This window comes from Felis catus, chromosome D2, assembly GCF_018350175.1.
Source record: "Felis catus isolate Fca126 chromosome D2, F.catus_Fca126_mat1.0, whole genome shotgun sequence".
In the NCBI taxonomy this organism is placed as follows: Eukaryota; Metazoa; Chordata; class Mammalia; order Carnivora; family Felidae; genus Felis; species Felis catus.
In genome coordinates, this window is record NC_058378.1 from 17,507,578 (window position 1) to 17,572,956 (window position 65,379).

General features: G+C 43.3%; 6 pseudogenes; all 6 read right to left on the reverse strand.

Moving 5' to 3' along the window:
- Positions 1 to 1,841: 1,841 nt before the first annotated feature.
- LOC123380993 lies at positions 1,842 to 3,716 on the reverse strand (annotated as a pseudogene).
- A 6,070-nt stretch (positions 3,717 to 9,786) lies between these two features.
- Positions 9,787 to 11,661, reverse strand: LOC123380995 (annotated as a pseudogene).
- Positions 11,662 to 17,730: 6,069 nt separating this feature from the next.
- LOC123380998 lies at positions 17,731 to 19,605 on the reverse strand (annotated as a pseudogene).
- A 6,070-nt stretch (positions 19,606 to 25,675) lies between these two features.
- On the reverse strand, positions 25,676 to 27,550 carry LOC123380996 (annotated as a pseudogene).
- A 6,070-nt stretch (positions 27,551 to 33,620) lies between these two features.
- LOC123380997 lies at positions 33,621 to 35,495 on the reverse strand (annotated as a pseudogene).
- A 6,070-nt stretch (positions 35,496 to 41,565) lies between these two features.
- Positions 41,566 to 43,439, reverse strand: LOC123380999 (annotated as a pseudogene).
- Positions 43,440 to 65,379: the final 21,940 nt, after the last annotated feature.

Below are 65,379 nucleotides of genomic sequence, written 5' to 3' on the forward strand. Positions count from 1 at the left end.
GTTGAACTAAGATTCTGTTCTGGGCAACCAGCTATCACCAGGCTCGTTAGGCTTTTCACCTCTACCCACAAATCTTCTCACTATTGTGCAACATAGACGAGTTCATCCTGTAATAGATTGTTCATGGGTAGCTCGTCTGGTTTCGGGGGACCTAGCTGAAGTTCTCTTTGTTAGGTTGTTCTAGCTAACTCATTATGCAAAAGGTACAAGGGGTAATCTTTGCTGTGCGGTGCTTATTTTAATTTTATCTTTCATCTTTCCCTTGCGGTGCTTTCTCTATAGCGCCAAGTTAAATTTCTATCTCCTATACTTTTTAAGGTAACTGAATGTTTTGTTTTATTTTCTAGTGTTAGTTGTGTTTATAGGTGTTTGGGCTAGCTTTAGCTCCAGACGGTCAGTTTAATATGAAATCTTCTGGGTGTAAGCCCGATGCTTTGTCTAAGCTACATCTTGTTATCCAAGCACACTTTCCAGTACGCTTACCTTGTTACGACTTATCTATCTCCTCTTGTGGGTGTGGTGATTTAAATAGGTTTTTTGGGGAACTACCACTTGAGGAGGGTGACGGGCGGTGTGTGCGTGCTTCATGGCCCGATTCAATTGAGCTCTCTATTCGCAAATTTACCACTAAATCCTCCTTTAATACTTAATTTCATAAGGATCTTCGTGGGTATTCTAATTTTAGAAAGTGTAGCCCATTGCTTCCCATCTCATGAGCTACACCTTGACCTAACTTTTTTTGGGTTAAGATACTTGTGCTTACTTTTCTTCCTCTTTAGGGTTTGCTGAAGACGGCGGTATATAGGCTGAATTAGCAAGAGATGGTGAGGTATATCGGGGTTTATCGATTATAGAACAGGCTCCTCTAGAGGGATGTAAAGCACCGCCAAGTCCTTTGAGTTCTAAGCTGTTGCTGGTAGTTCTCTGGCGGATAGTTTTGTTTAGGATAACTATCTAAGTTTAGGGCTAAGCATAGTGGGGTATCTAATCCCAGTTTGGGTCTTAGCTGTCGTGTAGTCGGAGGTGTTAAAGTTACTTTCGTGCTGTATTTTTATGTTAACTCTAGCTTTCTACGGCCTAGTTAAAATTTAACTTTAGTATATTTTTTTCTCTGTAACACGCTTTACGCCGTGGGTCTATTAGTTTGGGCTAATCGTATGACCGCGGTGGCTGGCACGAAATTTACCAACCCTTGTTTAATACAGCTTAGTCGAACTTTCATTCATGGCTTAATTTTTATCACTGCTGTATCCCGTGGGGGTGTGGCTGAGCAAGGTGTTATGAGCTACTGTGGTTGTGTGCTTGATACCAGCTCCTTTAGGTCACTGGGTGACTTAGAGGGCATTTTCACCGGGATGCGGAGGCTTGCATGTGTAATCTTATTAATAACTAATGGAAAGGCCAGGACCAAACCTTTGTGTTTATGGAGTCTGGCGACTCATCTAGGCATTTTCAGTGCCTTGCTTTATATGTTTAAGCTACGTTAACTGGGACGTGGGGTTAATTTGGACATGTAAAATGTTGTTCGATAGGGACGAATTAGAGATCAGGTCGGTGTGTCTATAGATAACTGCGAACGGAGTTATGATTTAGTATTAATAGCTAGTAATGATAGGGGATTGCTAAGCTTATAAGCGTTTTCTTAGGCCTTATGTTTAGGTACGGTCTAGTCTTGTTTTTGGGGTTTGGCAAGACATAAATAGGCACGTATTATTATAAATCAGGTTAACGGGGGGTAAGGGGGGGGTTGGATTAAGCTAGTTATCTACTAAATCAAAGTGTTTGCGTGTGTACGTGTGTACGTGTGTACGTGTGTACGTGTGTACGTCAGAGTTGTTTGGTTTAGTCGGCCTGGAATAGCATCAGGTTTTAGGCCTAGGGATGGGACGGCTCATGAGTGTAACACATCTTCTGATGAAATTAATATGCGAATGGTCATTTCTATTGGTAAAACTACTCGGTTGTCAACTTCTAATAGCCGGAGTTCTCCGGGTTTTAATTCTTGGGTAGGAATCATAGAAGAGTCAAAATTCAAGTCTTCGTAGTCAGTGTACTCATAACTTCAATATCTTTGATGCCCCCATGGTTTTTACTGTGAGGGAGGGGTTGTTGATTTCATCCATTATATAGAGAATTCGTGAAGAGGGCAGGGCGATAAGAGTCAGGATAATAGCAGGTAAAATAGTTCAGATGGTTTCTACTTCTTGAGCATCCATTGTACTTGTGTGCGTGAGCTTGGTTGTTAGTATCAACGAGATAATATAAAGAACTAAGGAGCTGATTAGAAATACAATTATTAACGTATGGTCGTGGAAATGTAGGAGTTCCTCTATAATGGGAGATGTAGCATCTTGAAAACCTAGTTGGAAGGGGTACGCCATGGAAGCATATAGGATTCAAGCCTATAATTTAACTTCGACAAAGTTATGTAATTGTTTTACTAATGCTTCGTAATTGCGAAAGACATAATGGTTATGGCATTGGCTTGACACCAGTTAAGGAGGGTTCGATTCCTTCCTTTCTTATTTTAATAACACATAAGTTGGCTCTTCAAATGTGTGGTACGGAGGGGGACATCCATATAATCATTCAAGATTAGTTGTGGTTAATTCTACTATGGCCACTTCTCGCTTGGATGCGAAAGCTTCTCACACTATGAAAACTATTAACATAACTGCCGTTAATGAGATGAAAGGGCCCATTGAGGAAATTGTGTTTCAAAGTTGTGTATGCATCTGGGTAGTCAGAATAACGTCGCGGCATTCCAGACAGGCCTAGGAAGTGCTGAGGGAAGAACGTTATATTGACTCCTACAAACATAATGGTAAAGTGAATTTTTGCTCAAGTGTTGTCAAGGGTGTACCCTGAGAATAGGGGGAATCGATGGACGAAGCCTCCTATAATAGCGAATACTGCTCCTATTGACAAGACATAGTGAAAGTGGGCCGCTACGTAATATGTGTCGTGAAGAACAATGTCTAATGAAGAGTTTGCTAGTACAATTCCCGTTAGGCCTCCTACGGTAAATAGGAAAATAAAGCCTAAGGCTCATAGTATAGCGGGGGACCATTTACTATTACCTCCGTGAAGAGTAGCCAGTCAACTAAATACTCTTACCCCAGTAGGAATGGCGATAATTATAGTGGCTGATGTAAAGTATGCTCGTGTGTCTACATCCATTCCTACAGTAAACATGTGATGGGCTCATACGATAAAGCCCAGAAAGCCGATTGATATCATGGCTCAAACTATTCCCATGTAGCCAAAGGGTCCTTTTTTACCTGAATAATAGGTAACAATATGTGAGATTATCCCCAAACCGGGTAGAATTAAAAGGTAAACTTCTGGGTGGCCAAAGAATCAGAATAAGTGTTGGTGTCAGATAGGATCTCCTCCCCCAGCGGGGTCAAAGAATGTAGTGTTTAGGTTTCGATCTGTTAGTAGCCTAGTGATTCCCGCTGCTAAAACTGGGAGTGATAGAAGTAACAGGACAGCAGTGATTAAGACTGATCAAACAAATAGGGGTGTTTGATATTGAGACATGGCAGGAGGTTTTATATTAATCATAGTAGTAATAAAATTAATAGCACCCAAGATTGAGGAGACACCTGCCAGGTGTAGTGAGAAAATAGTTAGGTCTACGGATGCTCCCGCATGAGCCAGGTTCCCGGCTAGGGGCGGGTATACTGTCCATCCGGTTCCTGCTCCGGCTGCTACCATAGATGAGGCGAGTAAGAGTAGAAAGGATGGGGGAAGGAGCCAGAAGCTCATGTTGTTTATTCGGGGAAACGCTATGTCAGGGGCACCAATTAGTAATGGGACCAATCAGTTTCCGAACCCTCCGATCATAATAGGCATCACCATAAAGAAGATCATTACAAAAGCATGAGCGGTGACGATCACATTATAAATCTGATCGTCTCCTAGCAGTGTGCCAGGGTGACCCAGTTCGGCCCGGATTAGGAGACTAAGAGCAGTCCCCACCATGCCAGCTCAGGCACCAAATAGAAGGTAAAGAGTACCAATATCTTTGTGATTAGTTGAAAATAGTCAACGGTTTATGAACATAGGTAAGATGGCTGAGTAAGCATCGGACTGTAAATCTAAAGACAGAGGTTCGAGCCCTCTTTTTACCAAGTCCTGCGGTGAATGTCATGTTGAATTGCAAATTCAAAGCAGCAGCTTGGCGCTGCCGGGGCTTCTCCCGCCTTGTTTTTCTAGGCGGCGGGAGAAGTGGATTGAAGCCAGTTGATGAGGGTATTTAGCTGTTAACTAAAATTTCGTGGGGTTGGGGCCCACCAATCTAGTGAGGACTTAGCTTAATTAAAGTGTTTGATTTGCAATCACTTGATGTAAGATAGATTCTTGCAGTCCTTAGAATGGTTTGATGTGCAGAAGTGAAGTCTGTGGGACTTGCTTAGAGCTTTGAAGGCTCTTGGTCTAGTTTAACCTAAACTTCTAATCCAGGATGGATAGTATTGGTGTAAGTGGAAGTAGTATGGTTGGTATTGCGACTAGAGGGGGCAGGAAGGTTATTTTTCCTGTGCATTCAAATCGTCATTTTATTTTTATGCTGTTGTTTGAGGGGAACATGGTTAGTGCGGTAGTGTATGTTAGTCGTATGTAGAAGGATGGGTTAAGTAGTGCTGTTGTGGCTAGTAGTGTTGGTATTATGATTATTTCATTTTTAGTTAGTTCCTGGATGATTATTCATTTTGGAATAAACCCAGAGAGTGGGGGAAGGCCCTCTAGGGATACCATTAATACTAGGATGAGTGAGGTGATTAGAGGGGTTTTATTTCATGTTTGTGACAGGGATGATGTTGTGGTGGTGGAGCTATGTATGAATAGTATAAAGGTGGTTAGTGTTATAATGATATAGATAGTTAGGTTTAAGATTATTATCGTGGGGCTGTACATTAGGATAGCTGTTATTCAGCCTATATGGGCGATTGAGGAGTACGCTATGATTTTTCGTAGTTGTGTTTGGTTGAGGCCTCCTCAGCCTCCGACTATGACTGATAAAATGGATATTGTTAGGATTAGGTTAGGATTGATAGTGGATGAGATTTGGTAGAGGATTGATAGTGGTGCGATTTTTTTGTCCTGTTAGTAGAATTAAGCCTGATGATATAGAAATTCCTTGTGTAACTTCGGGCACTCCGAAGCGGAATGGGGCTAGTCCTAGTTTTATTGCTAGAGCGGTTGTTATTATGATCGATGCTATGGGGTTAAGGTCTTTTAATATGGTTCATTGTCCTGAGTGCAGTAGATTGATGATGATTCCTATTATTAGGATTATGGAGGCGGTCGCTTGTGTTAAGAAATATTTTGTGGCGGCTTCTATGGCTCGTGGGTTGTATTTTTTTTTTATGAGGATAGGGATGATGGCTAATAGGTTTATTTCCAAGCCAATTCAGACTATGAGTCAGTGGGAGGTTGTTACTACAATTATAGTTCCTGAGATAACGGTTAATATAACGATAATAAAAATAGGGGGTTTGATTAGTCTGGGAAGGGTATAAGCCAACATTTTCGGGCTAGGGGCCCGATAGCTTATTTAGCTGACCTTACTTTAGAATATGGTGTAATAATGGTAGCACGAAGACTTTTGGATTCTTAGGATTAGGTTCGATTCCTATTGTTCTAGAAATAAGAGGGTTTAAACCTCTATGTTTTGCTCTATCAAAGTAACTCTTTTGTCAGACATATTTCTTACGTTTGAGGTGGGATGCTTGCTGTGATGATAGGTAGTGATACGTGCCATAGGCATAAGGCTAGGGTGAGAGGTAGGAAGTTTTTTTCACAAGAGGTGTATTAGTTGGTCATATCGGAATCGTGGGTAGGATGCTCGGATCCACAAGAAAGTAATTGTTAGGAGCAGAGTCTTTACTGTAAAGTTGATGGTATATAGTTCTGGTATAGAAGGGCTATGGACTGCTCCGAAGAGTAGGAGTGTTGTGAGGATATTCATTATGATGATGTTAGCATATTCTGCTAGGAAGGATAGGGCGAAGGGGCCTGCTGCATAGTCTACATTGAATCCGGAGACTAGTTCTGACTCTCCTTCTGTCAGGTCGAATGGGGCTCGATTGGTCTCTGCTAGGGTTGAGATAAATCATATCACAGCTAGAGGTCATGCAGGGATGATTATTCTTGAGTGGCGATTAGTATGGCTAGTGTGAAGGATCCATTTATTAGTAGTACTGATAGGAGGATGATGGCTAGTGTGACTTCGTATGAGATTGCTTGGGCGACGGCTCGTAGGGCTCCGATTAGGGCGTATTTTGAATTTGAGGCTCACCCTGATCATAGGATGGAATAGACGGCCAGGCTTGATATAGCCAGTATAAATAATACTCCTAGGTTTATGTTAATGAGTGGGTATGGTATGGGTAGTGGGATTCATATGGTTAGGGCTAGTGTGAGGGCTAGGATTGGTGCTATAATGAATATTAATATGGAGGATGTGAGGGGTCGGAGAGGTTCTTTGGTGAAGAGTTTTACAGCGTCTGCGATAGGTTGGAGTAAGCCGTATGGTCCTACGACATTTGGTCCTTTACGGAGTTGCATATAGCCTAGCACTTTTCGTTCAACTAAGGTTAGGAAGGCTACAGCGAGGAGCATAGGAATAATTAGTGAGAGTACATTAACTATGAACATGTTGTTAAGGAGAGGAATCGAACCTCTGATAATAAAAGCTTAAGTTCTGTGCAGTTACCGGGCTCTGCCACCCTAACAAACCCGAGCTCTCGGGCAGTGTGATTAGATAAACTGTCTAGATTAAGATTATATCATCTATTTGGTTAAAGGCGCTTCGGTGAAGTGGGCCTCACTTCTCTTGTCCTTTCGTACTGGGAGAAGTTATTAAATAGATAGAAACCCACCTGGATGACTCCGGTCTGAACTCAGATCACGCAGGACTTTAATCGTCGAACAAACGAACCTTCGCTAGCTGCTGCACCATCGGGATGTCCTGATCCAACATCGAGGTCGTCAACCCTATTGTCGATATGGACTCTGAAATAGGATGGCGCTGTTATCCCTAGGGTAACTTGTTCCGTTGATCAAGGTTTTTGGATCAACAAGTGATGTAATACTTTCGACTGGGTAGTCTAGATTTAAATCACTCGGAGGTTGTTTTGTTCTCCGAGGTCACCCCAACCTAAATTGCCGGCCCACATAGAGGTTTGTTGTTCCTGTCGGTTAATTGATATAGGGTCTCTTTGGGTCGGTTAATTAAAGCTCCATAGGGTCTTCTCGTCTTATTATTATATTCCCGCCTCTTCACGGGAAGGTCAATTTCACGGCTTGGAAGTAAGAGACAGACAGTAAAGCCCTCGTGTGGCCGTTCATACAAGTCCCTATTTAGGGAACAAATGATTATGCTACCTTTGCACGGTCAGGATACCGCGGCCGTTTAACTAGCGTCACCGGGCAGGCAGTGCCTCTCATACTGGAAATGCTAGAGGTGATGTTTTTGGTAAACAGGCGGGGCTTGTGTTTGCCGAGTTCCTTTTACTTCTTTTAATCTTTCCCTAATTTGCATCCCTGGGTTGGGTTAACAATTAGTTTGATATTTTGTTTATGGTTAGGTTGTATATATCTTGTTGTTAACTATCAGTGGTTATCCGTTCTGATATAAGCTTATGCAGGGAGAAATATTTCTTGTTACTCATATTGGCATTATTGCTTCTATTATTAAATAGATTAGCCCAGTTTTAGATTAGGAGTTGGTTGCATTTTTTTTTTTTTTTGACATTAAGATGTTTTGATTGTTGAGCTTGAACGCTTTCTTAATTGATGGCTGCTTTTAGGCCAACTATGATTTATATTTATGCTTACTCTCTAATGAAGGCTGTATCCTAATTCTAAAAAGCTGTACCTTTTTAGATTATATTTTAAACTTACATTAGAATTTTAGGGTTTTTGAGGTAAGGTTAAAGTTGAACTAAGATTCTGTTCTGGGCAACCAGCTATCACCAGGCTCGTTAGGCTTTTCACCTCTACCCACAAATCTTCTCACTATTGTGCAACATAGACGAGTTCATCCTGTAATAGATTGTTCATGGGTAGCTCGTCTGGTTTCGGGGGACCTAGCTGAAGTTCTCTTTGTTAGGTTGTTCTAGCTAACTCATTATGCAAAAGGTACAAGGGGTAATCTTTGCTGTGCGGTGCTTATTTTAATTTTATCTTTCATCTTTCCCTTGCGGTGCTTTCTCTATAGCGCCAAGTTAAATTTCTATCTCCTATACTTTTTAAGGTAACTGAATGTTTTGTTTTATTTTCTAGTGTTAGTTGTGTTTATAGGTGTTTGGGCTAGCTTTAGCTCCAGACGGTCAGTTTAATATGAAATCTTCTGGGTGTAAGCCCGATGCTTTGTCTAAGCTACATCTTGTTATCCAAGCACACTTTCCAGTACGCTTACCTTGTTACGACTTATCTATCTCCTCTTGTGGGTGTGGTGATTTAAATAGGTTTTTTGGGGAACTACCACTTGAGGAGGGTGACGGGCGGTGTGTGCGTGCTTCATGGCCCGATTCAATTGAGCTCTCTATTCGCAAATTTACCACTAAATCCTCCTTTAATACTTAATTTCATAAGGATCTTCGTGGGTATTCTAATTTTAGAAAGTGTAGCCCATTGCTTCCCATCTCATGAGCTACACCTTGACCTAACTTTTTTTGGGTTAAGATACTTGTGCTTACTTTTCTTCCTCTTTAGGGTTTGCTGAAGACGGCGGTATATAGGCTGAATTAGCAAGAGATGGTGAGGTATATCGGGGTTTATCGATTATAGAACAGGCTCCTCTAGAGGGATGTAAAGCACCGCCAAGTCCTTTGAGTTCTAAGCTGTTGCTGGTAGTTCTCTGGCGGATAGTTTTGTTTAGGATAACTATCTAAGTTTAGGGCTAAGCATAGTGGGGTATCTAATCCCAGTTTGGGTCTTAGCTGTCGTGTAGTCGGAGGTGTTAAAGTTACTTTCGTGCTGTATTTTTATGTTAACTCTAGCTTTCTACGGCCTAGTTAAAATTTAACTTTAGTATATTTTTTTCTCTGTAACACGCTTTACGCCGTGGGTCTATTAGTTTGGGCTAATCGTATGACCGCGGTGGCTGGCACGAAATTTACCAACCCTTGTTTAATACAGCTTAGTCGAACTTTCATTCATGGCTTAATTTTTATCACTGCTGTATCCCGTGGGGGTGTGGCTGAGCAAGGTGTTATGAGCTACTGTGGTTGTGTGCTTGATACCAGCTCCTTTAGGTCACTGGGTGACTTAGAGGGCATTTTCACCGGGATGCGGAGGCTTGCATGTGTAATCTTATTAATAACTAATGGAAAGGCCAGGACCAAACCTTTGTGTTTATGGAGTCTGGCGACTCATCTAGGCATTTTCAGTGCCTTGCTTTATATGTTTAAGCTACGTTAACTGGGACGTGGGGTTAATTTGGACATGTAAAATGTTGTTCGATAGGGACGAATTAGAGATCAGGTCGGTGTGTCTATAGATAACTGCGAACGGAGTTATGATTTAGTATTAATAGCTAGTAATGATAGGGGATTGCTAAGCTTATAAGCGTTTTCTTAGGCCTTATGTTTAGGTACGGTCTAGTCTTGTTTTTGGGGTTTGGCAAGACATAAATAGGCACGTATTATTATAAATCAGGTTAACGGGGGGTAAGGGGGGGGTTGGATTAAGCTAGTTATCTACTAAATCAAAGTGTTTGCGTGTGTACGTGTGTACGTGTGTACGTGTGTACGTGTGTACGTCAGAGTTGTTTGGTTTAGTCGGCCTGGAATAGCATCAGGTTTTAGGCCTAGGGATGGGACGGCTCATGAGTGTAACACATCTTCTGATGAAATTAATATGCGAATGGTCATTTCTATTGGTAAAACTACTCGGTTGTCAACTTCTAATAGCCGGAGTTCTCCGGGTTTTAATTCTTGGGTAGGAATCATAGAAGAGTCAAAATTCAAGTCTTCGTAGTCAGTGTACTCATAACTTCAATATCTTTGATGCCCCCATGGTTTTTACTGTGAGGGAGGGGTTGTTGATTTCATCCATTATATAGAGAATTCGTGAAGAGGGCAGGGCGATAAGAGTCAGGATAATAGCAGGTAAAATAGTTCAGATGGTTTCTACTTCTTGAGCATCCATTGTACTTGTGTGCGTGAGCTTGGTTGTTAGTATCAACGAGATAATATAAAGAACTAAGGAGCTGATTAGAAATACAATTATTAACGTATGGTCGTGGAAATGTAGGAGTTCCTCTATAATGGGAGATGTAGCATCTTGAAAACCTAGTTGGAAGGGGTACGCCATGGAAGCATATAGGATTCAAGCCTATAATTTAACTTCGACAAAGTTATGTAATTGTTTTACTAATGCTTCGTAATTGCGAAAGACATAATGGTTATGGCATTGGCTTGACACCAGTTAAGGAGGGTTCGATTCCTTCCTTTCTTATTTTAATAACACATAAGTTGGCTCTTCAAATGTGTGGTACGGAGGGGGACATCCATATAATCATTCAAGATTAGTTGTGGTTAATTCTACTATGGCCACTTCTCGCTTGGATGCGAAAGCTTCTCACACTATGAAAACTATTAACATAACTGCCGTTAATGAGATGAAAGGGCCCATTGAGGAAATTGTGTTTCAAAGTTGTGTATGCATCTGGGTAGTCAGAATAACGTCGCGGCATTCCAGACAGGCCTAGGAAGTGCTGAGGGAAGAACGTTATATTGACTCCTACAAACATAATGGTAAAGTGAATTTTTGCTCAAGTGTTGTCAAGGGTGTACCCTGAGAATAGGGGGAATCGATGGACGAAGCCTCCTATAATAGCGAATACTGCTCCTATTGACAAGACATAGTGAAAGTGGGCCGCTACGTAATATGTGTCGTGAAGAACAATGTCTAATGAAGAGTTTGCTAGTACAATTCCCGTTAGGCCTCCTACGGTAAATAGGAAAATAAAGCCTAAGGCTCATAGTATAGCGGGGGACCATTTACTATTACCTCCGTGAAGAGTAGCCAGTCAACTAAATACTCTTACCCCAGTAGGAATGGCGATAATTATAGTGGCTGATGTAAAGTATGCTCGTGTGTCTACATCCATTCCTACAGTAAACATGTGATGGGCTCATACGATAAAGCCCAGAAAGCCGATTGATATCATGGCTCAAACTATTCCCATGTAGCCAAAGGGTCCTTTTTTACCTGAATAATAGGTAACAATATGTGAGATTATCCCCAAACCGGGTAGAATTAAAAGGTAAACTTCTGGGTGGCCAAAGAATCAGAATAAGTGTTGGTGTCAGATAGGATCTCCTCCCCCAGCGGGGTCAAAGAATGTAGTGTTTAGGTTTCGATCTGTTAGTAGCCTAGTGATTCCCGCTGCTAAAACTGGGAGTGATAGAAGTAACAGGACAGCAGTGATTAAGACTGATCAAACAAATAGGGGTGTTTGATATTGAGACATGGCAGGAGGTTTTATATTAATCATAGTAGTAATAAAATTAATAGCACCCAAGATTGAGGAGACACCTGCCAGGTGTAGTGAGAAAATAGTTAGGTCTACGGATGCTCCCGCATGAGCCAGGTTCCCGGCTAGGGGCGGGTATACTGTCCATCCGGTTCCTGCTCCGGCTGCTACCATAGATGAGGCGAGTAAGAGTAGAAAGGATGGGGGAAGGAGCCAGAAGCTCATGTTGTTTATTCGGGGAAACGCTATGTCAGGGGCACCAATTAGTAATGGGACCAATCAGTTTCCGAACCCTCCGATCATAATAGGCATCACCATAAAGAAGATCATTACAAAAGCATGAGCGGTGACGATCACATTATAAATCTGATCGTCTCCTAGCAGTGTGCCAGGGTGACCCAGTTCGGCCCGGATTAGGAGACTAAGAGCAGTCCCCACCATGCCAGCTCAGGCACCAAATAGAAGGTAAAGAGTACCAATATCTTTGTGATTAGTTGAAAATAGTCAACGGTTTATGAACATAGGTAAGATGGCTGAGTAAGCATCGGACTGTAAATCTAAAGACAGAGGTTCGAGCCCTCTTTTTACCAAGTCCTGCGGTGAATGTCATGTTGAATTGCAAATTCAAAGCAGCAGCTTGGCGCTGCCGGGGCTTCTCCCGCCTTGTTTTTCTAGGCGGCGGGAGAAGTGGATTGAAGCCAGTTGATGAGGGTATTTAGCTGTTAACTAAAATTTCGTGGGGTTGGGGCCCACCAATCTAGTGAGGACTTAGCTTAATTAAAGTGTTTGATTTGCAATCACTTGATGTAAGATAGATTCTTGCAGTCCTTAGAATGGTTTGATGTGCAGAAGTGAAGTCTGTGGGACTTGCTTAGAGCTTTGAAGGCTCTTGGTCTAGTTTAACCTAAACTTCTAATCCAGGATGGATAGTATTGGTGTAAGTGGAAGTAGTATGGTTGGTATTGCGACTAGAGGGGGCAGGAAGGTTATTTTTCCTGTGCATTCAAATCGTCATTTTATTTTTATGCTGTTGTTTGAGGGGAACATGGTTAGTGCGGTAGTGTATGTTAGTCGTATGTAGAAGGATGGGTTAAGTAGTGCTGTTGTGGCTAGTAGTGTTGGTATTATGATTATTTCATTTTTAGTTAGTTCCTGGATGATTATTCATTTTGGAATAAACCCAGAGAGTGGGGGAAGGCCCTCTAGGGATACCATTAATACTAGGATGAGTGAGGTGATTAGAGGGGTTTTATTTCATGTTTGTGACAGGGATGATGTTGTGGTGGTGGAGCTATGTATGAATAGTATAAAGGTGGTTAGTGTTATAATGATATAGATAGTTAGGTTTAAGATTATTATCGTGGGGCTGTACATTAGGATAGCTGTTATTCAGCCTATATGGGCGATTGAGGAGTACGCTATGATTTTTCGTAGTTGTGTTTGGTTGAGGCCTCCTCAGCCTCCGACTATGACTGATAAAATGGATATTGTTAGGATTAGGTTAGGATTGATAGTGGATGAGATTTGGTAGAGGATTGATAGTGGTGCGATTTTTTTGTCCTGTTAGTAGAATTAAGCCTGATGATATAGAAATTCCTTGTGTAACTTCGGGCACTCCGAAGCGGAATGGGGCTAGTCCTAGTTTTATTGCTAGAGCGGTTGTTATTATGATCGATGCTATGGGGTTAAGGTCTTTTAATATGGTTCATTGTCCTGAGTGCAGTAGATTGATGATGATTCCTATTATTAGGATTATGGAGGCGGTCGCTTGTGTTAAGAAATATTTTGTGGCGGCTTCTATGGCTCGTGGGTTGTATTTTTTTTTTATGAGGATAGGGATGATGGCTAATAGGTTTATTTCCAAGCCAATTCAGACTATGAGTCAGTGGGAGGTTGTTACTACAATTATAGTTCCTGAGATAACGGTTAATATAACGATAATAAAAATAGGGGGTTTGATTAGTCTGGGAAGGGTATAAGCCAACATTTTCGGGCTAGGGGCCCGATAGCTTATTTAGCTGACCTTACTTTAGAATATGGTGTAATAATGGTAGCACGAAGACTTTTGGATTCTTAGGATTAGGTTCGATTCCTATTGTTCTAGAAATAAGAGGGTTTAAACCTCTATGTTTTGCTCTATCAAAGTAACTCTTTTGTCAGACATATTTCTTACGTTTGAGGTGGGATGCTTGCTGTGATGATAGGTAGTGATACGTGCCATAGGCATAAGGCTAGGGTGAGAGGTAGGAAGTTTTTTTCACAAGAGGTGTATTAGTTGGTCATATCGGAATCGTGGGTAGGATGCTCGGATCCACAAGAAAGTAATTGTTAGGAGCAGAGTCTTTACTGTAAAGTTGATGGTATATAGTTCTGGTATAGAAGGGCTATGGACTGCTCCGAAGAGTAGGAGTGTTGTGAGGATATTCATTATGATGATGTTAGCATATTCTGCTAGGAAGGATAGGGCGAAGGGGCCTGCTGCATAGTCTACATTGAATCCGGAGACTAGTTCTGACTCTCCTTCTGTCAGGTCGAATGGGGCTCGATTGGTCTCTGCTAGGGTTGAGATAAATCATATCACAGCTAGAGGTCATGCAGGGATGATTATTCTTGAGTGGCGATTAGTATGGCTAGTGTGAAGGATCCATTTATTAGTAGTACTGATAGGAGGATGATGGCTAGTGTGACTTCGTATGAGATTGCTTGGGCGACGGCTCGTAGGGCTCCGATTAGGGCGTATTTTGAATTTGAGGCTCACCCTGATCATAGGATGGAATAGACGGCCAGGCTTGATATAGCCAGTATAAATAATACTCCTAGGTTTATGTTAATGAGTGGGTATGGTATGGGTAGTGGGATTCATATGGTTAGGGCTAGTGTGAGGGCTAGGATTGGTGCTATAATGAATATTAATATGGAGGATGTGAGGGGTCGGAGAGGTTCTTTGGTGAAGAGTTTTACAGCGTCTGCGATAGGTTGGAGTAAGCCGTATGGTCCTACGACATTTGGTCCTTTACGGAGTTGCATATAGCCTAGCACTTTTCGTTCAACTAAGGTTAGGAAGGCTACAGCGAGGAGCATAGGAATAATTAGTGAGAGTACATTAACTATGAACATGTTGTTAAGGAGAGGAATCGAACCTCTGATAATAAAAGCTTAAGTTCTGTGCAGTTACCGGGCTCTGCCACCCTAACAAACCCGAGCTCTCGGGCAGTGTGATTAGATAAACTGTCTAGATTAAGATTATATCATCTATTTGGTTAAAGGCGCTTCGGTGAAGTGGGCCTCACTTCTCTTGTCCTTTCGTACTGGGAGAAGTTATTAAATAGATAGAAACCCACCTGGATGACTCCGGTCTGAACTCAGATCACGCAGGACTTTAATCGTCGAACAAACGAACCTTCGCTAGCTGCTGCACCATCGGGATGTCCTGATCCAACATCGAGGTCGTCAACCCTATTGTCGATATGGACTCTGAAATAGGATGGCGCTGTTATCCCTAGGGTAACTTGTTCCGTTGATCAAGGTTTTTGGATCAACAAGTGATGTAATACTTTCGACTGGGTAGTCTAGATTTAAATCACTCGGAGGTTGTTTTGTTCTCCGAGGTCACCCCAACCTAAATTGCCGGCCCACATAGAGGTTTGTTGTTCCTGTCGGTTAATTGATATAGGGTCTCTTTGGGTCGGTTAATTAAAGCTCCATAGGGTCTTCTCGTCTTATTATTATATTCCCGCCTCTTCACGGGAAGGTCAATTTCACGGCTTGGAAGTAAGAGACAGACAGTAAAGCCCTCGTGTGGCCGTTCATACAAGTCCCTATTTAGGGAACAAATGATTATGCTACCTTTGCACGGTCAGGATACCGCGGCCGTTTAACTAGCGTCACCGGGCAGGCAGTGCCTCTCATACTGGAAATGCTAGAGGTGATGTTTTTGGTAAACAGGCGGGGCTTGTGTTTGCCGAGTTCCTTTTACTTCTTTTAATCTTTCCCTAATTTGCATCCCTGGGTTGGGTTAACAATTAGTTTGATATTTTGTTTATGGTTAGGTTGTATATATCTTGTTGTTAACTATCAGTGGTTATCCGTTCTGATATAAGCTTATGCAGGGAGAAATATTTCTTGTTACTCATATTGGCATTATTGCTTCTATTATTAAATAGATTAGCCCAGTTTTAGATTAGGAGTTGGTTGCATTTTTTTTTTTTTTGACATTAAGATGTTTTGATTGTTGAGCTTGAACGCTTTCTTAATTGATGGCTGCTTTTAGGCCAACTATGATTTATATTTATGCTTACTCTCTAATGAAGGCTGTATCCTAATTCTAAAAAGCTGTACCTTTTTAGATTATATTTTAAACTTACATTAGAATTTTAGGGTTTTTGAGGTAAGGTTAAAGTTGAACTAAGATTCTGTTCTGGGCAACCAGCTATCACCAGGCTCGTTAGGCTTTTCACCTCTACCCACAAATCTTCTCACTATTGTGCAACATAGACGAGTTCATCCTGTAATAGATTGTTCATGGGTAGCTCGTCTGGTTTCGGGGGACCTAGCTGAAGTTCTCTTTGTTAGGTTGTTCTAGCTAACTCATTATGCAAAAGGTACAAGGGGTAATCTTTGCTGTGCGGTGCTTATTTTAATTTTATCTTTCATCTTTCCCTTGCGGTGCTTTCTCTATAGCGCCAAGTTAAATTTCTATCTCCTATACTTTTTAAGGTAACTGAATGTTTTGTTTTATTTTCTAGTGTTAGTTGTGTTTATAGGTGTTTGGGCTAGCTTTAGCTCCAGACGGTCAGTTTAATATGAAATCTTCTGGGTGTAAGCCCGATGCTTTGTCTAAGCTACATCTTGTTATCCAAGCACACTTTCCAGTACGCTTACCTTGTTACGACTTATCTATCTCCTCTTGTGGGTGTGGTGATTTAAATAGGTTTTTTGGGGAACTACCACTTGAGGAGGGTGACGGGCGGTGTGTGCGTGCTTCATGGCCCGATTCAATTGAGCTCTCTATTCGCAAATTTACCACTAAATCCTCCTTTAATACTTAATTTCATAAGGATCTTCGTGGGTATTCTAATTTTAGAAAGTGTAGCCCATTGCTTCCCATCTCATGAGCTACACCTTGACCTAACTTTTTTTGGGTTAAGATACTTGTGCTTACTTTTCTTCCTCTTTAGGGTTTGCTGAAGACGGCGGTATATAGGCTGAATTAGCAAGAGATGGTGAGGTATATCGGGGTTTATCGATTATAGAACAGGCTCCTCTAGAGGGATGTAAAGCACCGCCAAGTCCTTTGAGTTCTAAGCTGTTGCTGGTAGTTCTCTGGCGGATAGTTTTGTTTAGGATAACTATCTAAGTTTAGGGCTAAGCATAGTGGGGTATCTAATCCCAGTTTGGGTCTTAGCTGTCGTGTAGTCGGAGGTGTTAAAGTTACTTTCGTGCTGTATTTTTATGTTAACTCTAGCTTTCTACGGCCTAGTTAAAATTTAACTTTAGTATATTTTTTTCTCTGTAACACGCTTTACGCCGTGGGTCTATTAGTTTGGGCTAATCGTATGACCGCGGTGGCTGGCACGAAATTTACCAACCCTTGTTTAATACAGCTTAGTCGAACTTTCATTCATGGCTTAATTTTTATCACTGCTGTATCCCGTGGGGGTGTGGCTGAGCAAGGTGTTATGAGCTACTGTGGTTGTGTGCTTGATACCAGCTCCTTTAGGTCACTGGGTGACTTAGAGGGCATTTTCACCGGGATGCGGAGGCTTGCATGTGTAATCTTATTAATAACTAATGGAAAGGCCAGGACCAAACCTTTGTGTTTATGGAGTCTGGCGACTCATCTAGGCATTTTCAGTGCCTTGCTTTATATGTTTAAGCTACGTTAACTGGGACGTGGGGTTAATTTGGACATGTAAAATGTTGTTCGATAGGGACGAATTAGAGATCAGGTCGGTGTGTCTATAGATAACTGCGAACGGAGTTATGATTTAGTATTAATAGCTAGTAATGATAGGGGATTGCTAAGCTTATAAGCGTTTTCTTAGGCCTTATGTTTAGGTACGGTCTAGTCTTGTTTTTGGGGTTTGGCAAGACATAAATAGGCACGTATTATTATAAATCAGGTTAACGGGGGGTAAGGGGGGGGTTGGATTAAGCTAGTTATCTACTAAATCAAAGTGTTTGCGTGTGTACGTGTGTACGTGTGTACGTGTGTACGTGTGTACGTCAGAGTTGTTTGGTTTAGTCGGCCTGGAATAGCATCAGGTTTTAGGCCTAGGGATGGGACGGCTCATGAGTGTAACACATCTTCTGATGAAATTAATATGCGAATGGTCATTTCTATTGGTAAAACTACTCGGTTGTCAACTTCTAATAGCCGGAGTTCTCCGGGTTTTAATTCTTGGGTAGGAATCATAGAAGAGTCAAAATTCAAGTCTTCGTAGTCAGTGTACTCATAACTTCAATATCTTTGATGCCCCCATGGTTTTTACTGTGAGGGAGGGGTTGTTGATTTCATCCATTATATAGAGAATTCGTGAAGAGGGCAGGGCGATAAGAGTCAGGATAATAGCAGGTAAAATAGTTCAGATGGTTTCTACTTCTTGAGCATCCATTGTACTTGTGTGCGTGAGCTTGGTTGTTAGTATCAACGAGATAATATAAAGAACTAAGGAGCTGATTAGAAATACAATTATTAACGTATGGTCGTGGAAATGTAGGAGTTCCTCTATAATGGGAGATGTAGCATCTTGAAAACCTAGTTGGAAGGGGTACGCCATGGAAGCATATAGGATTCAAGCCTATAATTTAACTTCGACAAAGTTATGTAATTGTTTTACTAATGCTTCGTAATTGCGAAAGACATAATGGTTATGGCATTGGCTTGACACCAGTTAAGGAGGGTTCGATTCCTTCCTTTCTTATTTTAATAACACATAAGTTGGCTCTTCAAATGTGTGGTACGGAGGGGGACATCCATATAATCATTCAAGATTAGTTGTGGTTAATTCTACTATGGCCACTTCTCGCTTGGATGCGAAAGCTTCTCACACTATGAAAACTATTAACATAACTGCCGTTAATGAGATGAAAGGGCCCATTGAGGAAATTGTGTTTCAAAGTTGTGTATGCATCTGGGTAGTCAGAATAACGTCGCGGCATTCCAGACAGGCCTAGGAAGTGCTGAGGGAAGAACGTTATATTGACTCCTACAAACATAATGGTAAAGTGAATTTTTGCTCAAGTGTTGTCAAGGGTGTACCCTGAGAATAGGGGGAATCGATGGACGAAGCCTCCTATAATAGCGAATACTGCTCCTATTGACAAGACATAGTGAAAGTGGGCCGCTACGTAATATGTGTCGTGAAGAACAATGTCTAATGAAGAGTTTGCTAGTACAATTCCCGTTAGGCCTCCTACGGTAAATAGGAAAATAAAGCCTAAGGCTCATAGTATAGCGGGGGACCATTTACTATTACCTCCGTGAAGAGTAGCCAGTCAACTAAATACTCTTACCCCAGTAGGAATGGCGATAATTATAGTGGCTGATGTAAAGTATGCTCGTGTGTCTACATCCATTCCTACAGTAAACATGTGATGGGCTCATACGATAAAGCCCAGAAAGCCGATTGATATCATGGCTCAAACTATTCCCATGTAGCCAAAGGGTCCTTTTTTACCTGAATAATAGGTAACAATATGTGAGATTATCCCCAAACCGGGTAGAATTAAAAGGTAAACTTCTGGGTGGCCAAAGAATCAGAATAAGTGTTGGTGTCAGATAGGATCTCCTCCCCCAGCGGGGTCAAAGAATGTAGTGTTTAGGTTTCGATCTGTTAGTAGCCTAGTGATTCCCGCTGCTAAAACTGGGAGTGATAGAAGTAACAGGACAGCAGTGATTAAGACTGATCAAACAAATAGGGGTGTTTGATATTGAGACATGGCAGGAGGTTTTATATTAATCATAGTAGTAATAAAATTAATAGCACCCAAGATTGAGGAGACACCTGCCAGGTGTAGTGAGAAAATAGTTAGGTCTACGGATGCTCCCGCATGAGCCAGGTTCCCGGCTAGGGGCGGGTATACTGTCCATCCGGTTCCTGCTCCGGCTGCTACCATAGATGAGGCGAGTAAGAGTAGAAAGGATGGGGGAAGGAGCCAGAAGCTCATGTTGTTTATTCGGGGAAACGCTATGTCAGGGGCACCAATTAGTAATGGGACCAATCAGTTTCCGAACCCTCCGATCATAATAGGCATCACCATAAAGAAGATCATTACAAAAGCATGAGCGGTGACGATCACATTATAAATCTGATCGTCTCCTAGCAGTGTGCCAGGGTGACCCAGTTCGGCCCGGATTAGGAGACTAAGAGCAGTCCCCACCATGCCAGCTCAGGCACCAAATAGAAGGTAAAGAGTACCAATATCTTTGTGATTAGTTGAAAATAGTCAACGGTTTATGAACATAGGTAAGATGGCTGAGTAAGCATCGGACTGTAAATCTAAAGACAGAGGTTCGAGCCCTCTTTTTACCAAGTCCTGCGGTGAATGTCATGTTGAATTGCAAATTCAAAGCAGCAGCTTGGCGCTGCCGGGGCTTCTCCCGCCTTGTTTTTCTAGGCGGCGGGAGAAGTGGATTGAAGCCAGTTGATGAGGGTATTTAGCTGTTAACTAAAATTTCGTGGGGTTGGGGCCCACCAATCTAGTGAGGACTTAGCTTAATTAAAGTGTTTGATTTGCAATCACTTGATGTAAGATAGATTCTTGCAGTCCTTAGAATGGTTTGATGTGCAGAAGTGAAGTCTGTGGGACTTGCTTAGAGCTTTGAAGGCTCTTGGTCTAGTTTAACCTAAACTTCTAATCCAGGATGGATAGTATTGGTGTAAGTGGAAGTAGTATGGTTGGTATTGCGACTAGAGGGGGCAGGAAGGTTATTTTTCCTGTGCATTCAAATCGTCATTTTATTTTTATGCTGTTGTTTGAGGGGAACATGGTTAGTGCGGTAGTGTATGTTAGTCGTATGTAGAAGGATGGGTTAAGTAGTGCTGTTGTGGCTAGTAGTGTTGGTATTATGATTATTTCATTTTTAGTTAGTTCCTGGATGATTATTCATTTTGGAATAAACCCAGAGAGTGGGGGAAGGCCCTCTAGGGATACCATTAATACTAGGATGAGTGAGGTGATTAGAGGGGTTTTATTTCATGTTTGTGACAGGGATGATGTTGTGGTGGTGGAGCTATGTATGAATAGTATAAAGGTGGTTAGTGTTATAATGATATAGATAGTTAGGTTTAAGATTATTATCGTGGGGCTGTACATTAGGATAGCTGTTATTCAGCCTATATGGGCGATTGAGGAGTACGCTATGATTTTTCGTAGTTGTGTTTGGTTGAGGCCTCCTCAGCCTCCGACTATGACTGATAAAATGGATATTGTTAGGATTAGGTTAGGATTGATAGTGGATGAGATTTGGTAGAGGATTGATAGTGGTGCGATTTTTTTGTCCTGTTAGTAGAATTAAGCCTGATGATATAGAAATTCCTTGTGTAACTTCGGGCACTCCGAAGCGGAATGGGGCTAGTCCTAGTTTTATTGCTAGAGCGGTTGTTATTATGATCGATGCTATGGGGTTAAGGTCTTTTAATATGGTTCATTGTCCTGAGTGCAGTAGATTGATGATGATTCCTATTATTAGGATTATGGAGGCGGTCGCTTGTGTTAAGAAATATTTTGTGGCGGCTTCTATGGCTCGTGGGTTGTATTTTTTTTTTATGAGGATAGGGATGATGGCTAATAGGTTTATTTCCAAGCCAATTCAGACTATGAGTCAGTGGGAGGTTGTTACTACAATTATAGTTCCTGAGATAACGGTTAATATAACGATAATAAAAATAGGGGGTTTGATTAGTCTGGGAAGGGTATAAGCCAACATTTTCGGGCTAGGGGCCCGATAGCTTATTTAGCTGACCTTACTTTAGAATATGGTGTAATAATGGTAGCACGAAGACTTTTGGATTCTTAGGATTAGGTTCGATTCCTATTGTTCTAGAAATAAGAGGGTTTAAACCTCTATGTTTTGCTCTATCAAAGTAACTCTTTTGTCAGACATATTTCTTACGTTTGAGGTGGGATGCTTGCTGTGATGATAGGTAGTGATACGTGCCATAGGCATAAGGCTAGGGTGAGAGGTAGGAAGTTTTTTTCACAAGAGGTGTATTAGTTGGTCATATCGGAATCGTGGGTAGGATGCTCGGATCCACAAGAAAGTAATTGTTAGGAGCAGAGTCTTTACTGTAAAGTTGATGGTATATAGTTCTGGTATAGAAGGGCTATGGACTGCTCCGAAGAGTAGGAGTGTTGTGAGGATATTCATTATGATGATGTTAGCATATTCTGCTAGGAAGGATAGGGCGAAGGGGCCTGCTGCATAGTCTACATTGAATCCGGAGACTAGTTCTGACTCTCCTTCTGTCAGGTCGAATGGGGCTCGATTGGTCTCTGCTAGGGTTGAGATAAATCATATCACAGCTAGAGGTCATGCAGGGATGATTATTCTTGAGTGGCGATTAGTATGGCTAGTGTGAAGGATCCATTTATTAGTAGTACTGATAGGAGGATGATGGCTAGTGTGACTTCGTATGAGATTGCTTGGGCGACGGCTCGTAGGGCTCCGATTAGGGCGTATTTTGAATTTGAGGCTCACCCTGATCATAGGATGGAATAGACGGCCAGGCTTGATATAGCCAGTATAAATAATACTCCTAGGTTTATGTTAATGAGTGGGTATGGTATGGGTAGTGGGATTCATATGGTTAGGGCTAGTGTGAGGGCTAGGATTGGTGCTATAATGAATATTAATATGGAGGATGTGAGGGGTCGGAGAGGTTCTTTGGTGAAGAGTTTTACAGCGTCTGCGATAGGTTGGAGTAAGCCGTATGGTCCTACGACATTTGGTCCTTTACGGAGTTGCATATAGCCTAGCACTTTTCGTTCAACTAAGGTTAGGAAGGCTACAGCGAGGAGCATAGGAATAATTAGTGAGAGTACATTAACTATGAACATGTTGTTAAGGAGAGGAATCGAACCTCTGATAATAAAAGCTTAAGTTCTGTGCAGTTACCGGGCTCTGCCACCCTAACAAACCCGAGCTCTCGGGCAGTGTGATTAGATAAACTGTCTAGATTAAGATTATATCATCTATTTGGTTAAAGGCGCTTCGGTGAAGTGGGCCTCACTTCTCTTGTCCTTTCGTACTGGGAGAAGTTATTAAATAGATAGAAACCCACCTGGATGACTCCGGTCTGAACTCAGATCACGCAGGACTTTAATCGTCGAACAAACGAACCTTCGCTAGCTGCTGCACCATCGGGATGTCCTGATCCAACATCGAGGTCGTCAACCCTATTGTCGATATGGACTCTGAAATAGGATGGCGCTGTTATCCCTAGGGTAACTTGTTCCGTTGATCAAGGTTTTTGGATCAACAAGTGATGTAATACTTTCGACTGGGTAGTCTAGATTTAAATCACTCGGAGGTTGTTTTGTTCTCCGAGGTCACCCCAACCTAAATTGCCGGCCCACATAGAGGTTTGTTGTTCCTGTCGGTTAATTGATATAGGGTCTCTTTGGGTCGGTTAATTAAAGCTCCATAGGGTCTTCTCGTCTTATTATTATATTCCCGCCTCTTCACGGGAAGGTCAATTTCACGGCTTGGAAGTAAGAGACAGACAGTAAAGCCCTCGTGTGGCCGTTCATACAAGTCCCTATTTAGGGAACAAATGATTATGCTACCTTTGCACGGTCAGGATACCGCGGCCGTTTAACTAGCGTCACCGGGCAGGCAGTGCCTCTCATACTGGAAATGCTAGAGGTGATGTTTTTGGTAAACAGGCGGGGCTTGTGTTTGCCGAGTTCCTTTTACTTCTTTTAATCTTTCCCTAATTTGCATCCCTGGGTTGGGTTAACAATTAGTTTGATATTTTGTTTATGGTTAGGTTGTATATATCTTGTTGTTAACTATCAGTGGTTATCCGTTCTGATATAAGCTTATGCAGGGAGAAATATTTCTTGTTACTCATATTGGCATTATTGCTTCTATTATTAAATAGATTAGCCCAGTTTTAGATTAGGAGTTGGTTGCATTTTTTTTTTTTTTTGACATTAAGATGTTTTGATTGTTGAGCTTGAACGCTTTCTTAATTGATGGCTGCTTTTAGGCCAACTATGATTTATATTTATGCTTACTCTCTAATGAAGGCTGTATCCTAATTCTAAAAAGCTGTACCTTTTTAGATTATATTTTAAACTTACATTAGAATTTTAGGGTTTTTGAGGTAAGGTTAAAGTTGAACTAAGATTCTGTTCTGGGCAACCAGCTATCACCAGGCTCGTTAGGCTTTTCACCTCTACCCACAAATCTTCTCACTATTGTGCAACATAGACGAGTTCATCCTGTAATAGATTGTTCATGGGTAGCTCGTCTGGTTTCGGGGGACCTAGCTGAAGTTCTCTTTGTTAGGTTGTTCTAGCTAACTCATTATGCAAAAGGTACAAGGGGTAATCTTTGCTGTGCGGTGCTTATTTTAATTTTATCTTTCATCTTTCCCTTGCGGTGCTTTCTCTATAGCGCCAAGTTAAATTTCTATCTCCTATACTTTTTAAGGTAACTGAATGTTTTGTTTTATTTTCTAGTGTTAGTTGTGTTTATAGGTGTTTGGGCTAGCTTTAGCTCCAGACGGTCAGTTTAATATGAAATCTTCTGGGTGTAAGCCCGATGCTTTGTCTAAGCTACATCTTGTTATCCAAGCACACTTTCCAGTACGCTTACCTTGTTACGACTTATCTATCTCCTCTTGTGGGTGTGGTGATTTAAATAGGTTTTTTGGGGAACTACCACTTGAGGAGGGTGACGGGCGGTGTGTGCGTGCTTCATGGCCCGATTCAATTGAGCTCTCTATTCGCAAATTTACCACTAAATCCTCCTTTAATACTTAATTTCATAAGGATCTTCGTGGGTATTCTAATTTTAGAAAGTGTAGCCCATTGCTTCCCATCTCATGAGCTACACCTTGACCTAACTTTTTTTGGGTTAAGATACTTGTGCTTACTTTTCTTCCTCTTTAGGGTTTGCTGAAGACGGCGGTATATAGGCTGAATTAGCAAGAGATGGTGAGGTATATCGGGGTTTATCGATTATAGAACAGGCTCCTCTAGAGGGATGTAAAGCACCGCCAAGTCCTTTGAGTTCTAAGCTGTTGCTGGTAGTTCTCTGGCGGATAGTTTTGTTTAGGATAACTATCTAAGTTTAGGGCTAAGCATAGTGGGGTATCTAATCCCAGTTTGGGTCTTAGCTGTCGTGTAGTCGGAGGTGTTAAAGTTACTTTCGTGCTGTATTTTTATGTTAACTCTAGCTTTCTACGGCCTAGTTAAAATTTAACTTTAGTATATTTTTTTCTCTGTAACACGCTTTACGCCGTGGGTCTATTAGTTTGGGCTAATCGTATGACCGCGGTGGCTGGCACGAAATTTACCAACCCTTGTTTAATACAGCTTAGTCGAACTTTCATTCATGGCTTAATTTTTATCACTGCTGTATCCCGTGGGGGTGTGGCTGAGCAAGGTGTTATGAGCTACTGTGGTTGTGTGCTTGATACCAGCTCCTTTAGGTCACTGGGTGACTTAGAGGGCATTTTCACCGGGATGCGGAGGCTTGCATGTGTAATCTTATTAATAACTAATGGAAAGGCCAGGACCAAACCTTTGTGTTTATGGAGTCTGGCGACTCATCTAGGCATTTTCAGTGCCTTGCTTTATATGTTTAAGCTACGTTAACTGGGACGTGGGGTTAATTTGGACATGTAAAATGTTGTTCGATAGGGACGAATTAGAGATCAGGTCGGTGTGTCTATAGATAACTGCGAACGGAGTTATGATTTAGTATTAATAGCTAGTAATGATAGGGGATTGCTAAGCTTATAAGCGTTTTCTTAGGCCTTATGTTTAGGTACGGTCTAGTCTTGTTTTTGGGGTTTGGCAAGACATAAATAGGCACGTATTATTATAAATCAGGTTAACGGGGGGTAAGGGGGGGGTTGGATTAAGCTAGTTATCTACTAAATCAAAGTGTTTGCGTGTGTACGTGTGTACGTGTGTACGTGTGTACGTGTGTACGTCAGAGTTGTTTGGTTTAGTCGGCCTGGAATAGCATCAGGTTTTAGGCCTAGGGATGGGACGGCTCATGAGTGTAACACATCTTCTGATGAAATTAATATGCGAATGGTCATTTCTATTGGTAAAACTACTCGGTTGTCAACTTCTAATAGCCGGAGTTCTCCGGGTTTTAATTCTTGGGTAGGAATCATAGAAGAGTCAAAATTCAAGTCTTCGTAGTCAGTGTACTCATAACTTCAATATCTTTGATGCCCCCATGGTTTTTACTGTGAGGGAGGGGTTGTTGATTTCATCCATTATATAGAGAATTCGTGAAGAGGGCAGGGCGATAAGAGTCAGGATAATAGCAGGTAAAATAGTTCAGATGGTTTCTACTTCTTGAGCATCCATTGTACTTGTGTGCGTGAGCTTGGTTGTTAGTATCAACGAGATAATATAAAGAACTAAGGAGCTGATTAGAAATACAATTATTAACGTATGGTCGTGGAAATGTAGGAGTTCCTCTATAATGGGAGATGTAGCATCTTGAAAACCTAGTTGGAAGGGGTACGCCATGGAAGCATATAGGATTCAAGCCTATAATTTAACTTCGACAAAGTTATGTAATTGTTTTACTAATGCTTCGTAATTGCGAAAGACATAATGGTTATGGCATTGGCTTGACACCAGTTAAGGAGGGTTCGATTCCTTCCTTTCTTATTTTAATAACACATAAGTTGGCTCTTCAAATGTGTGGTACGGAGGGGGACATCCATATAATCATTCAAGATTAGTTGTGGTTAATTCTACTATGGCCACTTCTCGCTTGGATGCGAAAGCTTCTCACACTATGAAAACTATTAACATAACTGCCGTTAATGAGATGAAAGGGCCCATTGAGGAAATTGTGTTTCAAAGTTGTGTATGCATCTGGGTAGTCAGAATAACGTCGCGGCATTCCAGACAGGCCTAGGAAGTGCTGAGGGAAGAACGTTATATTGACTCCTACAAACATAATGGTAAAGTGAATTTTTGCTCAAGTGTTGTCAAGGGTGTACCCTGAGAATAGGGGGAATCGATGGACGAAGCCTCCTATAATAGCGAATACTGCTCCTATTGACAAGACATAGTGAAAGTGGGCCGCTACGTAATATGTGTCGTGAAGAACAATGTCTAATGAAGAGTTTGCTAGTACAATTCCCGTTAGGCCTCCTACGGTAAATAGGAAAATAAAGCCTAAGGCTCATAGTATAGCGGGGGACCATTTACTATTACCTCCGTGAAGAGTAGCCAGTCAACTAAATACTCTTACCCCAGTAGGAATGGCGATAATTATAGTGGCTGATGTAAAGTATGCTCGTGTGTCTACATCCATTCCTACAGTAAACATGTGATGGGCTCATACGATAAAGCCCAGAAAGCCGATTGATATCATGGCTCAAACTATTCCCATGTAGCCAAAGGGTCCTTTTTTACCTGAATAATAGGTAACAATATGTGAGATTATCCCCAAACCGGGTAGAATTAAAAGGTAAACTTCTGGGTGGCCAAAGAATCAGAATAAGTGTTGGTGTCAGATAGGATCTCCTCCCCCAGCGGGGTCAAAGAATGTAGTGTTTAGGTTTCGATCTGTTAGTAGCCTAGTGATTCCCGCTGCTAAAACTGGGAGTGATAGAAGTAACAGGACAGCAGTGATTAAGACTGATCAAACAAATAGGGGTGTTTGATATTGAGACATGGCAGGAGGTTTTATATTAATCATAGTAGTAATAAAATTAATAGCACCCAAGATTGAGGAGACACCTGCCAGGTGTAGTGAGAAAATAGTTAGGTCTACGGATGCTCCCGCATGAGCCAGGTTCCCGGCTAGGGGCGGGTATACTGTCCATCCGGTTCCTGCTCCGGCTGCTACCATAGATGAGGCGAGTAAGAGTAGAAAGGATGGGGGAAGGAGCCAGAAGCTCATGTTGTTTATTCGGGGAAACGCTATGTCAGGGGCACCAATTAGTAATGGGACCAATCAGTTTCCGAACCCTCCGATCATAATAGGCATCACCATAAAGAAGATCATTACAAAAGCATGAGCGGTGACGATCACATTATAAATCTGATCGTCTCCTAGCAGTGTGCCAGGGTGACCCAGTTCGGCCCGGATTAGGAGACTAAGAGCAGTCCCCACCATGCCAGCTCAGGCACCAAATAGAAGGTAAAGAGTACCAATATCTTTGTGATTAGTTGAAAATAGTCAACGGTTTATGAACATAGGTAAGATGGCTGAGTAAGCATCGGACTGTAAATCTAAAGACAGAGGTTCGAGCCCTCTTTTTACCAAGTCCTGCGGTGAATGTCATGTTGAATTGCAAATTCAAAGCAGCAGCTTGGCGCTGCCGGGGCTTCTCCCGCCTTGTTTTTCTAGGCGGCGGGAGAAGTGGATTGAAGCCAGTTGATGAGGGTATTTAGCTGTTAACTAAAATTTCGTGGGGTTGGGGCCCACCAATCTAGTGAGGACTTAGCTTAATTAAAGTGTTTGATTTGCAATCACTTGATGTAAGATAGATTCTTGCAGTCCTTAGAATGGTTTGATGTGCAGAAGTGAAGTCTGTGGGACTTGCTTAGAGCTTTGAAGGCTCTTGGTCTAGTTTAACCTAAACTTCTAATCCAGGATGGATAGTATTGGTGTAAGTGGAAGTAGTATGGTTGGTATTGCGACTAGAGGGGGCAGGAAGGTTATTTTTCCTGTGCATTCAAATCGTCATTTTATTTTTATGCTGTTGTTTGAGGGGAACATGGTTAGTGCGGTAGTGTATGTTAGTCGTATGTAGAAGGATGGGTTAAGTAGTGCTGTTGTGGCTAGTAGTGTTGGTATTATGATTATTTCATTTTTAGTTAGTTCCTGGATGATTATTCATTTTGGAATAAACCCAGAGAGTGGGGGAAGGCCCTCTAGGGATACCATTAATACTAGGATGAGTGAGGTGATTAGAGGGGTTTTATTTCATGTTTGTGACAGGGATGATGTTGTGGTGGTGGAGCTATGTATGAATAGTATAAAGGTGGTTAGTGTTATAATGATATAGATAGTTAGGTTTAAGATTATTATCGTGGGGCTGTACATTAGGATAGCTGTTATTCAGCCTATATGGGCGATTGAGGAGTACGCTATGATTTTTCGTAGTTGTGTTTGGTTGAGGCCTCCTCAGCCTCCGACTATGACTGATAAAATGGATATTGTTAGGATTAGGTTAGGATTGATAGTGGATGAGATTTGGTAGAGGATTGATAGTGGTGCGATTTTTTTGTCCTGTTAGTAGAATTAAGCCTGATGATATAGAAATTCCTTGTGTAACTTCGGGCACTCCGAAGCGGAATGGGGCTAGTCCTAGTTTTATTGCTAGAGCGGTTGTTATTATGATCGATGCTATGGGGTTAAGGTCTTTTAATATGGTTCATTGTCCTGAGTGCAGTAGATTGATGATGATTCCTATTATTAGGATTATGGAGGCGGTCGCTTGTGTTAAGAAATATTTTGTGGCGGCTTCTATGGCTCGTGGGTTGTATTTTTTTTTTATGAGGATAGGGATGATGGCTAATAGGTTTATTTCCAAGCCAATTCAGACTATGAGTCAGTGGGAGGTTGTTACTACAATTATAGTTCCTGAGATAACGGTTAATATAACGATAATAAAAATAGGGGGTTTGATTAGTCTGGGAAGGGTATAAGCCAACATTTTCGGGCTAGGGGCCCGATAGCTTATTTAGCTGACCTTACTTTAGAATATGGTGTAATAATGGTAGCACGAAGACTTTTGGATTCTTAGGATTAGGTTCGATTCCTATTGTTCTAGAAATAAGAGGGTTTAAACCTCTATGTTTTGCTCTATCAAAGTAACTCTTTTGTCAGACATATTTCTTACGTTTGAGGTGGGATGCTTGCTGTGATGATAGGTAGTGATACGTGCCATAGGCATAAGGCTAGGGTGAGAGGTAGGAAGTTTTTTTCACAAGAGGTGTATTAGTTGGTCATATCGGAATCGTGGGTAGGATGCTCGGATCCACAAGAAAGTAATTGTTAGGAGCAGAGTCTTTACTGTAAAGTTGATGGTATATAGTTCTGGTATAGAAGGGCTATGGACTGCTCCGAAGAGTAGGAGTGTTGTGAGGATATTCATTATGATGATGTTAGCATATTCTGCTAGGAAGGATAGGGCGAAGGGGCCTGCTGCATAGTCTACATTGAATCCGGAGACTAGTTCTGACTCTCCTTCTGTCAGGTCGAATGGGGCTCGATTGGTCTCTGCTAGGGTTGAGATAAATCATATCACAGCTAGAGGTCATGCAGGGATGATTATTCTTGAGTGGCGATTAGTATGGCTAGTGTGAAGGATCCATTTATTAGTAGTACTGATAGGAGGATGATGGCTAGTGTGACTTCGTATGAGATTGCTTGGGCGACGGCTCGTAGGGCTCCGATTAGGGCGTATTTTGAATTTGAGGCTCACCCTGATCATAGGATGGAATAGACGGCCAGGCTTGATATAGCCAGTATAAATAATACTCCTAGGTTTATGTTAATGAGTGGGTATGGTATGGGTAGTGGGATTCATATGGTTAGGGCTAGTGTGAGGGCTAGGATTGGTGCTATAATGAATATTAATATGGAGGATGTGAGGGGTCGGAGAGGTTCTTTGGTGAAGAGTTTTACAGCGTCTGCGATAGGTTGGAGTAAGCCGTATGGTCCTACGACATTTGGTCCTTTACGGAGTTGCATATAGCCTAGCACTTTTCGTTCAACTAAGGTTAGGAAGGCTACAGCGAGGAGCATAGGAATAATTAGTGAGAGTACATTAACTATGAACATGTTGTTAAGGAGAGGAATCGAACCTCTGATAATAAAAGCTTAAGTTCTGTGCAGTTACCGGGCTCTGCCACCCTAACAAACCCGAGCTCTCGGGCAGTGTGATTAGATAAACTGTCTAGATTAAGATTATATCATCTATTTGGTTAAAGGCGCTTCGGTGAAGTGGGCCTCACTTCTCTTGTCCTTTCGTACTGGGAGAAGTTATTAAATAGATAGAAACCCACCTGGATGACTCCGGTCTGAACTCAGATCACGCAGGACTTTAATCGTCGAACAAACGAACCTTCGCTAGCTGCTGCACCATCGGGATGTCCTGATCCAACATCGAGGTCGTCAACCCTATTGTCGATATGGACTCTGAAATAGGATGGCGCTGTTATCCCTAGGGTAACTTGTTCCGTTGATCAAGGTTTTTGGATCAACAAGTGATGTAATACTTTCGACTGGGTAGTCTAGATTTAAATCACTCGGAGGTTGTTTTGTTCTCCGAGGTCACCCCAACCTAAATTGCCGGCCCACATAGAGGTTTGTTGTTCCTGTCGGTTAATTGATATAGGGTCTCTTTGGGTCGGTTAATTAAAGCTCCATAGGGTCTTCTCGTCTTATTATTATATTCCCGCCTCTTCACGGGAAGGTCAATTTCACGGCTTGGAAGTAAGAGACAGACAGTAAAGCCCTCGTGTGGCCGTTCATACAAGTCCCTATTTAGGGAACAAATGATTATGCTACCTTTGCACGGTCAGGATACCGCGGCCGTTTAACTAGCGTCACCGGGCAGGCAGTGCCTCTCATACTGGAAATGCTAGAGGTGATGTTTTTGGTAAACAGGCGGGGCTTGTGTTTGCCGAGTTCCTTTTACTTCTTTTAATCTTTCCCTAATTTGCATCCCTGGGTTGGGTTAACAATTAGTTTGATATTTTGTTTATGGTTAGGTTGTATATATCTTGTTGTTAACTATCAGTGGTTATCCGTTCTGATATAAGCTTATGCAGGGAGAAATATTTCTTGTTACTCATATTGGCATTATTGCTTCTATTATTAAATAGATTAGCCCAGTTTTAGATTAGGAGTTGGTTGCATTTTTTTTTTTTTTTGACATTAAGATGTTTTGATTGTTGAGCTTGAACGCTTTCTTAATTGATGGCTGCTTTTAGGCCAACTATGATTTATATTTATGCTTACTCTCTAATGAAGGCTGTATCCTAATTCTAAAAAGCTGTACCTTTTTAGATTATATTTTAAACTTACATTAGAATTTTAGGGTTTTTGAGGTAAGGTTAAAGTTGAACTAAGATTCTGTTCTGGGCAACCAGCTATCACCAGGCTCGTTAGGCTTTTCACCTCTACCCACAAATCTTCTCACTATTGTGCAACATAGACGAGTTCATCCTGTAATAGATTGTTCATGGGTAGCTCGTCTGGTTTCGGGGGACCTAGCTGAAGTTCTCTTTGTTAGGTTGTTCTAGCTAACTCATTATGCAAAAGGTACAAGGGGTAATCTTTGCTGTGCGGTGCTTATTTTAATTTTATCTTTCATCTTTCCCTTGCGGTGCTTTCTCTATAGCGCCAAGTTAAATTTCTATCTCCTATACTTTTTAAGGTAACTGAATGTTTTGTTTTATTTTCTAGTGTTAGTTGTGTTTATAGGTGTTTGGGCTAGCTTTAGCTCCAGACGGTCAGTTTAATATGAAATCTTCTGGGTGTAAGCCCGATGCTTTGTCTAAGCTACATCTTGTTATCCAAGCACACTTTCCAGTACGCTTACCTTGTTACGACTTATCTATCTCCTCTTGTGGGTGTGGTGATTTAAATAGGTTTTTTGGGGAACTACCACTTGAGGAGGGTGACGGGCGGTGTGTGCGTGCTTCATGGCCCGATTCAATTGAGCTCTCTATTCGCAAATTTACCACTAAATCCTCCTTTAATACTTAATTTCATAAGGATCTTCGTGGGTATTCTAATTTTAGAAAGTGTAGCCCATTGCTTCCCATCTCATGAGCTACACCTTGACCTAACTTTTTTTGGGTTAAGATACTTGTGCTTACTTTTCTTCCTCTTTAGGGTTTGCTGAAGACGGCGGTATATAGGCTGAATTAGCAAGAGATGGTGAGGTATATCGGGGTTTATCGATTATAGAACAGGCTCCTCTAGAGGGATGTAAAGCACCGCCAAGTCCTTTGAGTTCTAAGCTGTTGCTGGTAGTTCTCTGGCGGATAGTTTTGTTTAGGATAACTATCTAAGTTTAGGGCTAAGCATAGTGGGGTATCTAATCCCAGTTTGGGTCTTAGCTGTCGTGTAGTCGGAGGTGTTAAAGTTACTTTCGTGCTGTATTTTTATGTTAACTCTAGCTTTCTACGGCCTAGTTAAAATTTAACTTTAGTATATTTTTTTCTCTGTAACACGCTTTACGCCGTGGGTCTATTAGTTTGGGCTAATCGTATGACCGCGGTGGCTGGCACGAAATTTACCAACCCTTGTTTAATACAGCTTAGTCGAACTTTCATTCATGGCTTAATTTTTATCACTGCTGTATCCCGTGGGGGTGTGGCTGAGCAAGGTGTTATGAGCTACTGTGGTTGTGTGCTTGATACCAGCTCCTTTAGGTCACTGGGTGACTTAGAGGGCATTTTCACCGGGATGCGGAGGCTTGCATGTGTAATCTTATTAATAACTAATGGAAAGGCCAGGACCAAACCTTTGTGTTTATGGAGTCTGGCGACTCATCTAGGCATTTTCAGTGCCTTGCTTTATATGTTTAAGCTACGTTAACTGGGACGTGGGGTTAATTTGGACATGTAAAATGTTGTTCGATAGGGACGAATTAGAGATCAGGTCGGTGTGTCTATAGATAACTGCGAACGGAGTTATGATTTAGTATTAATAGCTAGTAATGATAGGGGATTGCTAAGCTTATAAGCGTTTTCTTAGGCCTTATGTTTAGGTACGGTCTAGTCTTGTTTTTGGGGTTTGGCAAGACATAAATAGGCACGTATTATTATAAATCAGGTTAACGGGGGGTAAGGGGGGGGTTGGATTAAGCTAGTTATCTACTAAATCAAAGTGTTTGCGTGTGTACGTGTGTACGTGTGTACGTGTGTACGTGTGTACGTCAGAGTTGTTTGGTTTAGTCGGCCTGGAATAGCATCAGGTTTTAGGCCTAGGGATGGGACGGCTCATGAGTGTAACACATCTTCTGATGAAATTAATATGCGAATGGTCATTTCTATTGGTAAAACTACTCGGTTGTCAACTTCTAATAGCCGGAGTTCTCCGGGTTTTAATTCTTGGGTAGGAATCATAGAAGAGTCAAAATTCAAGTCTTCGTAGTCAGTGTACTCATAACTTCAATATCTTTGATGCCCCCATGGTTTTTACTGTGAGGGAGGGGTTGTTGATTTCATCCATTATATAGAGAATTCGTGAAGAGGGCAGGGCGATAAGAGTCAGGATAATAGCAGGTAAAATAGTTCAGATGGTTTCTACTTCTTGAGCATCCATTGTACTTGTGTGCGTGAGCTTGGTTGTTAGTATCAACGAGATAATATAAAGAACTAAGGAGCTGATTAGAAATACAATTATTAACGTATGGTCGTGGAAATGTAGGAGTTCCTCTATAATGGGAGATGTAGCATCTTGAAAACCTAGTTGGAAGGGGTACGCCATGGAAGCATATAGGATTCAAGCCTATAATTTAACTTCGACAAAGTTATGTAATTGTTTTACTAATGCTTCGTAATTGCGAAAGACATAATGGTTATGGCATTGGCTTGACACCAGTTAAGGAGGGTTCGATTCCTTCCTTTCTTATTTTAATAACACATAAGTTGGCTCTTCAAATGTGTGGTACGGAGGGGGACATCCATATAATCATTCAAGATTAGTTGTGGTTAATTCTACTATGGCCACTTCTCGCTTGGATGCGAAAGCTTCTCACACTATGAAAACTATTAACATAACTGCCGTTAATGAGATGAAAGGGCCCATTGAGGAAATTGTGTTTCAAAGTTGTGTATGCATCTGGGTAGTCAGAATAACGTCGCGGCATTCCAGACAGGCCTAGGAAGTGCTGAGGGAAGAACGTTATATTGACTCCTACAAACATAATGGTAAAGTGAATTTTTGCTCAAGTGTTGTCAAGGGTGTACCCTGAGAATAGGGGGAATCGATGGACGAAGCCTCCTATAATAGCGAATACTGCTCCTATTGACAAGACATAGTGAAAGTGGGCCGCTACGTAATATGTGTCGTGAAGAACAATGTCTAATGAAGAGTTTGCTAGTACAATTCCCGTTAGGCCTCCTACGGTAAATAGGAAAATAAAGCCTAAGGCTCATAGTATAGCGGGGGACCATTTACTATTACCTCCGTGAAGAGTAGCCAGTCAACTAAATACTCTTACCCCAGTAGGAATGGCGATAATTATAGTGGCTGATGTAAAGTATGCTCGTGTGTCTACATCCATTCCTACAGTAAACATGTGATGGGCTCATACGATAAAGCCCAGAAAGCCGATTGATATCATGGCTCAAACTATTCCCATGTAGCCAAAGGGTCCTTTTTTACCTGAATAATAGGTAACAATATGTGAGATTATCCCCAAACCGGGTAGAATTAAAAGGTAAACTTCTGGGTGGCCAAAGAATCAGAATAAGTGTTGGTGTCAGATAGGATCTCCTCCCCCAGCGGGGTCAAAGAATGTAGTGTTTAGGTTTCGATCTGTTAGTAGCCTAGTGATTCCCGCTGCTAAAACTGGGAGTGATAGAAGTAACAGGACAGCAGTGATTAAGACTGATCAAACAAATAGGGGTGTTTGATATTGAGACATGGCAGGAGGTTTTATATTAATCATAGTAGTAATAAAATTAATAGCACCCAAGATTGAGGAGACACCTGCCAGGTGTAGTGAGAAAATAGTTAGGTCTACGGATGCTCCCGCATGAGCCAGGTTCCCGGCTAGGGGCGGGTATACTGTCCATCCGGTTCCTGCTCCGGCTGCTACCATAGATGAGGCGAGTAAGAGTAGAAAGGATGGGGGAAGGAGCCAGAAGCTCATGTTGTTTATTCGGGGAAACGCTATGTCAGGGGCACCAATTAGTAATGGGACCAATCAGTTTCCGAACCCTCCGATCATAATAGGCATCACCATAAAGAAGATCATTACAAAAGCATGAGCGGTGACGATCACATTATAAATCTGATCGTCTCCTAGCAGTGTGCCAGGGTGACCCAGTTCGGCCCGGATTAGGAGACTAAGAGCAGTCCCCACCATGCCAGCTCAGGCACCAAATAGAAGGTAAAGAGTACCAATATCTTTGTGATTAGTTGAAAATAGTCAACGGTTTATGAACATAGGTAAGATGGCTGAGTAAGCATCGGACTGTAAATCTAAAGACAGAGGTTCGAGCCCTCTTTTTACCAAGTCCTGCGGTGAATGTCATGTTGAATTGCAAATTCAAAGCAGCAGCTTGGCGCTGCCGGGGCTTCTCCCGCCTTGTTTTTCTAGGCGGCGGGAGAAGTGGATTGAAGCCAGTTGATGAGGGTATTTAGCTGTTAACTAAAATTTCGTGGGGTTGGGGCCCACCAATCTAGTGAGGACTTAGCTTAATTAAAGTGTTTGATTTGCAATCACTTGATGTAAGATAGATTCTTGCAGTCCTTAGAATGGTTTGATGTGCAGAAGTGAAGTCTGTGGGACTTGCTTAGAGCTTTGAAGGCTCTTGGTCTAGTTTAACCTAAACTTCTAATCCAGGATGGATAGTATTGGTGTAAGTGGAAGTAGTATGGTTGGTATTGCGACTAGAGGGGGCAGGAAGGTTATTTTTCCTGTGCATTCAAATCGTCATTTTATTTTTATGCTGTTGTTTGAGGGGAACATGGTTAGTGCGGTAGTGTATGTTAGTCGTATGTAGAAGGATGGGTTAAGTAGTGCTGTTGTGGCTAGTAGTGTTGGTATTATGATTATTTCATTTTTAGTTAGTTCCTGGATGATTATTCATTTTGGAATAAACCCAGAGAGTGGGGGAAGGCCCTCTAGGGATACCATTAATACTAGGATGAGTGAGGTGATTAGAGGGGTTTTATTTCATGTTTGTGACAGGGATGATGTTGTGGTGGTGGAGCTATGTATGAATAGTATAAAGGTGGTTAGTGTTATAATGATATAGATAGTTAGGTTTAAGATTATTATCGTGGGGCTGTACATTAGGATAGCTGTTATTCAGCCTATATGGGCGATTGAGGAGTACGCTATGATTTTTCGTAGTTGTGTTTGGTTGAGGCCTCCTCAGCCTCCGACTATGACTGATAAAATGGATATTGTTAGGATTAGGTTAGGATTGATAGTGGATGAGATTTGGTAGAGGATTGATAGTGGTGCGATTTTTTTGTCCTGTTAGTAGAATTAAGCCTGATGATATAGAAATTCCTTGTGTAACTTCGGGCACTCCGAAGCGGAATGGGGCTAGTCCTAGTTTTATTGCTAGAGCGGTTGTTATTATGATCGATGCTATGGGGTTAAGGTCTTTTAATATGGTTCATTGTCCTGAGTGCAGTAGATTGATGATGATTCCTATTATTAGGATTATGGAGGCGGTCGCTTGTGTTAAGAAATATTTTGTGGCGGCTTCTATGGCTCGTGGGTTGTATTTTTTTTTTATGAGGATAGGGATGATGGCTAATAGGTTTATTTCCAAGCCAATTCAGACTATGAGTCAGTGGGAGGTTGTTACTACAATTATAGTTCCTGAGATAACGGTTAATATAACGATAATAAAAATAGGGGGTTTGATTAGTCTGGGAAGGGTATAAGCCAACATTTTCGGGCTAGGGGCCCGATAGCTTATTTAGCTGACCTTACTTTAGAATATGGTGTAATAATGGTAGCACGAAGACTTTTGGATTCTTAGGATTAGGTTCGATTCCTATTGTTCTAGAAATAAGAGGGTTTAAACCTCTATGTTTTGCTCTATCAAAGTAACTCTTTTGTCAGACATATTTCTTACGTTTGAGGTGGGATGCTTGCTGTGATGATAGGTAGTGATACGTGCCATAGGCATAAGGCTAGGGTGAGAGGTAGGAAGTTTTTTTCACAAGAGGTGTATTAGTTGGTCATATCGGAATCGTGGGTAGGATGCTCGGATCCACAAGAAAGTAATTGTTAGGAGCAGAGTCTTTACTGTAAAGTTGATGGTATATAGTTCTGGTATAGAAGGGCTATGGACTGCTCCGAAGAGTAGGAGTGTTGTGAGGATATTCATTATGATGATGTTAGCATATTCTGCTAGGAAGGATAGGGCGAAGGGGCCTGCTGCATAGTCTACATTGAATCCGGAGACTAGTTCTGACTCTCCTTCTGTCAGGTCGAATGGGGCTCGATTGGTCTCTGCTAGGGTTGAGATAAATCATATCACAGCTAGAGGTCATGCAGGGATGATTATTCTTGAGTGGCGATTAGTATGGCTAGTGTGAAGGATCCATTTATTAGTAGTACTGATAGGAGGATGATGGCTAGTGTGACTTCGTATGAGATTGCTTGGGCGACGGCTCGTAGGGCTCCGATTAGGGCGTATTTTGAATTTGAGGCTCACCCTGATCATAGGATGGAATAGACGGCCAGGCTTGATATAGCCAGTATAAATAATACTCCTAGGTTTATGTTAATGAGTGGGTATGGTATGGGTAGTGGGATTCATATGGTTAGGGCTAGTGTGAGGGCTAGGATTGGTGCTATAATGAATATTAATATGGAGGATGTGAGGGGTCGGAGAGGTTCTTTGGTGAAGAGTTTTACAGCGTCTGCGATAGGTTGGAGTAAGCCGTATGGTCCTACGACATTTGGTCCTTTACGGAGTTGCATATAGCCTAGCACTTTTCGTTCAACTAAGGTTAGGAAGGCTACAGCGAGGAGCATAGGAATAATTAGTGAGAGTACATTAACTATGAACATGTTGTTAAGGAGAGGAATCGAACCTCTGATAATAAAAGCTTAAGTTCTGTGCAGTTACCGGGCTCTGCCACCCTAACAAACCCGAGCTCTCGGGCAGTGTGATTAGATAAACTGTCTAGATTAAGATTATATCATCTATTTGGTTAAAGGCGCTTCGGTGAAGTGGGCCTCACTTCTCTTGTCCTTTCGTACTGGGAGAAGTTATTAAATAGATAGAAACCCACCTGGATGACTCCGGTCTGAACTCAGATCACGCAGGACTTTAATCGTCGAACAAACGAACCTTCGCTAGCTGCTGCACCATCGGGATGTCCTGATCCAACATCGAGGTCGTCAACCCTATTGTCGATATGGACTCTGAAATAGGATGGCGCTGTTATCCCTAGGGTAACTTGTTCCGTTGATCAAGGTTTTTGGATCAACAAGTGATGTAATACTTTCGACTGGGTAGTCTAGATTTAAATCACTCGGAGGTTGTTTTGTTCTCCGAGGTCACCCCAACCTAAATTGCCGGCCCACATAGAGGTTTGTTGTTCCTGTCGGTTAATTGATATAGGGTCTCTTTGGGTCGGTTAATTAAAGCTCCATAGGGTCTTCTCGTCTTATTATTATATTCCCGCCTCTTCACGGGAAGGTCAATTTCACGGCTTGGAAGTAAGAGACAGACAGTAAAGCCCTCGTGTGGCCGTTCATACAAGTCCCTATTTAGGGAACAAATGATTATGCTACCTTTGCACGGTCAGGATACCGCGGCCGTTTAACTAGCGTCACCGGGCAGGCAGTGCCTCTCATACTGGAAATGCTAGAGGTGATGTTTTTGGTAAACAGGCGGGGCTTGTGTTTGCCGAGTTCCTTTTACTTCTTTTAATCTTTCCCTAATTTGCATCCCTGGGTTGGGTTAACAATTAGTTTGATATTTTGTTTATGGTTAGGTTGTATATATCTTGTTGTTAACTATCAGTGGTTATCCGTTCTGATATAAGCTTATGCAGGGAGAAATATTTCTTGTTACTCATATTGGCATTATTGCTTCTATTATTAAATAGATTAGCCCAGTTTTAGATTAGGAGTTGGTTGCATTTTTTTTTTTTTTTGACATTAAGATGTTTTGATTGTTGAGCTTGAACGCTTTCTTAATTGATGGCTGCTTTTAGGCCAACTATGATTTATATTTATGCTTACTCTCTAATGAAGGCTGTATCCTAATTCTAAAAAGCTGTACCTTTTTAGATTATATTTTAAACTTACATTAGAATTTTAGGGTTTTTGAGGTAAGGTTAAAGTTGAACTAAGATTCTGTTCTGGGCAACCAGCTATCACCAGGCTCGTTAGGCTTTTCACCTCTACCCACAAATCTTCTCACTATTGTGCAACATAGACGAGTTCATCCTGTAATAGATTGTTCATGGGTAGCTCGTCTGGTTTCGGGGGACCTAGCTGAAGTTCTCTTTGTTAGGTTGTTCTAGCTAACTCATTATGCAAAAGGTACAAGGGGTAATCTTTGCTGTGCGGTGCTTATTTTAATTTTATCTTTCATCTTTCCCTTGCGGTGCTTTCTCTATAGCGCCAAGTTAAATTTCTATCTCCTATACTTTTTAAGGTAACTGAATGTTTTGTTTTATTTTCTAGTGTTAGTTGTGTTTATAGGTGTTTGGGCTAGCTTTAGCTCCAGACGGTCAGTTTAATATGAAATCTTCTGGGTGTAAGCCCGATGCTTTGTCTAAGCTACATCTTGTTATCCAAGCACACTTTCCAGTACGCTTACCTTGTTACGACTTATCTATCTCCTCTTGTGGGTGTGGTGATTTAAATAGGTTTTTTGGGGAACTACCACTTGAGGAGGGTGACGGGCGGTGTGTGCGTGCTTCATGGCCCGATTCAATTGAGCTCTCTATTCGCAAATTTACCACTAAATCCTCCTTTAATACTTAATTTCATAAGGATCTTCGTGGGTATTCTAATTTTAGAAAGTGTAGCCCATTGCTTCCCATCTCATGAGCTACACCTTGACCTAACTTTTTTTGGGTTAAGATACTTGTGCTTACTTTTCTTCCTCTTTAGGGTTTGCTGAAGACGGCGGTATATAGGCTGAATTAGCAAGAGATGGTGAGGTATATCGGGGTTTATCGATTATAGAACAGGCTCCTCTAGAGGGATGTAAAGCACCGCCAAGTCCTTTGAGTTCTAAGCTGTTGCTGGTAGTTCTCTGGCGGATAGTTTTGTTTAGGATAACTATCTAAGTTTAGGGCTAAGCATAGTGGGGTATCTAATCCCAGTTTGGGTCTTAGCTGTCGTGTAGTCGGAGGTGTTAAAGTTACTTTCGTGCTGTATTTTTATGTTAACTCTAGCTTTCTACGGCCTAGTTAAAATTTAACTTTAGTATATTTTTTTCTCTGTAACACGCTTTACGCCGTGGGTCTATTAGTTTGGGCTAATCGTATGACCGCGGTGGCTGGCACGAAATTTACCAACCCTTGTTTAATACAGCTTAGTCGAACTTTCATTCATGGCTTAATTTTTATCACTGCTGTATCCCGTGGGGGTGTGGCTGAGCAAGGTGTTATGAGCTACTGTGGTTGTGTGCTTGATACCAGCTCCTTTAGGTCACTGGGTGACTTAGAGGGCATTTTCACCGGGATGCGGAGGCTTGCATGTGTAATCTTATTAATAACTAATGGAAAGGCCAGGACCAAACCTTTGTGTTTATGGAGTCTGGCGACTCATCTAGGCATTTTCAGTGCCTTGCTTTATATGTTTAAGCTACGTTAACTGGGACGTGGGGTTAATTTGGACATGTAAAATGTTGTTCGATAGGGACGAATTAGAGATCAGGTCGGTGTGTCTATAGATAACTGCGAACGGAGTTATGATTTAGTATTAATAGCTAGTAATGATAGGGGATTGCTAAGCTTATAAGCGTTTTCTTAGGCCTTATGTTTAGGTACGGTCTAGTCTTGTTTTTGGGGTTTGGCAAGACATAAATAGGCACGTATTATTATAAATCAGGTTAACGGGGGGTAAGGGGGGGGTTGGATTAAGCTAGTTATCTACTAAATCAAAGTGTTTGCGTGTGTACGTGTGTACGTGTGTACGTGTGTACGTGTGTACGTCAGAGTTGTTTGGTTTAGTCGGCCTGGAATAGCATCAGGTTTTAGGCCTAGGGATGGGACGGCTCATGAGTGTAACACATCTTCTGATGAAATTAATATGCGAATGGTCATTTCTATTGGTAAAACTACTCGGTTGTCAACTTCTAATAGCCGGAGTTCTCCGGGTTTTAATTCTTGGGTAGGAATCATAGAAGAGTCAAAATTCAAGTCTTCGTAGTCAGTGTACTCATAACTTCAATATCTTTGATGCCCCCATGGTTTTTACTGTGAGGGAGGGGTTGTTGATTTCATCCATTATATAGAGAATTCGTGAAGAGGGCAGGGCGATAAGAGTCAGGATAATAGCAGGTAAAATAGTTCAGATGGTTTCTACTTCTTGAGCATCCATTGTACTTGTGTGCGTGAGCTTGGTTGTTAGTATCAACGAGATAATATAAAGAACTAAGGAGCTGATTAGAAATACAATTATTAACGTATGGTCGTGGAAATGTAGGAGTTCCTCTATAATGGGAGATGTAGCATCTTGAAAACCTAGTTGGAAGGGGTACGCCATGGAAGCATATAGGATTCAAGCCTATAATTTAACTTCGACAAAGTTATGTAATTGTTTTACTAATGCTTCGTAATTGCGAAAGACATAATGGTTATGGCATTGGCTTGACACCAGTTAAGGAGGGTTCGATTCCTTCCTTTCTTATTTTAATAACACATAAGTTGGCTCTTCAAATGTGTGGTACGGAGGGGGACATCCATATAATCATTCAAGATTAGTTGTGGTTAATTCTACTATGGCCACTTCTCGCTTGGATGCGAAAGCTTCTCACACTATGAAAACTATTAACATAACTGCCGTTAATGAGATGAAAGGGCCCATTGAGGAAATTGTGTTTCAAAGTTGTGTATGCATCTGGGTAGTCAGAATAACGTCGCGGCATTCCAGACAGGCCTAGGAAGTGCTGAGGGAAGAACGTTATATTGACTCCTACAAACATAATGGTAAAGTGAATTTTTGCTCAAGTGTTGTCAAGGGTGTACCCTGAGAATAGGGGGAATCGATGGACGAAGCCTCCTATAATAGCGAATACTGCTCCTATTGACAAGACATAGTGAAAGTGGGCCGCTACGTAATATGTGTCGTGAAGAACAATGTCTAATGAAGAGTTTGCTAGTACAATTCCCGTTAGGCCTCCTACGGTAAATAGGAAAATAAAGCCTAAGGCTCATAGTATAGCGGGGGACCATTTACTATTACCTCCGTGAAGAGTAGCCAGTCAACTAAATACTCTTACCCCAGTAGGAATGGCGATAATTATAGTGGCTGATGTAAAGTATGCTCGTGTGTCTACATCCATTCCTACAGTAAACATGTGATGGGCTCATACGATAAAGCCCAGAAAGCCGATTGATATCATGGCTCAAACTATTCCCATGTAGCCAAAGGGTCCTTTTTTACCTGAATAATAGGTAACAATATGTGAGATTATCCCCAAACCGGGTAGAATTAAAAGGTAAACTTCTGGGTGGCCAAAGAATCAGAATAAGTGTTGGTGTCAGATAGGATCTCCTCCCCCAGCGGGGTCAAAGAATGTAGTGTTTAGGTTTCGATCTGTTAGTAGCCTAGTGATTCCCGCTGCTAAAACTGGGAGTGATAGAAGTAACAGGACAGCAGTGATTAAGACTGATCAAACAAATAGGGGTGTTTGATATTGAGACATGGCAGGAGGTTTTATATTAATCATAGTAGTAATAAAATTAATAGCACCCAAGATTGAGGAGACACCTGCCAGGTGTAGTGAGAAAATAGTTAGGTCTACGGATGCTCCCGCATGAGCCAGGTTCCCGGCTAGGGGCGGGTATACTGTCCATCCGGTTCCTGCTCCGGCTGCTACCATAGATGAGGCGAGTAAGAGTAGAAAGGATGGGGGAAGGAGCCAGAAGCTCATGTTGTTTATTCGGGGAAACGCTATGTCAGGGGCACCAATTAGTAATGGGACCAATCAGTTTCCGAACCCTCCGATCATAATAGGCATCACCATAAAGAAGATCATTACAAAAGCATGAGCGGTGACGATCACATTATAAATCTGATCGTCTCCTAGCAGTGTGCCAGGGTGACCCAGTTCGGCCCGGATTAGGAGACTAAGAGCAGTCCCCACCATGCCAGCTCAGGCACCAAATAGAAGGTAAAGAGTACCAATATCTTTGTGATTAGTTGAAAATAGTCAACGGTTTATGAACATAGGTAAGATGGCTGAGTAAGCATCGGACTGTAAATCTAAAGACAGAGGTTCGAGCCCTCTTTTTACCAAGTCCTGCGGTGAATGTCATGTTGAATTGCAAATTCAAAGCAGCAGCTTGGCGCTGCCGGGGCTTCTCCCGCCTTGTTTTTCTAGGCGGCGGGAGAAGTGGATTGAAGCCAGTTGATGAGGGTATTTAGCTGTTAACTAAAATTTCGTGGGGTTGGGGCCCACCAATCTAGTGAGGACTTAGCTTAATTAAAGTGTTTGATTTGCAATCACTTGATGTAAGATAGATTCTTGCAGTCCTTAGAATGGTTTGATGTGCAGAAGTGAAGTCTGTGGGACTTGCTTAGAGCTTTGAAGGCTCTTGGTCTAGTTTAACCTAAACTTCTAATCCAGGATGGATAGTATTGGTGTAAGTGGAAGTAGTATGGTTGGTATTGCGACTAGAGGGGGCAGGAAGGTTATTTTTCCTGTGCATTCAAATCGTCATTTTATTTTTATGCTGTTGTTTGAGGGGAACATGGTTAGTGCGGTAGTGTATGTTAGTCGTATGTAGAAGGATGGGTTAAGTAGTGCTGTTGTGGCTAGTAGTGTTGGTATTATGATTATTTCATTTTTAGTTAGTTCCTGGATGATTATTCATTTTGGAATAAACCCAGAGAGTGGGGGAAGGCCCTCTAGGGATACCATTAATACTAGGATGAGTGAGGTGATTAGAGGGGTTTTATTTCATGTTTGTGACAGGGATGATGTTGTGGTGGTGGAGCTATGTATGAATAGTATAAAGGTGGTTAGTGTTATAATGATATAGATAGTTAGGTTTAAGATTATTATCGTGGGGCTGTACATTAGGATAGCTGTTATTCAGCCTATATGGGCGATTGAGGAGTACGCTATGATTTTTCGTAGTTGTGTTTGGTTGAGGCCTCCTCAGCCTCCGACTATGACTGATAAAATGGATATTGTTAGGATTAGGTTAGGATTGATAGTGGATGAGATTTGGTAGAGGATTGATAGTGGTGCGATTTTTTTGTCCTGTTAGTAGAATTAAGCCTGATGATATAGAAATTCCTTGTGTAACTTCGGGCACTCCGAAGCGGAATGGGGCTAGTCCTAGTTTTATTGCTAGAGCGGTTGTTATTATGATCGATGCTATGGGGTTAAGGTCTTTTAATATGGTTCATTGTCCTGAGTGCAGTAGATTGATGATGATTCCTATTATTAGGATTATGGAGGCGGTCGCTTGTGTTAAGAAATATTTTGTGGCGGCTTCTATGGCTCGTGGGTTGTATTTTTTTTTTATGAGGATAGGGATGATGGCTAATAGGTTTATTTCCAAGCCAATTCAGACTATGAGTCAGTGGGAGGTTGTTACTACAATTATAGTTCCTGAGATAACGGTTAATATAACGATAATAAAAATAGGGGGTTTGATTAGTCTGGGAAGGGTATAAGCCAACATTTTCGGGCTAGGGGCCCGATAGCTTATTTAGCTGACCTTACTTTAGAATATGGTGTAATAATGGTAGCACGAAGACTTTTGGATTCTTAGGATTAGGTTCGATTCCTATTGTTCTAGAAATAAGAGGGTTTAAACCTCTATGTTTTGCTCTATCAAAGTAACTCTTTTGTCAGACATATTTCTTACGTTTGAGGTGGGATGCTTGCTGTGATGATAGGTAGTGATACGTGCCATAGGCATAAGGCTAGGGTGAGAGGTAGGAAGTTTTTTTCACAAGAGGTGTATTAGTTGGTCATATCGGAATCGTGGGTAGGATGCTCGGATCCACAAGAAAGTAATTGTTAGGAGCAGAGTCTTTACTGTAAAGTTGATGGTATATAGTTCTGGTATAGAAGGGCTATGGACTGCTCCGAAGAGTAGGAGTGTTGTGAGGATATTCATTATGATGATGTTAGCATATTCTGCTAGGAAGGATAGGGCGAAGGGGCCTGCTGCATAGTCTACATTGAATCCGGAGACTAGTTCTGACTCTCCTTCTGTCAGGTCGAATGGGGCTCGATTGGTCTCTGCTAGGGTTGAGATAAATCATATCACAGCTAGAGGTCATGCAGGGATGATTATTCTTGAGTGGCGATTAGTATGGCTAGTGTGAAGGATCCATTTATTAGTAGTACTGATAGGAGGATGATGGCTAGTGTGACTTCGTATGAGATTGCTTGGGCGACGGCTCGTAGGGCTCCGATTAGGGCGTATTTTGAATTTGAGGCTCACCCTGATCATAGGATGGAATAGACGGCCAGGCTTGATATAGCCAGTATAAATAATACTCCTAGGTTTATGTTAATGAGTGGGTATGGTATGGGTAGTGGGATTCATATGGTTAGGGCTAGTGTGAGGGCTAGGATTGGTGCTATAATGAATATTAATATGGAGGATGTGAGGGGTCGGAGAGGTTCTTTGGTGAAGAGTTTTACAGCGTCTGCGATAGGTTGGAGTAAGCCGTATGGTCCTACGACATTTGGTCCTTTACGGAGTTGCATATAGCCTAGCACTTTTCGTTCAACTAAGGTTAGGAAGGCTACAGCGAGGAGCATAGGAATAATTAGTGAGAGTACATTAACTATGAACATGTTGTTAAGGAGAGGAATCGAACCTCTGATAATAAAAGCTTAAGTTCTGTGCAGTTACCGGGCTCTGCCACCCTAACAAACCCGAGCTCTCGGGCAGTGTGATTAGATAAACTGTCTAGATTAAGATTATATCATCTATTTGGTTAAAGGCGCTTCGGTGAAGTGGGCCTCACTTCTCTTGTCCTTTCGTACTGGGAGAAGTTATTAAATAGATAGAAACCCACCTGGATGACTCCGGTCTGAACTCAGATCACGCAGGACTTTAATCGTCGAACAAACGAACCTTCGCTAGCTGCTGCACCATCGGGATGTCCTGATCCAACATCGAGGTCGTCAACCCTATTGTCGATATGGACTCTGAAATAGGATGGCGCTGTTATCCCTAGGGTAACTTGTTCCGTTGATCAAGGTTTTTGGATCAACAAGTGATGTAATACTTTCGACTGGGTAGTCTAGATTTAAATCACTCGGAGGTTGTTTTGTTCTCCGAGGTCACCCCAACCTAAATTGCCGGCCCACATAGAGGTTTGTTGTTCCTGTCGGTTAATTGATATAGGGTCTCTTTGGGTCGGTTAATTAAAGCTCCATAGGGTCTTCTCGTCTTATTATTATATTCCCGCCTCTTCACGGGAAGGTCAATTTCACGGCTTGGAAGTAAGAGACAGACAGTAAAGCCCTCGTGTGGCCGTTCATACAAGTCCCTATTTAGGGAACAAATGATTATGCTACCTTTGCACGGTCAGGATACCGCGGCCGTTTAACTAGCGTCACCGGGCAGGCAGTGCCTCTCATACTGGAAATGCTAGAGGTGATGTTTTTGGTAAACAGGCGGGGCTTGTGTTTGCCGAGTTCCTTTTACTTCTTTTAATCTTTCCCTAATTTGCATCCCTGGGTTGGGTTAACAATTAGTTTGATATTTTGTTTATGGTTAGGTTGTATATATCTTGTTGTTAACTATCAGTGGTTATCCGTTCTGATATAAGCTTATGCAGGGAGAAATATTTCTTGTTACTCATATTGGCATTATTGCTTCTATTATTAAATAGATTAGCCCAGTTTTAGATTAGGAGTTGGTTGCATTTTTTTTTTTTTTTGACATTAAGATGTTTTGATTGTTGAGCTTGAACGCTTTCTTAATTGATGGCTGCTTTTAGGCCAACTATGATTTATATTTATGCTTACTCTCTAATGAAGGCTGTATCCTAATTCTAAAAAGCTGTACCTTTTTAGATTATATTTTAAACTTACATTAGAATTTTAGGGTTTTTGAGGTAAGGTTAAAGTTGAACTAAGATTCTGTTCTGGGCAACCAGCTATCACCAGGCTCGTTAGGCTTTTCACCTCTACCCACAAATCTTCTCACTATTGTGCAACATAGACGAGTTCATCCTGTAATAGATTGTTCATGGGTAGCTCGTCTGGTTTCGGGGGACCTAGCTGAAGTTCTCTTTGTTAGGTTGTTCTAGCTAACTCATTATGCAAAAGGTACAAGGGGTAATCTTTGCTGTGCGGTGCTTATTTTAATTTTATCTTTCATCTTTCCCTTGCGGTGCTTTCTCTATAGCGCCAAGTTAAATTTCTATCTCCTATACTTTTTAAGGTAACTGAATGTTTTGTTTTATTTTCTAGTGTTAGTTGTGTTTATAGGTGTTTGGGCTAGCTTTAGCTCCAGACGGTCAGTTTAATATGAAATCTTCTGGGTGTAAGCCCGATGCTTTGTCTAAGCTACATCTTGTTATCCAAGCACACTTTCCAGTACGCTTACCTTGTTACGACTTATCTATCTCCTCTTGTGGGTGTGGTGATTTAAATAGGTTTTTTGGGGAACTACCACTTGAGGAGGGTGACGGGCGGTGTGTGCGTGCTTCATGGCCCGATTCAATTGAGCTCTCTATTCGCAAATTTACCACTAAATCCTCCTTTAATACTTAATTTCATAAGGATCTTCGTGGGTATTCTAATTTTAGAAAGTGTAGCCCATTGCTTCCCATCTCATGAGCTACACCTTGACCTAACTTTTTTTGGGTTAAGATACTTGTGCTTACTTTTCTTCCTCTTTAGGGTTTGCTGAAGACGGCGGTATATAGGCTGAATTAGCAAGAGATGGTGAGGTATATCGGGGTTTATCGATTATAGAACAGGCTCCTCTAGAGGGATGTAAAGCACCGCCAAGTCCTTTGAGTTCTAAGCTGTTGCTGGTAGTTCTCTGGCGGATAGTTTTGTTTAGGATAACTATCTAAGTTTAGGGCTAAGCATAGTGGGGTATCTAATCCCAGTTTGGGTCTTAGCTGTCGTGTAGTCGGAGGTGTTAAAGTTACTTTCGTGCTGTATTTTTATGTTAACTCTAGCTTTCTACGGCCTAGTTAAAATTTAACTTTAGTATATTTTTTTCTCTGTAACACGCTTTACGCCGTGGGTCTATTAGTTTGGGCTAATCGTATGACCGCGGTGGCTGGCACGAAATTTACCAACCCTTGTTTAATACAGCTTAGTCGAACTTTCATTCATGGCTTAATTTTTATCACTGCTGTATCCCGTGGGGGTGTGGCTGAGCAAGGTGTTATGAGCTACTGTGGTTGTGTGCTTGATACCAGCTCCTTTAGGTCACTGGGTGACTTAGAGGGCATTTTCACCGGGATGCGGAGGCTTGCATGTGTAATCTTATTAATAACTAATGGAAAGGCCAGGACCAAACCTTTGTGTTTATGGAGTCTGGCGACTCATCTAGGCATTTTCAGTGCCTTGCTTTATATGTTTAAGCTACGTTAACTGGGACGTGGGGTTAATTTGGACATGTAAAATGTTGTTCGATAGGGACGAATTAGAGATCAGGTCGGTGTGTCTATAGATAACTGCGAACGGAGTTATGATTTAGTATTAATAGCTAGTAATGATAGGGGATTGCTAAGCTTATAAGCGTTTTCTTAGGCCTTATGTTTAGGTACGGTCTAGTCTTGTTTTTGGGGTTTGGCAAGACATAAATAGGCACGTATTATTATAAATCAGGTTAACGGGGGGTAAGGGGGGGTTGGATTAAGCTAGTTATCTACTAAATCAAAGTGTTTGTGTGTGTACGTGTGTACGTGTGTACGTGTATACGTGTACACGTATACGTGGGTGCGCGCATGCCGTTTCCTGTGGAACAATAAGGATTTAAGTATATGTCCTGTGACCATTGACTGAATAGCCCCTTGACTGTTGTGCGTGTGGAGACTCCGCCTAGAGAATAAACCCAGCTACAATATATTTGACTGAGTCAGGACCTTTAGGTCATAGCTGAGTCATAGCAAGTTCAACCCCCTAAAATTAAAAAATACCAAATGCGTGACACCACAGTTATGTGTGATCATGGGCTGATTAGTCATTAGTCCGTTGAGATGTCCCATTTGAGAGAAATGAAGGATTGGATTCAAGGATTCCATGGCCCTGAAGTAAGAACCAGATGCCAGGTATAGTTCCGTTAATAGAAACCCCCACGTTGAAATGGGCCCGGAGCGAGAAGAGGTACACGTTCGAGCAAGGATTGTTGGTTTCTCGAGGCCAGGTGATTAAGCTCTTTCGGACAGTTGAGGTCCATGAGGGACTGTTCTAGAATAAAATGGATGCACGATTAAGCACTACTATGTCTTATGTAATATATATAAATTACTGTACATGCTTAATATTCATGGGGACTAACAATTAATGCACGATATACATAGTATGTCTTATGTAATATATATAAACTACTGTACCTGCTTAATATTCATGGGGACTAGCGATTAATGCACGATATACATGGTATGTCTTATGTAATATATATAAACTACTGTACTTGCTTAATATTCATGGGGACTAGCGATTAATGCACGATATACATGGTATGTCTTATGTAATATATATAAACTACTATACGTGCTTAATATTCATGGGGGCTAGCGATTAATGCACGATATACATAGTATGTCTTATGTATATGTGCGTGTAATACTGGTTGTGGGTTGAGTTGGTGGTTAATAGGATAATTTTACATTGTGTGTTTTGAATTGTGGTACTAGGGGGTTTTTACTTGGTTTTTTTGTGGAAAATAAGGACATACTGGGCAAGCACAGTATGGGTATATGCAATATATGAATTATGAAAGTTATGGGGTTGATTTCTGGTATTGGCAAGGAATAGTTTAAGAAAGAATTTCAGCTTTGGGTGCTGATAGTGGGGCTGTTGCTTCTTCCTTGAAGTCTTAGGGAGGGTATATGTTCTCCTTTTTTGGTTTACAAGACCAAAGTATTTTATATACTATTTTATATAGTACTCCTTATATATAAAATATACTATTTTATATATACTCCTTTTTTGGTTTACAAGACCAAAGTATTTTATATACTACAAGGACTCTTCATTTGAGGAGACGGTTTTCAATAATGCCTGAGATGGGTATTAGGATTAGGAGGGTTGAGAAGTATAGGATGGAAGCTAGTTGGCCGATGGTGATAAAGGGATGTTCTACGGGCTGACCACCGATTCATGTTAGGGTTAGGAGGTCTGCTACTAGGAGTCAGAATAGACACTGGCTTAGTGGTCGAAACATTATTCCTCAGTGCTTGGAGGTGTGGAGGATTGGAATGATTGCTAGAACTAGGATGGAGAGTACTAGGGCTAGGACTCCTCCTAGTTTGTTAGGGATGGATCGGAGAATTGCATATGCGAATAAGAAATATCATTCAGGTTTAATATGGGGAGGGGTATTTAAAGGGTTGGCTGGAATGTAGTTGTCTGGGTCTCCTAGCAGGTCTGGTGAAAATAGAACGAGTAGTATGAGTGTTAAAATTAGTACTAGAAGACCTAGGATGTCTTTGATTGTATAGTACGGGTGGAATGGGATTTTGTCTGAATCGGATGTAATTCCTGAGGGGTTGTTAGATCCTGTTTCGTGAAAGAAAAAGAGGTGTACTGCTGCTAAGGCTGAGATAATGAACGGAAGAATGAAGTGGAAGGCAAAGAATCGTGTTAGGGTGGCTTTGTCTACTGAGAAGCCTCCTCAGATTCATTCTACTAATTCAGTCCCGATGTATGGAATTGCTGACAGGAGATTGGTGATTACGGTCGCTCCTCAGAAGGACATTTGGCCTCATGGTAGGACGTATCCTATAAAAGCTGTGGCTATGACTGCAAATAGTAGTATGATTCCAATATTTCATGTCTCTGAGAAGGTGTAGGAGCCGTAATACATTCCCTGTCCTACATGTATGTATAGGCAGATAAAGAATATAGAAGCTCCATTGGTGTGTATGTATCGGATGATTCAGCCGTAGTTAACGTCGCGACAGATGTGGGTAACTGATGAAAAGGCGGTCATTGTGTCTGATGTATAGTGTATGGCTAGAAAAAGGCCGGTGAGGATTTGTAGGATTAGGCAGACTCCTAGGAGGGAGCCAAAGTTTCATCATGCTGAGATGTTGGATGGGGCGGGTATATCGATGAATGAGTGGTTAATAATTTTAATAAGAGGGTGTGATTTTCGAATGTTGGTCATTAAGTTCTTGTAGTTGAAATACAACGATGGTTTTTCATATCATTGGTCATGGTTAAATTCCATGTGAGAATAATGATAACATACATTGTATTTATTTTAAGTACAATTTTTGTAGTGAGCTTTGTAAGTTTTTCTTCAAAGCCTTCTCCAATTTATGGTGGGTTTGGTTTAATTGTGGCTGGTGGTATTGGTTGTGGTATTGTATTGAATTTTGGGGGATCATTTTTGGGTTTAATGGTTTTCTTAATTTATTTAGGGGGTATACTCGTGGTGTTTGGGTATACTACGGCCATGGCTACTGAGCCTTATCCTGAGGCGTGGACGTCTAATAAGGCTGTACTAGGAATGTTTTTTACAAGGGTGTTAGCAGAATTATTGACTGCTTGTTATACTTTAAAAGAAGATGAGGTAGAGGTTGTATTTAAGTTTAATGGTGCGGGTGATTGGGTTATTTATGACACAGGTGACTCAGGGTTTTTTAGTGAAGAGGCCATGGGAATTGCAGCGCTATATATAGTTATGGAACTTGATTAGTGGTTGTCACTGGCTGGTCTTTGCTTATTGGTGTATTGGTGATTATGGAAGTTACTCGTGGGAATTAAGTAGGAGTAGGCTAAGGGCTAGGGTGATTATGAAAGATAAGAAGTAGAGTTTGACTAGTCCTTTCTGATTAGATACGGTAGTTGACATTTTTATTTGGAAGAAGGAGATGGATTTTGGTAATACATTTTCTAGTCAAATTATGTCTAATAGTATCGATGCGGACTTTTGGCTCATAGTTAGGCTCATTTTTGATGGGAAATGGTGTATTACGATTGGAAAATACCCTAAGAGGTTAGAGAACTTAAAGAGGTTTGAAAGGTATATAAATTTTAAGTTTTTAGCCGCGAGATTAAGTTCTAATGCCAGGATGAAGCCTGCGATAGTCACGGCAAGGGCAGTTAGTTTCAGATAGTGGGGTATAGTCATTTGTGGCTACCATTTTTGGCATGAGCCAAAGCCGGACGCTTACCTGAGCCGCCCAGGTGCCCGTTAATTCTTAGGTTTTAAAATTGACAGCATCGTGCTCGTTGAGAAAAAAATTAAGCAGTGCAGAAGGCTATAAATTCCCAGTCCCACTTTCTAGAGGTTAAGTTCTGCTAACAGACCTTTTCTCTTCCGGTCAGAAGCTTGCACATGCGTGCTTATGCATATAAAGTGACTTCCTACCGTGTACTGTTTGGTAACCTGAGCTTTTGTGCTCAGCAGCACACGTGGGTCACTGTTGTGGGTCACTGTTGTATCCAGCTGCTCACCCTTTGAAATGACTGCCTAGTTTTTATTGTATGACTTTACCCTACTTTTTAAAACCAAGTCCCTACCACTTTATGTTTTGATGTGAATTTTCATCCAACAAACCTTTTTTTGCATCTGTCCCCGTATTTCACAACCCCCCCTCCCCGCCTATATTATAGCTCATGGTTCTTTAGTTTCACTTGGAATCTGTGCAACCCTGCCCATCTGTGAAACCCTGCCCATCTTAGGTTGAGGAATGCGGTGGGGAGATAATGGTCTTGTGTGGCAGTGCTGGGGGGGTCATTTCAGAGAGCCGGTCCCAGTATGATTTACTGAACTAACCATCCCCCGACGCTGGGCTTCTCCCCAGCCCCACGCACAGAGCCCACTGCGGCAATGGAGCAAACACAAAACCGATTCTTTCTGTCTCTGTTGTGTTTCCTACTTATTGCTGGATTTGGGAAGAAGTTGCTTTTGTTTATGTACTGGTGAGTCACCCCAGCTTATAGTTTCTTAAAACTATTTTTCTTAACTACCATTTATTTCTAAAATAAAAAATACCCTAAAGTTTTTTGTGATGCTTTGTTTTCAGTCATCAAAAGCTTCCTTTTAAAAAGTTCCTTTCATCTTCCGAGCCTTGTATCCGAATGGTCACGTACCTGCTGGAATTGTGTGAAAGTTGGGAACACTCTGACCCGCGGCACCTTCCAAAGGTAGAAACTTAGCACCCCGAAACCCGGCTGGGAACCAGTACCCTGTCCGATGTGACGTGTATTCATGTGGCCAGTCTGTTGGGCGTCTTTGAGACCATTTCGAGGGTGATTCAGGATTGTTGGGCCCCATTGTTGGAGATGTGGGTTGCTGAGCCACCTGTGTGTTTCAGCAGGGGTGGGGGGTGGTGGGGAGCTCTGTGCAGGGGAAAAGAGAAGAACATGACCAGGAAGTTAAGCAGGAAGCCCAGACAGAGAGAGGAAGGAATGGCATTAGCAGTTTAAAGCAATGGAAGCTAGCTGATTGTTCTTAATTGTCTTGAAGGTCTAGAATAAGGGCTACAGATTACACGGTCTTAGAATATTCTGTAGTTTTCTTCAATTATCTGAAGTTTTGCAATCTGCTTTCACAAAAGAGCTGTATTTTCTGAATCCAGCCATGAATTAGATCAACTGGCCTTCAGGGACATGTGGGAACAGATCACTAAGGTGACGTGCTTCCCCTGCTTGTAGTATGGGGACAGTTGTTGGGGGGGTTAGTGGGCTTCCTGAGGGCTTGGCCCCACCCCAGTCCTTTTTTCTGGAAGGATGGGTTCTTGTTCGTGGGTGATTTAATCACGTTCTGAAACCACTCTGCAGTTGAGTTCTCTTGCATGGTCCCTCTCTCCCCTTCCATATTCTCAGACATTCATCCCTTCCCCCTGGCCTTCAAGGTTGAGAATTTGATTTCTAGAGCTGTCCTGAGTCTCTCTCCCTGATGCAGACAGTAGCTGGGTCACTGCATGTGGGATTGTCCTACATTAGAAGAAAGCAGACCCATGTACTTACTGGCAGCACAAGGCAGGCAGAGAAGGTGGGGGGAACTGGGGAGCACCGGTGCCTCAGCCAAGGTCCAAAGAGCAGAGGAGAAGCTGGCGTTGGGCCGGGCAAGCAAAGAGGCTTTTTAACACAGTGGGGACAGGTCCGGGACAGTCTGGGGAAGAAGGGACCTCCGGCCAACCGTTGCATGAGGTGCAGGTAGGAGAGCGCAGATTCAGACCAGATTATAGAACGCTGCCTAGGGATTTTCAGTTTGCCTCTAGAAAATGTAAGTTAAAGTGTTGAATCAGCCACTGCCGAGGGAGAGGCGCCCAGCCAGGAAACTGACTTGCTCATGTAGCTACTTCCCTCCTGCCCGCCGAGTTCATTTGGAGGATGGCTGGTAACTCAGAGGAGTTTGGTCTAGTGCCTGCAGAAGGCACTGAGAAACTGGGGTGTGTATAGGCATGTGCGCGCACGTGTGTGTGCTTAAATCCCTGTTAACTTAGTCTAAGCACTTGGCGTCCATTCAGCAGGGTAATAGGTGTGTGCAGGACGGAGCTGTATTCCTAGGCGGGTCCAACCTCCGTTTCTAGGCCAGCGTTCCACCCGATGACAGGGCAACTTGGTGCGTCATTCCAGCTGCTGCCGCCCAGAAAGGTCCAGGACATGATCCTGACTCGGGGCCTGGAAGACCTTGGACAGGGTACCTGAAGAGAAAAGCCTGGGACCACGGGTCTTTGAGTTGTGCGGAGTCAGAGGAAGTTAGAGCCTCAGAAACCCGGTTAGCGGTTGTTAGGGCTGTAGAGCCCCGTGTTCCCCTGCGCCCCCCTGGGCCCACGCCCACCCTGCCCAGAAGATGAAGGCCAGGCCTGGTCCGGTACTGCTCCTTCTGGTTTTTCCTCATTCATTTCCAGGGTGGGAAACAGTTTGGGGATTGCCCAGCCCTACTGGTATTAGAGTGACTCGGTAGAAATCGCTTCAGGATTCCAGATGAATCTTCTCTATGACTTTTTTTTTTTTTATAATTCCAGGCTAGTTAACATCCAGGGTTGTATTAGTTTATAACTTTTTAAAAAATGTTGGTTTAGGGGCGCCTGGGTGGCTCAGTCGGTTAAGCGTCCGACTTCAGCTCAGGTCACGATCTCACGGTCCGTGAGTTTGAGCCCCGCATCGGGATTCTGGGCTGATGGCTCAGAGCCTGGAGCCTGCTTCCGATTCTGTGTCTCCCTCTCTCTCTGCCCCTCCCCCATTCATGCTCTGTCTCTCTCTGTCTCAAAAATAAAAAATAAACGCTAAAAAAAAAATTAAAAAAAAAATGTTGGTTTATTTTTGAGAGAGACGGAGTGTGAGCGGGGGAGGGGCAGAGAGAAAGAGAGAGACAGAATCCAAAGCAGGCTGCGGGCTCCAGGCTGCCAGCTGTCGGCACAGAGCCCGACGGGCTTGAACCCACAAACCATGAGATCGTGACCTGAGCTGAAGTCAGATGCCCAACTGACTGAGCCACCCAGGCGCCCCTAGTTTATGACTTTTTAAGCAAATACTACTAAGACTCTAAGAGGGTGTGGCTTTCTTTATTAGAGTTTCCATTCCTTGTATTAAATCCTAGCGCGGACAGTAGATATGTGTGAACTTGCCAAGTCAGAGTCTTGCAGTTCGGTTACTGTATTCAGACCCGGACACTATGGAGGAGCCCTGGGAAAAAAGGAGGGAGTCCCTGGGGAAGGGACTAGTTGGTTAACGGACCAGGACATCATTGCGAATAGTTGAAAGACCCGAAGCTACTGGCTGGAGAAAACAAATTGTTTTTTTCAGGTGGCAGACCGAAAATTACCTTCAAGTATTTAAAAGGTGGTTAAGAGAAATGAGATTTGTGTGCGTTGCATGATGGTCACACCTAGCATCAGGGGACCTAGAACCTAAAGGCTGGGAGATTTTGACTTGGCATGCTGAAGAATTATGGCTGTTGGAAAATGAATGAACTGGCCTCGAAGGTCCTCCTTTGGAGGGTTTGAAGTAAGACATTTGAGGTCCTTTCCTGTTCGAGAGTCTGCAGTGAGCACCCTGGTCCTCAAGAAGCAGGTTTGCTGGTTAATTTTCAGCTGGCTTGTGACTGCCCTGGCAGGTGACCATCTTCCACCAAAGATGGTCAGGTGGTTGCTGCTCCGTCTGCGGGATTGAGTTGGGGCAGGAGGAATATGGCTCCACACGGGCTGCCTGGTACATCCTGTTCCTGCCGTTCCTTTCCAAGATGGCATTCTGCAGGCTGGCAGAGTAGAAAGAATCATGAACATAGTAACAACAGTAGCAGCTGTCACCCTTTCCGGAAGTTGAACAGGATGTCCCTGGTCTCACAGCTAGGGAGTGGCAGAGCCAGCATTTGAACCCAAGCAGGCAGGCTCCAGAACCCGCGCTCTGCTCCATGCTCTTCTGCCTGGCTGGCCTGAAAGTCAGTGCTCACAGGAGAATAAATACAAGGGGCCCAGGGAAGACAGATACTTGTGTCAAGAACACTGGCTTTGGCGCCAGAACTGGACGTCCAGATCGTCTGGGTAGTTTTCCAAACACAAAGGTCGGGAGCCCGCTTTTCCTCATGACGACATGTGCACAGGCTAATCAGGAACAAGAGTGTTGGTGTCCGACTCTAGGATGTGGCCTGGTGGCCTGGGCGTCTTTTGGCTTACCCACGACTTACCTAGTCAGGGAGGACTTCTGACAGTGGATGCCATCCAGCCAACTCTGCCCTCTCAGACCCTCTCTCCTGAAGTCTTCCCTGAACGTCTTGGCAAAATATGCTAAGTCAAGGTGCCTTGGTCCCATTTCTGTGGTCTACTCAGCTAGAGCAGGGAGATAGCCAGTGTTTCCTCGGCAGTTTAGCGTGGTTGAAGGGTGTGAAGAAAATTCTGGGGCTTAACACCCAGTCTTAGTCATGAGATGAATGCTGCTTTCTGGACCCCAGGTTCCCTTTTGTGAAAGTCGGACCGTCTTATATGGCGGGTCTCGTCGCTGGGTAATTAGGCTGTAGACCTTGTCTCTCTCGGTTTTCTGCGTGCACAGTCCCATGCCTCTTCAGTGCTTTAGCCCTTGCTGCACAGGAGACATTTGATGACTGTTTATTAAAATGGATGGGTAGCTCATTGAAGCCCTCCCGGTAGCCCCATAAGAGAAATGATTATTCCCTTTTGTCATCAGCCAAGGCTTAGAGCTGATGCATGGCTTGCAAAAGGGCCAAGAAGCAGGAGGCAGGTCTCCTAGCATCTATGTAGAGTTTCTCCCCTTACGACTCGCAGGGAGGTCTACAGCTCAGCAGCTCTGTCACCAGCGGCCCCACACCCGCTGGACCCGAGGCCGCACTGTTAACAATCACCGCAGGTGATTCTCGCGCAGTGGCGTCGGATGCCCTGGGCTGGGCTGCATTTCCAACTGGATTAACCCTTCTGTCTTTGGGACTGATGGAAACACTCCATTTCCCGGGCTGACTTGTGCTCTTTCCCTTGGGACAAGGCCGTGGGAAGAAGGGAACTTGAAGGTGAACAAATAGGTGACTTTCAACTGTTCCTTGATTCGCCACCAGTGGTGAAAGTGGTTCCCAGGAGAATCCGTGGAGGCCCCCAGGTCTCACTAGACTTAGTCGCCTGCTCTGGGGAGTGATCCCACAACCATCTTTGGGTAAGACTGACCTTGTCCGAAGAGAGGGAGTTGGAACACTTCTCTTGGGGGCCCGGAGGCTGAGCCGGTCAGAGGGTGGGTGCTCCAGGGCGCAGTGTGTGACACTGACAGGCGAATCGCTGTCACGGGCAAGGGGACTCTTGTCCCAGAGAGTTGAGAATGATTTTGGTATCAGGGAGGGCACACACGGGTCCCCTCTGAGTCTGATCATGAGGAAAGGACACACTTGTATCTTGGCGTCCAAAGGGAAACCAGTTGGGGCCACCAGAAGGCGTAGCACTGTTCCTTCCCAGGGCACGCCCGGGTGCCAGGGTGAATTCCACAGGCTGGGGCCCGCCGCCCCGACGGTGCGATCCTGCCCTGACACACTGAGTAATGTCTGAGGTGTGGGCATCCCACAATTAAGGTTTTCTCCAAATTGGAAAATCCAAAGCATCCGAGTGATGCCCTGCGTCGTCCACGGTATGGAAAGAATGTGCTGGCACGAGCAGATTGCTGGCTGAGCGTTCGACTAAAATTAAACTCCAGTGCTGACTTCTTGTTTTTCCCTCCCCCCCACCCCCCGCTCCCCTCAAGGTTGGCCTCCGCCAGCTGGACATGTCCTTGCTCTGCCAACTCTACAGCCTGTACGAGTCCATTCAGGAATATAAGGGAGCGTGCCAGGCAGCCTCCAGCCCGGACTGCACCTACGGCCTGGAGAACGGCTTCTTCGAGGAGGAGGAGGACTATTTCCAGGAGCAGAACACCCTCCACGATGGGAGGGAGCGGGGCCCTCCACGGGACCTGCCGCTGCCCGTCTCCCCGCTCTCCAGCAGCGACTGGATTCTCGAATCCATCTAGAAAGGGCTCTCCGCCGAGAGGTCACTGCTGCTACCGGACCACCAGCAGTTGCCTCTCCTCTTGAAGAAAGCTCCTCTCCTCCATCGTGGGCGGTCGTCGGGCGCCAGCGGCCGGTGCTGTCAGTTTAATCTGGAGGACACACGTGGCGGGGTGTTCTGGTGGCCGGAGTTTGTGCCTGGGCGATCCAGAGGTGCCCAGCCACATCCTCGGCTCCGTGGTACTCAGGCGCGCCTGCCGAGGAAGGTTCTTCCTCCATCCTTTCCCCCGGGGGACACCTTTCGGGGCGTTTTGCGCAAGGCGACTTTTACTGGTTTGTTACTTCCTTACGGGTGGTGGGCGATTTGCACCCTCTGTGTTGTAGGAACTGCGTCCAGTTTGCAACGCAGGGAAACTAGCATTTCGCGGCTCCCCTGCCTCTATGCATTCGGCAGCCTTTCTCGTTTCTGTCTTGTGAGCGTTTAAGGCCCTGGGTTGGGCTTTATTTCTCTGTAAGCCGCACTGCTAGCTGCCCAGGTGACTCAGTGGAAGCTTTTTACCAAAAAAGTAAACATTTCAGGTCCTACCCATCGACTGCATTCTCTTCACCTGTCGAAACAACTCCTTTCGTTCTTTGTCTATTCTATGGAGGAGGGAGGGAGCTAATACGGAGATGTGTGAACGTGGGAAGCTGGGGCAAGCTCGTGTTTTGTGTCATTCACTGAAAGGTGGTGGCAACCGTTTTTGTTCTGAAAGATTCTGAACGTGAGCTAGTATATTAGCGATCCTGCCTCTTCCACTCAAAAACAACGATCACCTTAAGCCTTAATATATTTATTAAAATCCTTCATGAACACTTTACACTTTGTAGGTTAAAAACGAGGATAAAATGCTAGACTCTCTGACTGGGGTTGTGTGTTCTTTCGGTCTGAACGCCGAATCGTCCGTTTCCAGAACTTGAATGCATTGAATCCAGTCAACTACTGAAAGCGAATTACAGTGTGTTTTCTTGCCGTTGAGAATTTGAAAGACGCTTCGTTCCTCTGTTGATTTATTCTTGGACCGCGCAGTTGGGTCTCAGCGCCGCTCTGTCTCTGACCACTTCAGATCCCCTGCCCTCTTCATTCTTTTGACGTGATAATTGCTTATTAGCGTCTCTTTTGGGTTAGAGAGAGGAGGTAAAACTAATCCCCAGGAACCAACAGTTGACAGCCTGCTATGTACGGGATCGGACCGTGTGCTGGGAACTGGGGTGAGGCATACAGAGAAGGAAGAGCATTCCTGCTGATCTCCTGTGTTGAAAGTAGTAGTTAAATGACAGATGGCAAACTGCCTCCAGTATGTGGCGCAATCGTTCAGGGGGGGACAAGAGAATTAAAAGTGGCAGGACTGGTGCTGTCTGGTCATCTACCGGAATCTTTGAGGTGGGGCCCCTACTTAACGAGGCGTCGAACCTCAGGTCAGCTGCTCTCAACCCTGACCACATTAAGATCACGTGGGGGGCTTTCGGAAGAATATTGAGTCTGGCTCAAGAACCCCCATCTCCATTCTGATTTAATTAGTCAGGAGTGAGGCCCGGGTCTCTGCACACTTCTAGAAGTCCCGCAAGTGATTCTAACGCAGATCCAGTTGCCATCTAGTGTTCACACTGGCCCGGGAAGCAGCATCTTCTTGGAGCCCCGGGCAATGGCCAGGAGACTCTGTCCTCTCAGGATGGGCACCCACAGCCAGGGAGTGAAGCTTGCAGGGAGTGAAGCTCAGGCAAGGGGGAGCCCCCCAGTTTAGAATGCACAGCTTCTGGGTGCCTGGGTGGCTCAGTCGGTTAAGCATCCGACTTAAGCTCAGGTCATGGTCTCACGGTTCGTGGGTTTGAGTCCTGCATCAGGCTCTGTGCTGACAGCTTAGAGCCTGGAGCCTGCTTCGGATTCTGTGTCTCCCTCTTTCTCTGCCCCTCCCCTGCTCTCTCTCTCTCTCTCTCTTTCAAAAATAAATAAATGTTAAAAAAAAAAAAATTGAGAATGCACAGCTTCCCTGGGTCTGCTGCCTCTGGACTCTTCTGGAACTGCAACCACAGATTCACAGTGCCTTTGAGTTTGGGGGCCCTCATGTCAGTATTGGGGGATCGGCTACCAAAGCTACAAGTGGAGTGAATGCAGGTAAGCAAGGGGCCTCTCCCTTACTGTGGGGAAGGGCTGACACGTTCCTCACCCCGATGGAGACGTGACAAATATACCTAAGCCACTGCAGGCCTTAGTAGTCCATTTGAAATGTATATAAATTGCCCCAAACTTTCTCCTACTCCAAATATAGTGTAAATATACCTTGGCAAGGAATATTAAAATTTCCCAAACTATAAAATGTTTTCTCATACACTCACCTTACAAAGGTCCTGCAAATGATTAGAAAATAAATTCTGCTGGGGTGGGGGGAGGCTCCTGGGTGGCTCAGTAGGTTAAGTGTCAAACTCTTGATTTCGGCTCAGGTCATGATCTCTCGGTTCGTGGGATCGAGACCCGCATTGGGCTCTGTGCTGACAGCACGGAGCCTGCTTGGGATTCTCTCTCTCTCTCTCTCTCTCTCTCTCTCTCTCTCTCCTCTCTGCTCCTCCCCCACTTGCACACTTTTGCGTGCACTCTCTCTCTGTCTCTCAAAATAAATAAGTAATTAAATTCAGCCACTGCCTTTTATTGCTCCCTGGCATAAGTCATCACCTCTATGTTTGGAGTGGGGCTATTTTGCTACTCCAACAAAGTGGCCCATGAAGGGCCTGGTAGGCAGTAAAACAGTCCAATTCTTGCTGAAGAAGCTGTAATCTGTAAGGCAATGTACACAGCAGATAGAGAAAGGCACCTTTCGCTTCCTAGGGCACATGTGCAGTGAACCCAGAGTTGTTGATAATTTAAGCCTTGCCATTCACAAATGATGCCGTTCCTCTCATGTCCCTAGTGGCTTTCAGAGTCAATTAACCAGCCTGATTCCTTGCTTTTGTTTTTCTGTAACCTAGGTTGATGTCATTCATTCACCTGACATGTACTTAGTCCTATTTTGGGTTGCGCTGAGGCAGGCACTGAGAGCACAATGCAGAACCCTGGAGGGTCTCTGGCAGATCCCCCTTCTACAAACACCTAACGTGTGCGGGTAAATACTACGATCAGGGAAGTACGAGGGGCCCCTGAGGCCCAGAAGGTCGTGGCTAAGGGAGCTGGAGTTCTCAAATGAGGTTTGGGCTCCATTTACGCTTAAGACCCAAGCAGGTGTTGGAATAACGTGCTGTAGCCCCTCGATCTTAACTCACAGCGCGTTATTTCACGATTTACCGTGCAGTGCTCTCTCCTGGACCTTGCTCTCACTTCTCCGTGCACACGCCTGATTTCTTTCAGAGCCCGTGATTATAGACGTAGGTATGGCCAAGCGCACGGGTGACGGAAAGGCTCTTCAGCAACCAACATCAGGCCAGGTAGCCATTTGATTTCATCCTTCTGTCCAAAGAAACCTGACCGATTGTAAAAGCCCAAACATGTCTGGTCTACTTATCTTCGGGGCAGGTTGTACTTTGAGTTCGGAGAGATGCATCTGAGCCGATTCTACACGGAGGTGGTAGGGCTTCTGTCGCAAAGATGACACCTGCAGGCTCCACGTGAGGGACAGCTGACACCTGGGTCACAGTTCCATGGGTGAAAATGTGACGGGAGCCGGTGGGCCTTGCGACCACCCAGGGAGGACAGGCTCTGGAAGTGGACCTGGTGCCTTTGTTCTAACCAACTGTGAGAGTGCATTACGTTTCCACCTCATTTCTCTGGCTTCCGGTCAACTGAGGACAGGTCCCTAGATACCCAGATCCCTGTCTGCTTCTGACTCCCTGAAGAACGTGCACAAACCGAGTACCCACAAAGGGTTGAGCAAAACCTTTATTAGATACACTAACGGGGCGACGTTAGCAAAACGAAAAGCGTGAAGCAAGTCAGTAAGGAGGAGTTATGGCCCTAGGGAGCCGATGCCAGAGAGAGGAGAGAGCACAGGGGCACATGTCAGCCTCAGGGACAAGCCCGGAGACCCCCCCCCCCGCCCCCTGCTTCTTGTTTGGTGTCCAAGATGGAGAAGCTCCAATGAAAGTCCCACAGGAACACAGAGACCGTTGTTATTGGGAAGGCGGGTTTTGGTGGGAGGAGCACTTGTGTTAGAAATAGACGTGGTCAAAGCCACAGTCACCTCGTGGCAGAGAGCACGGCCCAGTTTCCTTCAGAGGGAGCGGCCTAGGAGAAGGGAAGTGAGGACTTAGTCGGGCTCTGTCCCAGGACTTAGGGAAGAGAGCACCTTCCCCTTCGTTCCCTTTCTTTCTCCTGTCCTCAGGATGATGCGACGCCAGGGTGAGGCTCTGGGAGAAAGGGTGAAAGGGGAGACCTCTAGGGGCACCTGGGTGGCTCAGTCAGTTAAGCATCTGACTCTTGATTTCAGCTCAGGTCACGATCTCACGGTTCGTGAGTTCAAGCCCCGGGCTGGGCTCTGCACTGATGACGAGCGCAGAGCCTGCTTGGGCAAAAAAAAAAAAAAAAAAAAAAAAAAAGATGGCCTCTAAAAAATATTGTGTTAGAAACAAGAAGAAAGCACCTTTGAAACCCCTAAGTCTAGCACAAGGGTGGGAAAACAGCCCGGATTTGAGGTTGAAGGGCAAGCTGGTGACCGTACCCGCCCATTTCTCCCGTGTGTCCCTCTTCGGAGAACCCAGGGATCTAGATGGAGATGAATTTGGGTACTGAGGACGGCGCTCAGTCACCAGACTCCACTTGCAGTGTGTGCCCAGCATGTCAAGGCCGGCAACACGCCCTCCGGGGCACGGGTCCTCTCTGTGGCTGATCCCTACTTGCCCTGCCGGCAGAAATGCCAGGGAAGACAGGTTCAGCTCCGTCGCCCTGTGGTCATACGCCACCATCACCGTGTGTGACTGTTTGCTTTCAACAAGCTTCTATCGGACACACCCTGATGACTGCCTCCCTGAGGAATAAACCTACAGAGGCCCAGCCACTCCTACCAATGCATTTCTGCTGTGCCAGGACCTCAAGCTGGAAGGAGCCTGGCATAAGACCTGGAAGTTGAGTTTACCTCGCCCCACCGTAGAAGAAAGGATGGAAACACACCCCATAGGGCAGGAGACAAACTGGGACCCATATGTGCTAGGTCATACACTTCTTTGTCTTAAATGGATTGATACGATGTATATACCACCTTGGGTCTTGATAAAAATTCACACAATACAATAAAATGCCATTAAAAAATTTTTTTTAATGTTTATTCATTTTGGAGAGACAGAGTGGGAGTGGGGGAGGGGCAGGGAGAGAGGGAGACCGAATCCGGAGCAGGCTCCAGGCTCTGAGCTGTCAGCACAGAGTCTGACATGGGGATTCGAACTCACGAACCGTGAGATCACGAGCTGAGCCGAAGTCGGATGTTTAACCAACTGAGCCACCCAGGCGCTCCGAAAATGCCTTTTTTTTTTTTTTTTTTAAAGTGGGTTTAGAAATCGGCACAAAGCTGGGGCACCTCGGTGGCTCAGTCCGTTAAGTGTGCGACTCTTGGTTTTGGCTCAGGTCATGATCTCATGGTTTGTGAAATTGAGCCCTGCCTGACAGCTCAGAGCCTACTTGGGATTCATTGTCTCTCTCTCTCTTTATCAAAATGAATAAGCATAAAAAAAAAATAAAAAAAAAAGACAGGCGCCTGGGTGGCTCAGTGGGTTAAGCGTCTGACTTCGGCTCAGGGCACGATCTCAGTTCATGAGTTCTAGCCCCGCATTGGGCTCTGTGCTGACAGTTCAGAGCCTGGAGCCTGCTCCTGTTTCTGTGTGTCTCTCTCTCTGCCCCTCCCCTGTTCATGCTCTGTCTCTCTCTGTTTCTCAAAAATAAATAAATGTTAAAAAAAGAAAAAAGAAATCACAAAGGGAATACAAGGGCAGGACAGAGAAGAGGAAGCCAGCTGTAAAATCAGCACAAGAATCACCTGTGAGGAATGCAAGTTGTCCTATTTGCTAGCAGAACACAAACGGGGCAGATACGGGGTGAAAATGCTCAGCTCTCGGGCAAGTGTTTACTTTGGTGTTTCCCTGCCGAGTGTGTCTAAGCAAGCCGACTTCTGGAAAATGTGGGGACGAGTCAGGAGAGCATTCTTTAAATGTTTGCAAGGGAATCGCGAGAGTCACCCGGATCCACTCCCAACCG